Source organism: Vicia villosa, linkage group LG1, assembly GCF_029867415.1.
Source record: "Vicia villosa cultivar HV-30 ecotype Madison, WI linkage group LG1, Vvil1.0, whole genome shotgun sequence".
Classification (NCBI taxonomy): domain Eukaryota; kingdom Viridiplantae; phylum Streptophyta; class Magnoliopsida; order Fabales; family Fabaceae; genus Vicia; species Vicia villosa.
In genome coordinates, this window is record NC_081180.1 from 29,145,448 (window position 1) to 29,217,536 (window position 72,089).

The following is a 72,089-nucleotide window of genomic DNA, read 5'->3' on the forward strand; positions in this document are numbered from 1 at the left end:
ACTTTGCAAAAATGGCTTGAAATTTCAAGTGAAAAGTTCACTAATGTCAAAATTCAAAACCATAGCTACACTCCATATTTTTTCATGCTCTTGGACATTTTGGAAAGCTCATGTTACACACTTCAAAACCCTAGTTGAAAGTTTCTTCAAAATCCTTAAGGAAGTGGGTGAAAAAGATCCATGAACTTTGAGAAAAATGAAGTTTTAAGTGGATTTTTCAAAAAGTACCAACTTTGAAGCACCATATCTCTTAAATGGTTGATCTTATGGAAAAAATTTATATGTGTCAAAGTTGTTTATTGGATCAAAATCTACAACTTTCATGTTGGAAGTTTTTTTCAGTTTGTAGGTGAAATTTTGAGAAATTCCCTTTCAAAGTTTGGAAAAAACCATGAAAAACACTTAGAAATTTTTCTAAGTATGGAAAGTCAAACTTTTGACTTTTTGATTCTTGATTGATTTTCTTGATTTTCCTTGATCAAATGACTTCTCATATCATATATTGATGATTCAAAACTTCAAAAGTCATGGTTGACCAAAATTCCCCAAAAGTCAATGGTGATCTTGTACAGTTGACTTTTTCAGACGAATCGCGTTTCTGGAGATTTCAAATGAAACAGGCTATCCTCATCAAATGAATAGTATGAATGGACCATATTGAAGCATTAGAGGATATTGAGCCATGGTTTGAGTTGTGGCACCATGTCCTGATTAAAAAGTCAGTTGTTCAGTGAATTAGGTCAAAAAACCCTAATTGTCGACCTGATGAAATTGATGACTGTAGGTCTTGAATTGAGATGCAATTTCCATGGGATATTGTCATAGGGATTATTTGAGGATAATTGAAACCTTTGATTGACTTCCTGGGGATTTTTAGGGTTTCCCAAATGTGATCCCTGATTTCAGTCCCTGATAGTTCAAAACCCTGATCTGAGGATTTGTCTGATCAATCTTTGTGTAGGAGATGTTATGAGCCAATGGATTAGGTCAAAATGATGCACTTGAGGTCTTGATATCATGTCCCAAGTCATTAGGTCAAGTCTTGAGCAAAAGTCAGGAGTATGCTATCTTCAGTCAAAACCCTAATTCAGTTGATTCAAAGCTGTTGAGTTTGTTGAAGTGAATCTCTGGGGACCAAATGTTGATTGTTGATGAAGATAAATCATTTGAAATGAAGGGAGAACAAAACCCTAATTGATTATTACTTGTACTGATGAGTGATTTCCTGATTAAATCCTGCTGAGTCACAAGTAGCAAACACAAGCTATGCAATTTGTTAGAGATGCAAAAGATGCATATGCAGATGATATGAGGTGGTATCTTAGGTCAAAAATTGGGGTATGACAAGTATAACGCAAGAGCTTGTGGACAGAATTCGAGCCATTGAACCACCAGAGTTAGAAAGCAATAAGCCTGATATCTGCACGTGGGGAGGAACAAATTCAGAACAATTTACAATATCCACTGCGTACAACATTTGTACGGGTACGGATGCAGCTAGAGCCTATAGTCGTGACGAGACATTTGGACATTAACTGTATCATAAAGGATCTGTAGCATGATTACGATGATGCAACATGAGAGACTTAAGACTAACAAGTGCCTAAGCATACTTAAGCTTAGGGACCCGTGTTGTGAGGACTGCAATGTGTTGCACCCCAATTTTTGACCTCTGAGATCCCATCATTTTCTAAGTGTTATGATCATTATTGTTATACCCCAAAATTCGCCCTCGTTCTTTTTTCAAAAAAAAGAAGTCAACAGACTTCTGTCTAAAAATTTGGATTTTTATACAATCTTGGATTTTTATTTCATAAATATCCTGATTTTATAAATACTCAATTTTTAGAATTTTTTATACAGTATTTTGGTTCGCTGTTAAATTTATTCTTACATAAACGCCAAATACTGTTTATCACTTCATACACTGTTTATTTGAGATTTATTTTCAGATAAATAATGCTGACGCAGTTGGTACAGAATTAAAATTTGCAGGCGCGGAGTCCGGGTTTCAGATTATACTGGTAACAATTAAATTATTATTGGTTTTATTTCCCACTAATTTTTATTTTTATACTATATTTTTTTTTAAATCTCTTTCTTTCTTTTCAAATCCTAGCTTTATTCTACACCCCTTTTCTTTTCAAAACCTACCATACTTTTTTTCAAATCCTACTACTATTCAAAACGGTAACACTCCACTCCCAACGACTCTATCTCTCTCTTTTCACTCTATAAATACTCCTCATTTTTTCCATAAATTCTCACATCAAATTTCACTCATCTCCCAAATTTCTCAAACTTCTATCTCATAATTATTTTCTCTTCTTCCTCGGCAAAAATGGCAAAGTGGATGGATACACTTTTTCTTATAGTCATCACTATTTTTACGGTGATCATGTCCTTCTTCTGTCTGCATAGTCCTGAAAAATGCGGACCTGCGATGGTTACACTTCCGATCATCTATTTTCTGTTGTTCATAGCATGGATTATTAATCGTCATTTTTAAAGTTTGTTGTATCTGTCGCTTTCAAATAGTGTACCGTTTATTTTATTTGTCGTACTGTTCATTATATTATGTAATATTTGTATTGTTAGTATTAAATGTTGTACTATCTGTCGTACGGTAGTTTAATTATCAAGATAATATTATGTGTGTTAAATATTTATTTTTCTGTGCATTAAATATTTTTTTTTTCAAGGTTATTATCGGTATTTTCGTTCGCGTACAGTATATTTTATTTATTTATTATGTTTGTGTTTTTCTAACAGCTCAGGTAAATAAGTTTTTCACCATTAACACAACAAAAACAAAAAAAGAAAAAAATTAACTTTAAACTGTTGAATTTTCACTTTAACTGTTACGTTAATACCCGGACAGCTAGTTACCAGTCAAACCCGCTATCAGCGCAATTCTCCGTGTTTGTACCATCAGTCAAATCAAATTTTTTTTTGCACTTCAAATTTCCAAGATTTTGTTCTAGAAGTCTTCTGATAATCACGTGGTCAACAGAGACTCAACACTGCACAAAAATCAGGTACGCCTAACTGTCTCCTACACAAACAGTCCCTAACTAGGGTTTTTGTTTTTTTTCTTCAGGAGAACGAGTTTTTGAGACCTCAAATGGATTTCATGGATCTCCATATGTCTCAAAATACCACCAGACAAATTTTCAAACTTCGATTCGCTCAGACGCACAGTCAACAGCTCAAACAGTCAACAGACGACCAGTTTGACCAAAAAGTCAACAGACAGTCAAAAATGCAATTTTTGGTCAACATCCATATTTTGTCAAAATATTCATCATGTGATCAATGGTTGATCATAATTCATCAAGAAAAGTTCAGAAATCGACAAAACTCAAAATTGCAAAATTAGAGTTTTTTAGCTAAAAGTCAACTGAACTTTGACCGACCATAACTCTCTCATAATTTATCAGAAAAATTCCAACCAAAGCTCATTCTCAAGGAAATTCAATTCTCTACAACTTTGATGTTGGGACCAAGGTCAAGAAATGCTTCCGCCTAAGAGATATAAGCCAAAACATTACAGGTCATTTTCAAAGTCAACAAAAAGCAGTTTTTTGTCAAAGCCCATATCATCAAGATAACTTCTCCAAATGCAAAAACGCTTCCAAAGTGGCTTGTAGAGGACATCTTGGGCTTTCCAAAAAGTTAAAGAACACTTTCATAGGATCAAAATTGAGGGAGATATGCCTTGATGAAGTTGACCTTTTTTGGAAAAATGCATGAAACAAGTAATGACCAAAATTTGATTTTTTTTCAAAAAGGCCAATTCTTTTGTGATTCAATCTTGATTCTCATATGTTTAAAGGGCATCCACGACCCATCCATGATTCATGACATTTTTATTTCATTTTAATTAAATTTTATTCATTTAAAGTTTAATTAAAGTGAGATAATTCAAAAATATTATCAAAGATGCTTATGGTTGCCAATCAAGACCAATTCAAGATGCTTAAATATATTATTGCAAGATTGAAGAGAATAATACTTGAGTGTTTTAACCATGGTTAAGAAATACACTCATTGAAAATATTCCATTATCATATTTTTTCCACAAAATCAATCATGACAATTTCCACTTGCAAGGCTTCCAAGATCAAACTCTTTGCCTATAAATAGAACTTCATTTTCTTCATTCAAAAAAGAGAGGAAAAATAGGAGGAGGAACAAGAGAAGAATAACAACACACTCCAAAAGCATAGCATAAGTTTTATATTTTTCAAAAGTTTCAAGAAACTTGTAAAAATCAAGGCTCATTCAAATAGCCACTTTCAATCAATTTCAATCACTCTATTCCACTCTTGGAACATCATAGAGTAAGTACAATGTAATTTTTAATATGTAGTAGTGTTAGGAGTTCATGAATTAAAAACTCCATATTTATGCATATTTTTAATCTCTCAAAAAAAAAAAGTTTTAATTTTAGTTTTAAGTTGATAAAATGTTTATTTAATTTTTAACCTAAAAATATTTTATTTCTTTTCATAATTAATTTATTTTGCTTAATTAATTAGTAATTATGTAAATATTGCTTTTTTTTTATTATTTTCAACCAATAAAAAAGAAAACTCCAAAAATATTTTCCTTTTAGATTTAGGTTTATATTTTTATAATCTAATTTTTGACATAAAAAAGAATATTTTTTGTTAAGTTTAATTATTTGTATAATTATTTGTTTAATTAGTTTGTTAATTAACTTAAAATCAATTCCAAGAAAATCACAAAAAATATTAAGCTTAATTTGTTTTATATTTATTTTTGTATATTATTTGATATTATTTCTTATCTTTTACTTTGTCTTGAATTGGAATAAAAAAAGATCAAACATGGAAGAGAATTGTATGCGGTTGATTTAAGACTTATGGAATTTTATCGTGTAGTCGCTATGATTTTATCAAGCTTCTGATAAAGTTCCATTGAATTTAAATCCAAGAACATCCTTCACTCACCATCAATCTTTATTACTAACTTTGATAACATACTTGACAAGTTTCAAGATGGTTATCTTTAACATACTAACAATTGACTTTAATTTCCGTATTTTATTATATTGTTCTTTATATTTCTTGCTTTATGCTTTATTTTATTATTTATTATTTATATTTCTGTTATTTTTTCTTTGTCCACTTGGACATATTATTTATATTTCTGTTATTTTTTCTTTGTCCATTTGGACATATTATTTATATTTCTGTTATTTTTTCTTTGTCCACTTGGACATATTATTTATATTTCTGTTATTTTTCCTTTGTCCATTTGGACATATTATTTATATTTCTGTTATTTTTTCTTTGTCCACTTGGACATATTATTTATATTTCTGTTATTTTTTCTTTGTCCATTTGGACATATTATTTATATTTCTGTTATTTTTTTCTTTGTCCACTTGGACATATTATTTATATTTCTGTTATTTTTCCTTTGTCCATTTGGACATATTATTTATGTTTCTGTTATTTTTTCTTTGTCCACTTGGACATATTATTTATGTTTCTGCTATTTTTTTTTGTCCATTTGGACATATTATTTATATTTCTGCTATTTTTTCTTTGTCCATTTGGACATATTATTTATGTTTCCGCTATTTTTCTTTGTCCATTTGGACATATTATTTATATTTCCGCTATTTTTTCTTTGTCCATTTGGACATATTATTTATGTTTCCGCTATTTTCTCTTTGTCCATTTGGACGTTTATATTCCGCTATTTTCTCTTTGTCCATTTGGACGCTATGTTTATGTTTCCGCTATTTTCTTTTTGTCCACTTGGACCATACTTTACTTTTATGCGAAAACACTAATAAACAACAAAAATCTAAAAAAAACGCTTAAGGTTCTCTCTTGGACTACTGGTTACTATCCCTAGCATTTTGGAGATTCGGACTTATGGACTTAGTGCCTCTGGACCCTTATTCTCTTATTACTCTGTGGTTGTTCTGTCTGGCATTGGATTGTTGTCTGTTTGCGTATGCAGGTATTTCCTTGAAAGTCCTTGATGGTTAATTCCAAGGCATTGAGATAAGGATTTTACCCGAAAACAGCCGTTACTCTGCCTGATTTTCATCAGAAAATTTTAATGTGCTTAATGCAAAGTGGTGCTAAAGATAATAAGTTCATCTGGATCCCCAAGTGGTAATGCGTCGGCCAACTGTTGGTTTCTTATTTTGGTTAGATCATTCTCTCCTTAAACTTTTATTTTAAGCACTAGGATAGCCTCTTCATCTCCTCCCACTTCTTAAATTTTCAAAATCTTCTCCCTTTTTCCAAAATCTTCTTATGTTTGTAAAACCTCTTTTAAAAATCTTTTCTTATAAAATACCTTTTGCCCTTAGTGGCCTTTCTTTCAAAGTTTAGACACGATTAAGTGTTGTAGTGAGTTGAGATACCCCACGATTTTGAGATTGATTGATATAATGGAATCTTTTCCACGTGAAAGAGATAGTGTCATACTCGTTGATTTTCATCCGAGTTGGAGCCCTTCTTTCATTTGTGATGCAAAGAATCTATTTGTTCTCATGATCAAGATCAATGGCTGAGTATTCGCTCCGACGATGGTAAACGTGTTTATGTTTTTTTTCAAACGTTTTTTAAAAGCGGAACTACATTAGCTCTGACTTCTCCATTGCACCGAGGAGGTATGTAGGCACAAGGCTTAATGTCTTGCCGAGCTTATTTTAAAAATCAAACAAGGGCAAAAGTGATCTAAGCAAAACTAAGAGCCCATGGATAACCATGGATACAAAGGGTGCTTAAAACCTTCCCTTTGTATAACCAACCCCCCGAACCCAAAATCTGTCAAAAGGTCTTTCCTGTTCTTTTATGCCTTTCCTTTTTTGGATAAAATAAAAGTCGGTGGCGACTCTTGCAAAAAAAAATAATAAAAAAATATCAAAGACAAAAAAAGAGCAAGGAGTCAGTTCGCCTCAAAAAACCGAGTTTACACAATGGAGACGAGGAAACTATTACTCATGTCATGAGGGACTGCCTGCATGTGAAACGAGTGTGGCTACAACTCTTTGCACCAAATAGTTTTGGAGCTTTCTTTACATGAAACCTATCTGACTAGATTAAGCTCAATTTGCAAATTCAAGTCCGAAGGTTCCAAAACTGGCAAGCTATATGGGCAATTGCTTGCCATCAATTGTGGTACTCGAGGAATCAACAAAGATTTGTACCAGACTACGTAGCCTCCCGTAATCTGACTGCAGATATATTGGATATGGTTCAGTGTTATAAACTGAGCAGTGAGATGCAGAGGAAGGCAAGCAACTAATGGAGCATACCAGCTGGGTATGTCTGGCAAAAACCGAAAACGGGTTGGATTACTATTAATACAGATGGTGCAGTCGCAAAAAATAGGGAAGCAGGTTGTGGAGGCCTGATGCGAAACAACGAAGGTGTTTGGATGGGCGGATTCTCCAAAAATGTAGATAAATGCAATGTGCTAACTGCAGAATTTTGGGGTATTTATGAAGGTTTAAAACTAGCTCAGGCAAAAGGCTATAACCACATTGAAGTCCAAGTGGATAACCAAGAAGCGGCTAATATCATCAAGGGTAAGAAAACGCAACTGCGAGATACAACCTTAATGTGAAAAATCAAGACCACTATGGACTCCTTTATAGGGGCCAAGGTGTTGAAAATTCATCGGGATGCTAACAAGTGTGTTGATGCGATGACAAAGTATAGCTTGAATCTTCATGGAGGGGGGAATATTGAATACGAGGAATGTTCGGGATACTTACATAGTGCGATTAACAGCGACACAAGTGGCATTGGTTAACTAATTTCCTTTTCTCTTTGGACTCTGCCCTCGTGTAGCTGGAAAAATAAAAGTACTAGTGCTTGAGTTGAGTGATTGCTTTATTTTCTAAAAACGTAAAAATATAATAAAACTAAAATAATAAGATAAAGAGTTTCTAAGTTGTTACACACCATGAATTTAACAAAAATACATTTTATAACAATGGCATGTTTTTAGAATTATTAGAAGATTAATTTTTTTAAATTGTTTTACTATTATATTTTTAATATAATTACTATTTTATAAGTAATATATGACCTATATACTTGTATTTCTTTCGGTAATTATATATGTCTATCTAAGGTGAATGATATTGCATGGTTTATACAACTATTCAAAAATAAATAATGTTTAAAGTAACAAAATAAAGTGGCGGTAGTTTAATGATATCTCATAAATGTGTATGCAGTTGGTTGATGGAGATTTTCGCATAAGGAAATCGTTCAAAACAAAAGAAAATTTTCGCCGTCTGTGGGAATCGAACCCACGACCACGTGGTTAAAAGCCACGCGCTCTACCAGCTGAGCTAAGACGGCTACATGCTGTCCTTCTAGTTTAACATTTTTTATTTCCACTTACATTTGTAATAACTAAATATAAATTATGGTTTGTTATATTTTAAAAATTGATTTAAATATTAGACTTTATTGAAATTTAAAAGCAAATGGTAATGTATATATGAAGACACTTTATAGAATAATTTATTATTAAAAGTTATATAGATCATATTTAATTATAATTTAATTATAATTTTGGTCTTTTATTTTAACTTATTTATAAAATTAGTCTCTTCGCTTAAACTTTATTCATTTTTGTTTTTTTTTTAAAAATAAATAAAAATATGGAAACAAAACTTACATTGGCTGGTTTTGTAACAAGTAGACCCGAATTTGAATTGCCAATCAACTAAATTTATTTGATTTATAAATTAAGTTAAATTTGAATTTAATCATTTTATAAAAAAAGAAAAATTATAAAAAAATACTTTAGAGTATGTTCATTGTTATTTATTTTATATTAAAAAAATACCCACACTTTCTTTCACAACTTTTTTAAAATATATGCAATAACAACAACGAAAGTTGGTAATCTCCCTGTAAAATATTAAAAATTAATGAAATAATAGTAGTTTAAATAAATAAATAAAAGAGAAGATAGCATACCAAAAAAAAAAAAGTTTAAACCAAAACAACTTAAGATATTATATTTATCAAATGACTTGAAACGAAAGATAAATTCAATTGTGTTATTTAATTTTAGATATTTTTTTCCGAAACAATTGATTTTAAGAAACAAAGAGAATATAAAGAGATTAAGTAACAAAACGTAAAATACTAAAAAGTAAAAGATAGACATAAAAATATCACATCACGAATTTATATTCGTTCAGTCTTAAACCACATGACCTAATACATTTCTAGGAGTTTTCTCTTGAGAATTTCACTAAAATAACTTGAGCTTTTAAACAATAATCAACTCATCCACCTTCATTACACTAAGGCTCTATTTGGTAAGACATATTTTCGAGCTTATAGCTTATGTCTTATGTCTTATAAGCTCATATGATAATTTAGACCCGTTTGGTAACGGTCTTTTCATCACGAGCTTATAGCTTATTTTACTAGCTTATAGCTTATTTTCCAGACGCTATTTTAAATAGCGTTTTAGCTTATGTCTTATAGCTTATTACTTTTTCTTCCTTTTTTATCCTTATTATTTTAATTAATATCCATTTTTAACCCTTATAATTTATTTTAATTTAAAATAAAATAATTATATATTAAATATCATTTATGTCATTTTACATTTATAAGTTAATTAAACCGCTAATTTTACCAAACACTTCAATGAGCTTTTAAGCTATCAGTCTCAACCATCCGCTATAAGTTATAAGTCATCAGTCATCAGCCATCAGTCATAAGCTATAAGCTATCAGCTAGCTTATCAGTCAACCACTATTTTTACCAAACAGACCCTAAGTTTTTTTTACCAGATTTAACTTGTAACCTCAAAGTCACAGGGAAGTAAGAGAACTATGCTTTTGAATTACAATTTGAGCTATAATTTGAGCATAACAATAAAATTACACCACTCTTAACATATGTATTTTTAGCTCTCTAACCACTAAAGCAATGTATAGTAAATATTTTTTTTATGATAAGAGAGTAAGTGGGAAAGAAGATTAGTGAATAACAAAAGTGTACTTAGAAAGTAAGCACAAGATTTCTTTATATAGGACACAAATCTACCATATAAGAACATTAATTATTCTGGAAAAGCCTACATGATCCTTGCTTCTTCTTATGCCACATACCCACTTTTAATTGAAAACATGTCATTTTCTACCCCCTATCTTAACTATCCAATTGATTATTTGGGTTTGAAACACACGTTTACTTTTTTGTTCACGTTTTCTACCATTTTGAATTTACATTGTCTTTCCAACTAACCAACTGTACTACTTTTCCAACTAAAAGACTACCTGTATCATTGCACACCTACCTATATTCTCCTCTACTTTAATTCAAAATTTCCTGAAAAACACGCTTTCTCACGGTCCTTTTCACGCTTTTCTTTCTCTTTCACCTTTTCTCTTTAGATCTTTTTTTCTCTTTCTCTCTACAGAAGGTGAGGAATCTTCTTCCTCTTCCTCAATCTTCTTCGTTTTCCTCTTCATATTCCTCTTCCTCAACCTTCTTCCTCTTTCTATCTCACTTCCCTCTCTTTGTTTTTCTCTATCGTTGAGATGAAACCCTAATTTCTGATTATGTAATGATGCACGGAATTAGGGTTTCAGAAATCTTATTTTGCCTAAAACAAGAGACACGAAATCAAGACTTTGGAGAAATCATTGGTATCCCTTTTTGTATTCTACCATGGTGAGTTTCGATTTCGATTCCGTAACTTATGTGAAAGAAAATGAAGCCGCTGAAAATTGATGAAACTGTCATGGGTCCTCCCGGCTTCAGCGTCGAACACCTTTTTGGTATCCTTTTTTGTATTCTACGTTTTTATGTTATTTCTGATTTTTTTTTTTGATTTAGGTTTTTTCTGTTTTAGCATTCAAATCTGTGATGGATGCAATGGATTCAAGAACGTGAAAGTTAGGATTCTGGTGTTGTGGTTAGGGTTTTTGTGGTGCAGGAGGAGATTTTTGAACTTTTTTCTGCTTTGTATTTTATATTTTAGGGTTGTGAGTTTTAAGCTCTAAAGTATTGATTTTTTATATGTTAGCAATTAGTAGTACTCTGATTAATTTTAATTTGTATATGTTAAGAGCTATATAGACAAGTTTGTTAACAAAACATACACTAATTGCCATGAGTTGCAGTGAAAGTGATTCCAGATGCAGGTATTCACATGTTCTCTTGGTTTTACTTCTGTTTCTATGCTCTATCAAAATATGTGTGCCTCATTATCTTTATTTTGATTTTTTAGCTCCCAGCATGTCGATCCTCGTGCTTACATGTTGAAGAAAACTGAATTAAAATATGTGTTTAATAAATGAATTTTTGTGTAAGTCAACAACAACCTTACTTTCATTTAAATTTCAATCCATATTGAACACTTTCTCTGAAACATATGGAAGAGTGCTGATGTATTGTTGTTCAACACGGGACATTGGTGGACTCATCAAGGATTCCTTCAAGAGTAGGCAAGAATATCTCATATCAGCTACTCTGGTATGTAGTATCTTCCTTTTGGTATTTAGTCAATACTTTTTGTAGTAGTTTTAAACATTCTAACAATTTCCATATAATCAAATTAATGTTCATTTTCACATGATATCTATCCTACTCATAATATAGTACAACTTTGGTAGCTGATATGCCAAATTTTTTTGCAGCTTTGAAACTTGGAAATCCTAAGTTTGCTGAAGATGGTGCAAATGATATATAGTTATAGTGAGATTTGATGTGCATTGGGTTATGTTCATAGGTTGTCTTACAACTCAAATTTTGTGTATTTCTGAATCAATGTCTTTTATCCTTCAACTTCATGGTTGTTGTTGGTATCATCGTGGCTAACAAATTCGTCGGAAATCAAAACCATTTTTCCTCTTATGTTGCGTGTAACTTATCATCATTATGAAATGTCACTTATGTTGCATATTATAGCTTTATTGTTGATAGGTGATGGGTAAGGCATGGTTTTAACTTCCCAATTTTCCTCACATTCATTCACTACGTTGCCGCTTGGGTTCTGCTTGCAATTTTCGAAACTATATCAGTGCTTCCAGTGTCGCCTTCATCTGAATCAACTCCATTCTCTTCTATATTTGCAATTGGCCCTGTTATGGCTTTTGCATCTAGTCTTACAAACACCAGCCTCAAGTATAACAGGTTCGTGATCTTGCTCTAACATACTTATTAGCCGAAACTGCATCAGAGTTCTATATTTTCTTCTGTGTAAAATATTTGGAATTTTCTTTTCTGGTTTTTACCAGTTTTGGTTTATGCAGTGTTGGGCATGGTTCTCCTATGTAATATGGTTCATGTGGAAGAGTTAATGGTTTATTAACAACAGATTATATATGTTTTGTGAACTTACATATGGTTGTGTCGTTTGTAAATGTCATTTAGTAAATCAGAATGTTTGACAATTGAAACATGACACGAGCCTTAGTTGATACTACTTGACATGTTTTGCTATAGCTACAGTAGTGATGAATTCAAGATCTTCGGCCTTTGCCACACGAAGCCAAAGTTTTATGGACCGCGGTTTGGCAAGACACCGTATCAATGCTTTTGAATCCAACATAATGATGAAGATGAACTATGAATTTTAGTGATCTTGGATAAATCCATATAGACTATGTTGCTATCAAACACGTTGTGTTGCTCACTTTAACAATCATGAGTAACCTTCTTGCGAAACCTAACGCCAGGTTGTATGGATTCTAATGTTATGGAGGCGAAGATTGTTGTGAGTTCTTGTGGACATGATCGACCTTTTTGTGCTACTGGTGTGAAGAGGTCGAAGAGTATTAGGATGATTTATTTTGTTTGGGAACATAAGCACTTGATATGAATATTGCTGAAGTTTGGGTGATGGTACGTAAAAGTGTATTGATATTGTATTACATTCTGTTTTGCTGAGTAAACTATCACTAATAGTCGATTTTATGTTTATTGTGATATTTGTTACAGAAAATAAGGACAGAATTGAGGCAAATAACGGGCTTGCATTTCGTGAAAGATGGATGCAAAGTATTGTATTGATATGTATCATTATGTTCCAAATAAGTCACTTTTAACACCATTATCGATATTTTCATAACCGATCAAAATTTCAGATGAACACTGATGGACTATTTGTAACAAATTTTGGAATTTTGCAGAATTTTGGAAACAAGTTCCTCCAAATGAGCCATACAATGTTGTTCTCAGATGATGTGAGGTATAAACTGTGAGGCCAAGATATACTGTCAACAGTATGGAAAATAAGATTGAATTTATTTATTATGAATCTTAACATGTTTATACTTCAATTAGTTCAGGTTTATGGTGTCATGATTATATTGATTGTTAATAATAGATGATGTTATTGTGATAGGTTTCATGTTCTATCGAAATATGACAAAGGTAAAAGAAGTTGTAGAGGAAATTTGTAGCATCATAACACTAGGAGGTAAAGAAAGTCTGCAGATTCATTAGCAATAGTTGATTGTGAACTTCAAACTGTTATTCACACTGATGATTCCAACTATAATGGAGAAGCAGAAATAGGTTGGTTCATATTCAGTAATCAGTGTCAAGTGACAACTATCAAGTCAATAGTTAAATAATTGGTTTCTTTTCTTACTTTTCTATATATAGTGGTATGTTCGATGTGTTTCTTATTCACTGGGTTTGTATGTATCATGTAGATTTTTTTTTTTTTGAATTTGAGTAGTGAGAATATTGAAAAAAGAGAGTCGCAGGATCATAAGAAATAACTAGTTGTTATTTTGTTTGTAACTCCAATAAACCAAAATGTTGATAGTGATATGTTGTGTCCTTTGTTGATTTTGTTGAAACACAAATGAATTTTGCAAAATATTATTATTATTAACTTATAAAAATATTGTTTTTTTAACATGTGCCCATCAATGTGTGCATATCAGATGCAACAATTTTGATTAGCATTGAGATATACCTGAAGAGGATCTGATAAAATAATTTTTAAAATCTCACTCTCACAACTAAAATATTTTTTAAATCTTTAAATCACTATTTTATAAATGCTCTTGATGATTTAATAATTAGAATGATTAACCATTTAAATAAGAATTACAAGTACATTAAGTTTAAATAAAAATAAATTAATAAATTACTTATTTGTTACCATATAGGATGACTGACCTTTACTAATTCTTTATTTTATAAAATTATTTTTTTGTTATTGTTTACAATTTTTTTGAATTATGTTAAATACATAGTTATTATGTATTGTCCTTAAAATTATATTCTATTTATATATTATTATTATTATATTATTATTATTATTATTATTATTATTATTATTATTAACTTATAAAAATATTGTATGAAACGGGGACAATGAAGTTATTTATCAAAACACGATATAAAAATTGTTTTTTAATTATTTATGTATCTAATATTTTAATTTTGAAATTATTTTTAATGTTAGATACAAAATTATTTAAGATAATATATGAGAAATTAAAATATGTATTATTGATGTTAAACAATTTTGGTAAGACAAATTTATTATTATTTTGAAAATATGTTTTTCTTATAAAAATTAACAAATTACTTTGGTAAAACAATTTTGGTTAAAACATTTTAAAACAATTTTGGTTAAAATATTTTGAAACAATTAAAAATATGTCTTTCTGATTTTAATTTTTATTACATTTTGAAACAATTATAGGTGTTTAGATGGTAATGTTTATGTTATAGTATGGCAAAGAAACTTTGTAGTTGAGATTTGTAGGTGACAATTTTTTCTGGTTTGCACTTCTGTTTTTGTTGTTGTGATAAAGTATATTCTAAAACAAACCTAAAATAATATAATCTTTTTATTTTAACCTATAGATTTAAATACTAAATAATTATATTGTTGATTAAACCAATTTATTTATTTCATTTTCATTATATCATTTTCATTAAATACTAAATAATTATATTGTTGATGAACATAAGACACCAATACCCGAACGCACGCGTAACACACCAGTACCGTGAAAACGCACGGGTAACACACATGTATCGTGTGAACGTACAGGTAACACACCAGTATCTGTGTAGACGCACAGGTAACAAACCAGTATCGTGCAAACGCACCGGATAACACACCAATATAGTGTGAACCAGAGCCGGCCCAAGGGCCAAGTTGTTAAAGCTAGGGCTTTAGGCCTCGAAAGTTTAGGCTTAAAAAATGCCTCAATTTTTTTTATTTAGATATAAAAATATATAATAATATTTGAATTACATATATAGTTGAATTGTTAATATATAAGCCTCTTTTTCTATTGGTATTTAATTCAACTCTTAACAACCACAAAATTAATATTTTGAAATACATTTTAAAAATTTCACTTTAAAATTTGCTTTAGGCCTCTAAACGGGTTGGGCCGGCCCTGGTGTGAACGCACGAATTACACTTAAAGTTATATTTAATTTAAAATACAATAGATAATATTGATATATATTATTGATATATCTTTCTTTTAAAAAATTGAAAAATTCATATAATTTTGATTGTATCTTAAAAATATGTCTTTATTTTCAAAATAATAAATTATTTTGGTAAATAATTATTTTATTTTTCTTATTTACATTTTATTATATATATATAATTATATATATATATATATATATATATATATATATATATATATATATATATATTTCATTTTAAATGTAATACTTTTCAATTTAAATTTAATTTAAAATTTACCTGGTATACTCGGTCCAGCCCAAACCAATACCCGTGCGAACGCACGGGTATCCTACTAGTTGTCTAAAAAATAAAATAATGTATGGCCTTTAACCACTATATAATTGATTATCATGTGATGGTAATCGATTTGACCTAGCAAAAAAGAAAATACTTAAGCCAAAAGTGTTTTCTAATTTAATAATAGGGATTCTAATTGATTATGAGGCGAGTTCACTCCTTAGTCGATTAGATGTAAACTTTTATCGATTAGACATAAACTTTTATTTTCTATTTTCTCATAGTGTGTCTTTAATCGATTAAGTAAAGGTCGTTAGCAGTTTTTCAAAAGATTAAGAAATAGATGGAAATTTGAAAATACTATTTAGTGTGTATGTGCATTGCCTTAGTACTTTAAAAATTACTCTTACTTATTTTACACACTACTAATAAAAAAAAAATAAAACAAAAAATGTGGGAATCAATTTGCCTTCTCAATTTGCCTGGCTATCTTTAAATTTATTCAAAACATCAACCAATCTTCACTGATAGAAGATCTCGGAGAGTAACCTTGCATAAGGAACACTCTTTTTGCTGCGCTTTTGAGAATCTTTGATAGATACGTAGAGATGATGAGAGATGTGTGCAGAGAGATTCAAAGGTTGATCGTTAACCAAAAACCATAGAAAATGTATATGATCCCATGAAATTTGATCAGAGTTGCCTTCTCTAGGGATCTGACTACTAATATGATTTTGAATAAAATTCTGAAAATGAGTTACATGTTCTTCACCTTTCCATAATCAGTTTTAATTTCAAAAATGAGATAAGAAGTATGATTGCCTCTAACCTTTGCAACAGGTGCAAAGGTTTAAAAGATATCGATACCTTCCTGCTGACTGTAGCCTTGAGTTACAAGTCTAGCCTTGTTTCTTACCACTTCTCCTTGCTCATTCGGTTTGTTTTTGAACACCCATTTTGTTCCCATAATATTCTTCTAGACAAATTGAATGAACAAAAAAAAATCCATAACCGTAATTTATCCATTGTGGCCTTTTCCAAATTCCACACTTCCTTCCTCTTTCAGAGTCAAGATTTAGAATGTATGCCTTTCTTCTTTCGTATGTTATAACTAGCCATTGTCCAGGTACTATGATTGTGACTTTGTTTCTCTATTTGAGCATATCTTCAACAAACACAATTTCAGATTTAGGTACCCATACTCTTATGGGTCCTCTAGTGTGTTATGATAGGCTTCTTTTTATTTTGAGTCCCTACCTAATAAAAAAGGTCTAAACTCATTCCATACTTTTTGTTTAAATTTTTTTTGTCTCGGATAAGTCTTGACGTTGCCTTCTGAACCGTTCAGAACTTTTGGTTCATAAGTATTGGGTTCAACTTTCTTCAGAACCTTTGACTTATGAATTTTGGGTTCTAGTTTCTTCCGAACTTTTGACTGTTGAACCTTAGGTTCTGATTTCTTTAGAACCTTTGACTTTGAAGTCTCGAATGCTGATTTGATCAGGACTTTTGATTCAGTTGTCTTAGGCTCTGTTTGGTTCAGATTCTTACCTTTATCAGAAGTAGACACAATAAGTTTTTAGCAGTGTTTGAGAAATTCTTGAAGAATAAGGATCAGAGGGTTTCTTCAAGAGTTAAACTTTGTAGCATTATTCATTATAACTTAGGCCTTCTCATTTGCTCTTACTTACTTCATAGATCATGGAAGCAAGTTTAGTTCTTTCAAGACCTGTTTTAATTAAGTTACGAAGAGCCATTTCATGCTCACTTAATGATTTATCAGGAACTTTATTTAAAAGAGCATTATGATCCTTCTCGAGAGTTTTAAATTTATCTAGAGATATTTTTAACTCCTCTTTCAAAAATCATGGTATCTCTTTAAAATTTTCATATGTCTTCGTTTATCTTTGCAACGACTCACAGGGTATTGAATAACAGTAATATGATCCGAACGGGATAAGTTAGAAAACATCTCATCCTCATATTTTGATTATGAACCAAAACTGGATTTAGATTCCGTGTCAGGTGATGTAAGAGCCATCAATGCTAGATTTTCTTCTCCTTCGTCTTTATCTGAATTGTCTTTATTATCAAATTCATCTCATGTTGCCACGAGACTTTTATAGAATTTACACATAAGGTTGTCCTTCAAGAAGCTTCCTTTCTTTGGCATGTACTTCTAGAGATTAGGACAATCAAGTTTGAAATGACCAGGCTCCTTGCAGTTGAATCACAATTCTTTTGTTTGTCTCTAGAACTAGAGCCATTGAAGCCATTGTTTATATAAGAGAATCTTTTTTTCCTTTTTGCAATATGTTGAAACCTTTTGATGATAAAGGACATTTCCTCATCATCAGAGTCACCATCAGAAACTTCTTCTGATTTCCAAATTTGTGAGAATTAGGCAGCTTTACCACAAGATTTATCAACAACAATTTAAAGCCAGTGATTTAGATTTCTTCACAGGCTCATCTCCATTCAGTTCCATCTCATGACTCTGAAGGTTACTTATCAGACTTTCCAAACTTAAAGTATTCAGGTCTTTAACCTCTTAAATAGATGTGACCTTTGGTTTGAATCTAACTGGGAAACTTCTCAAGATTTTATCAACATGATCAAATGTAGTATAACTTTTGTTCAAAACCTGAAGGCCTGATACAAGAACTTGAGACCTAGAAAACATGGTTTCAATATCTTCAGCATCCTTCATTATGAACATCTCGTAGTGTTATACTAGAAGGTTGGCCTCAACCTATTTGACTTGTTGATTTCCTTCGTAAGTAGAACACAAAGACTCAAATATAGTCTTAGCATAATACTTATCAATGATATTGGTGTACTCATAGTGAGGTAGAGATTCTATCAAAATGCCTCAAACTTTGTGATATTTTCTGTAAATTTTCTTTTGAGCTGGTGTGAGATTTTTCATATCATTTACCATTCCAACACCATTGATCTTAATGTCAATGCCATATTCAAGGATATCCCACAACATATCATCAATACCAATTATATAAGTATACATATTGCTTTTCCACCATTCAAACTGAGTGTAATCACCACTGAATGAAGGAGGTCTTGCAAAATAGTGACTCCTTTCAAGAGCAAAATAATCATATGGTACACCAGTATCAATAACAATACTTACTTCAAGAGAGCCAATCATATTTTTCTCTTCGAGATCTTTTTCTGCACCATCGTTAAGAGTTTAACACAGTCTGTACTCTAATGCCAACCGAAGGTGAGAAAATACACAAGAAGTGGGGGTTGAATTATGTATGGTTAATTCTTTTTGTTTCTTAAAACAACTTCAAAAACTGAATTCAGAGATGATAGCAGCGGAAAAATATAAAGTGCATAAGTAATAAGTAAGAACACACACAAAGTTATCCCGATTCCTCCCACAAACTCATAATAGTCCAGTCCCTTTGTCCAATGAGAGATTTTTCACTATAATCAAAAACCGATTACAAACTGCTCTAGCAACCCATCCCGAGACTTCCTTTGCTTAATCAGCCTAGCCAGAGACTTCCTTTGCTCAAGGAACATAGCAAGAGACTTCCTTTTCTTAACCAACCATGCAAGAGACTTCCTTTGCTAAAGCAACCTTGCAAGAGACTTCCACTAAACTTCTAAACAAGCAGTTTAGATGAATAGACAACAAGATGCATTTGATATACAATCAGAGGTGCACAAAGAATACAACACAATCAAAGACTTAACACTTGAGATTTCTAAGATATACAAGGATAATAAATCTCAAGACTACGTGCAATATAACAAAAACATATACTAAAGCTCAGTGTTGTTAATCTTGTTATCTTTCTTGTTATCTTCCATCAAATATCCAACTCCTTATATACAGGCAATTAAAGAGTTGTTGGAAGTTGATTTTGTTAATATTTTCATCCTCTGCGCGAAGGCTTTATCCATTGCGTCTTTCTCCATACTAGGTATATACCAAAATGTTGGAGCATCCTTAAGATGTCATGTCAACTTTTCTCGAGCCTTGCACTACATAAACTCTAGTTGACTTTCTCCCAAAATCTGTCTTGACAAGATAGTTTTGCTCTAAAGACTAAGTATAGACCAGAGGCTGAGTACCTTTAATCCGAGTCTTCAGAATCTGAGCTGTTATCAGAAGTAGAGATACCGAGTATGAGTCACCAGGTTATGATCCTTCAAAATCTAAGACTTTAGTTTCTCTTTATAAGTTATTTAATAAGGTAAGAACCAAGTTAATTTTAAGTAATTTGTTATCATCAAAACCCAAGGGATATGAACAATTTTGTTCCAATAAGGTTAACTTCCAACCAAACATCAAACTGAGGAATGGAGCGGTTAGTCTTCACGAAAAACAACAAACAAAGCTTCAGCGGTTAGTCTCTAAGACAAACTGAGATTTTGCATTGGATGATCTTAAACCAAGTTGGAGTTTTGAGTTGGATATCCTCCAAACCTAAATAGGTTTTATATGGGCTGATCACAAATCGAATCGATATTTTTATTATGCTGATCTCAAACCTACCGAGATTTTACATAGGCTGAACTTAGAAACCTAGTAAGATTTTATGTGAGGCTAGTCTCGAATTGACCGAGCTTTTGTACATGGTTGAACTCAAGAACCAATGTGAATATTTTTCACTGGTTATTCTTCACAAAACCAAATGGAGAGCTTTTCTTAAAGTGGCGGAGCTCACTAACCAAACAGAGACTTATATTAATCCCTTAAAGAGCTTTTATACTAGTTTAGCTTGTAACCAAATCAAACACTTCCTAAGGAAGAATAACTTAATCATGCATTTCCAATCCTTTTTTAACCTGTTTTTAGTGTATCCAAGCTAGTAAAGTCCAAACAAGTGTTTTCTCATTCTGTATAGATTAATTGGGGGATAAGAATGTATTAATTACCCATAAACTAAGTTAATAAGTGTCTACATATTTAACATAAATTTGACACTTATCAACTCTCCCTAATTTATCTTTTTGTTTGTCCTCAAACAAAATCAATCAAATGATTCAAAAATATTTTGCATGCATGCTTTACTAACAGAGTTAACTGACTCAAGTAAAAAATTTGAAAATTGTTTTTATGACATGATATACTTTCAAATGCAAGTTCATCATCAATATCATGACTATCCATAAACCATAACGTAAAGATGAATCATTTGTTTGACTATACTATGATTTTAACAACATATTTAGATCAATAGTTAATGATTCATCAGGGTCATGATCACACTGAATATCTCTTAATGGTTAGTGTTTCCCTAAAATAATCAGACAGTGTATGAACTATAAAAACACTTTGTATTTTATCTAAATATATCATAATACATATCATATGTCATGAATCACTAAGGTCTTTAGTCTGTAATGCGACTGAGCTTACAAAAAATATTGGTTTTTCTTTGGATTCAAATGCCTAAAGATTGAAAGAACATAAAGTGTTTCTTTTCATAACTTTCTATTTCTTTATTTCCACTTTACTACAACCTTTTTGACGTCTTTTTCTTTTGTCTGCCTGACTTTTAATTTTTGAGTTGTTTTTGTCAAAGCATATATCTTTTTATTCCATTACACCAGTACTACTTGAATTTTCTCTTTCAAAAACATTTCCCTTTCTTTTTCTCCACAAAATTTTATTTTTTCATGCCCTTGTTTTTACTTGCTCTCATATCCTTAACATAAGATGTGAACATTGTTTTTCTTTTTAAATTGACTAAGGGTTGTAATGTTGAAAGAATAATTTTTTTAATGTACGACTCAAAGGGGTTTTTCAAAAGATTTGCACCCTCACAAGGTAGATTTTTTAGGTCTAGTAGTTTGTTCACTCAATATCAAACAATGCATAAATCATATCCATGACTTTAAAACATATCATTAAATAGCAAGATTGATGCAAAGTCTACATGAGGTTAACATGCATGTCCACTCTCATTAATCTAAGTAAAACATGATGTTACACACATCTTACATGGGTAGGTTTATGAGTCCTGACTCATGTTAACATGTTTTCTCTAAAAGCAAAAATATCGAACTTTGATTAAAGGAATGGACTCGTGACAACCGACCTTGCCAAAGCAATGAACTTAGTGTTTAAGTTCCACCCGCAACCTTCCTATCACTTCTTTAGTCCAATCAACATACTATTAGTTGGGATCTCTGCTTGGTAAACAAGGCCGTGAATAGACAAAAATGTTGGCTTATGGACAAATTTTCACAGATAGCTGCAATAAAGGAATGGCTGAAGAAATTTGAAAATTCAACAATCATAATGTCATGCAATTGATTGTGAGAATTCTATTCATGGTCTATGAAACAATTAACCTGAAAGATGCTCGACCAATAAGCACTTTGACCTTAGAAAACAATGTTGTGACTCTGGAAAATTTCAAAATTTTCATTTACCTTGCTCGCATATTATCGCAACATGTTATAGTATACACCAATACTAATTCATGCGCATAACAGATGGGGTTCAAAGTTCTTCACGTATTTAAAGTCTACAAGGAAAGCTTCCTTGGACTTTCCCATGGAGATAATTGGCCACAATACAAAAGATTTACTCGTTGCCCCGACGAGTCTATAAGAATGAAAACGAAATGACACTTAAATAGTACCCACATTAGAATCGAAATGGACAATGTTAAGAAAGAAAAAAGAAAATGTGAGATTTATAGCCAAACTGACCATATCCGTATAAACTGTCCATATGCTACATGTCCTTCAAAATGATTATGTTTGTTTTTTTAGTTCATCTTTTAATCAAGTTTTTAGATATCTAGTGTAATATCTTTTATGCAAATTGTACAAAACATATTTAAAATTAAAACTTATGATTAAAAAAAACAACACACATACATAAAGTGAAGTTACATCAATTAAAGTCTAACATACATCTTCATAAACTAATTAATGATAACAAATAAAACAAATGGATCTTTAACTCATATGTTAGCTTCTCCTCTATGGGTTTAAAATATACAATAGACACTAAGTTATTTTGTATGCGATCCCAATAATATTGTCAGGTACCATCTAGGCTATTATCCGTTAAGGTTATGTATGAACATTGATATTCTACTTTTCTCACCTTTCTAATTCGACCACCTAACTGTCGAAAACTCATATTGATGGTTGTAATTAGTGTAATGGAATTTCAATGAGGATCTAGAAAAACACTCATTTTCTTCTCATTCTCATGTTCATAAAACACAATAACCCATACAAACATGCTTACAAAAGATACATGTTAATACCAATATGCTATTTATAGAAGATCACCATACAAACTAGTGAACTTCAATTGGACGTGTGGCAAGTGCCAAATGGATGTTACAACTTACAAGTGCTTAAAAGTAAGTCATATGAAAATTTATTTTCCTCTTTATGTTTTAATTTTTGTTTTATATTGTTTGATTAATTATTTTAAATACATTAAATTAAATAATTAAAAAAATATTCTTTAAAAAATATAATTTACAAAAAAGTGTAGTAACAATATTTATATGATTAAAAAATATTTTATTATTAAAATATTTATTTTAATATTATATTTATTAAAATAATTAATTTCAAACACGAAATAACAAAAAAAGGGTTATGCCATCCATTCACCAAATGCCTAGGACACTCAATGTATGTTAGAGGTACAAAAGAAATAAGGCACACGGAAATTTTTTCAAACTAGAGTATATTGAGTAATTTTTTTAAGGGTTAATACCTATTTTGCCCCCTGTCATATGGGGTGTAGTTGAAAAACCCCTGCAAAAAAAAAAGTGGCAAGAAGTGCCTCGTAAAATTTCAAAAGTTTGATATTTAACCTTTTTCACGCCACCTCATTAAAAAGTCTGATGTGGCAATTCTTTTTTAATTTTTTTATTAATTTTAATGACGTGGTTGGCTTAGGTGGCTTTTTCATTATTTTTTACTTATTTTAATACCACATGGCATTTTTATTATTATTTTATTGTTTGGTTTTAGAATTGTTAAATATGAAAGCTTAAAAATTTGTCCCTAGTGGGTGTTGAACCCAGGACACATAGCATGCATAACCATCACCCTTACCACTATGCTGCACGTTTCTGTTTGTTATGTAGTTGCCTTAGCTAAATTATAATAGTTACTGCTAATGTTTATTAGCATTAATAGTTATTGTTTTCATAATTAATTAATATAAATATTATTAGTTAATAATTAAAGTATTATTTGTTAGTTAATATTTATTAGTTAATGTTATTAATTAATATTACTTAAATTATAAATTAATAATTAATATTTATTTTAAACTATTAATTAAGAAATTCATTATAAAATAATAAAATAATATTTGTTTACTAATTAACGCTAATATTTATATATTTATATAAAATAAAGTATATAAATATTAGTTAAATTAGTAAAATAATATTTGCTTACTAATTAACGCTAATTCTTATGCCCACGTATTTTCTCTATTAATTAAACTATATTTTACAATTAGTTAATTATAAAATAATGTTTATATTTAATTTAAAATATAAGTAATATTAATATTATTTAATTAATATTTTTTTTAATTAATATTAAATTATAATTATTAATGCTAATATAAATATTAATACTAATAACGTAAATTATAATTTACAATGATATTAATTGTTAATAGTTAAATTAGTAAGACTTATTTTTATATTATTTAATTAATATTTTTTTAATTAATATTAAATTATAATTATTAATGCTAATATAAATATTAATACTAATAACGTAAATTATAATTTACAATGATATTAATTGTTAATAGTTAAATTAGCAAGACTTATTTTTACAATAACACTAACTATTTGTAAAACATTTTTATAATTTGAATGTTAGTACTAATATTTGTTTACAGTTAATTATTAATGCTAATTATTATGAAAACAATAACAATTAGTTAAATTATAAAATAATAATTAATATTTGTATTAATTTAGTTTATATTTTATAATTTAATTAACATTAACAGTAAAATAAATATTAATTATTAATTTATAATTTAAGTAATATTAATTAATAACATTAACTAATAAATATTAACTAACAAATAATACTTTAATTATTAACTAATAATATTTATATTAGTTAATTATGAAAACAATAACTATTAATGCTAATAAACATTAGCAGTAACTATTATAATTTAGCTAAGGCAACTTCAAAACAAACAGAAATGTGCAGCCTAGTGGTAAGGCTGCTGGTCATGCATGCTATATGTCTTGGGTTCTACACCCACTAGGGACAATTTTTTAAGCTTTCATATTTAACAATACACCCACTAGGGACAATTTTTTAAGCTTTCATATTTAACAATTCTAAAATCAAACAATAAAATAATAATAAAAATGCCACGTGGTATTAAAATAAATAAAAAATAATGAAAAAGCCACCTAAGCCAACCACGTCATTAAAATTAATAAAAAAAATTAAAAAAGAATTGTCACATCAGACTTTTTAATGAGGTGGCACGAAAAATGTTAAATATCAAACTTCTGAAATTTTACGAGGCACTTCTTGACACTTTTTTTTTGGCAGGGGGTTTTTCAGCTACACCCCATATGGCAGGGGGCAAAATAGGTATTAACCATTTTTTTAAGCATGAGGTAGGACAAGTAATTTGTTTTTAAATTGTTAAGTTTATTGAAACATTAGTTGAATTTTTTATTTATAAATATTTAAATAAAATATATTTTTATGTTGACTAATAGTCTAATCAAGCATTTGAAAAAGTTATTCTAAAGTCTATAATAAATTTACGATATACTACGGGGCAAACTTAAATTTTAAATTTTTTAATAGACAACTAAAATTTGACAAAACTTAATTCGAACCGGTCTATTTCCATCTTCCAGCCTATTTACCAACTTATTTAATTTAATAAAGTTAATTTTAATTTTCTTATAATTGTTTTGACTCAATTTTGAATCATGTTTAGTTTACATTTAATTTGTTTATTAAAAGAAAATTAATTTGTTAAGATAATTTAAAGATTGAACTTGATTTGGAATTTAAAAGCAAATACTAATCTATATTCTTAGAATACTTATTATTAAATTAAATATAAAAACTTTTTAAATAAAAAATGTATATTTAGTTTCTTAAAAAGTTTAAAGAAAGTCAAAACAAAATTTCTATTAGTTGATTTCTTCCAAATTTAAATTTCCCTTAAATTAAATATAATGTTTGTTCAAATTTACAATTAGAATAAATTCAATAAGAATTTTATTCAATGTTTTTGTCCTTAAAAAACAAATCAAATTCAATGTGAATAAAAACGTTTAAAAAAAGTAAAATGGAAAAAAAACAACATACTCTATACGCATTTTCTATCATTAAAAATAAAATTGATTAACTTTAGAAGAAGTGATATCGGTAAAAAAAAAAAAAAGAAAGAAAGTAAAGAGATGGATATCTCCATGTAAAAGAAATAAAAAATATCAAAGATATTAAATTCGAAATCAAATCAAATAGTATATAAAAAGGAAAACCGACCAAAAAAAGAAAAAAAAGAAAAATTTAAATCGAAACGCCCCAACCCAAAATATCGTTCAATTTCAGACAAAGTCTTAACACGTTCTCCAAAGTAAGGGCTCTTTAGTCATTTCAAAAAATACGAGCCTAATTTTTATACACGCACGAACCTGTCAAATACCCAATCTAACTCCAAAACGTAACCTAAAAAAACCTAACCGGTACAAGAAAAATCCCGTCGGTTCAAATTCTCGCGATTCTATCAAAAAATAATTCGAAAATAAAATATTTTTTTAATAATTCGAAAATAAAATAAAATTCTAACCAAGATATTTTCTATAAATAACGACCTCATCACGCTCTCTCTCACATCCATAAAATACAACTGTAATGCTTTCTCTCTCTTCCTCCATTAACACACGTTTTCTTTCTCTCTCTAGAAATGGGAACCGCGATTCTCCGTTCACACGATTGCCTTCAACGTCGCTTTCTTCCCAACGACGCCTTGTCAGTCCCTTCCTCACCGATTCCATCTCGCAAAAACTGTAGCCCCAACCCTAACTGCAAATCCTATGTCAACCAGAATCGTCGCCGGAAACGGAGTCCGGTGTCCTCCCCGCCGGTTAAGCAAAACGATCGGAGAAATTCCGGAGATCGGACTGTTGCTCCGGTGAATCTTGTTATGGGACAAGTTAAGATTCTGAAAAGAGGTGAGAAGTTGAGTCCGGAGATTAGCGAAGATGGGGGACTCGTTTTGAAGGCTATGGATCTGGATCTGGATTTAGATCTGGATTTGGACAAAACTGATTTGGTGTTGGGATCAACGGATCGGTTTGGACCTGATCCAGTAGCGATGCAGGAACAGATTAAGATTTCGGAGTCGAATTTGAAAGACGGAATTTATGCTGGATCGGCGTTTTTTTCTTCTCCTCCGCCGAGTTCTGTTCCGGTTCCGTTTTTTTTGCGGAAGAACGGTGTGGCTACCAGTGATTTGAGGCGGTTGTTACGGCTTGATTTGGAATGATTAGTTGATTTTCGTTTGTTTACTTTCTTCTTTCCGAGTAGATGATTTGTCATGGATGGTTGTTTGTTCGCAGGGTCCTTAGCGTGCTTCCTTTATTTTTTCAAGAGGATTGCACGCAGGGTGCGAACGCATGAAGAAGGTTTGAAAGCGTAGCAAAGGTGTTAGTAATGAAGGTTTAATTGAAGGGTTAATTGTTCAGTGTTTAGTTCCTGATAGGGAACTTAGTTACAGTTAGGTTTTGGGGTTAGTTCATATGTTGATGACAAAAGGGATGAATCTATTGTAATTTCTTTTAGTCTGATATAAGTGAATATAGAGTATAGTTTCAATTTAGGGTTTGTGAAGTCAAGGTGTTTGATTTTCATATTGAAGAATAAAGTTAGTTGTTTTAGTTCTAGGTTTAAGTTTTGGGTCTTTTGTTATATTCTGGTTTATTTTCATGCTGGTGTACCAGTATTTGTGAAATTCAATGGTAATAGAAGAAAGCTTTTAGTATTACTTTTCATTGCTGATCTGAATATTAAATGTTATTGCTCTGTTTTGAGTTGTTCTTGAAGAACTAGTGTTGAGAATTCAGATGTTTGATTTATCTATTTAATCAAATATGACCATACTGTGGTTTGCTTTGTGTAAGTGAATATATGTTATCTTGTCCCTTTTATGGCCTGAGTTGGATATCACTAAGCTCGCATCATTATGAAAGTTTTTTCATGAATCGTTTGTCCCAAGTGATTTCATTTATACTTTGGGCAATCTGTAATGCATGCCAAAATGCTGGATTGTTTTATATGTGCATCTTAAGATTTTGTTTGGATAGTTGGAATCAGATGGAGCGGAATGAAATAGAATAAAATGATAAAGCAAATTCATGATTAAGCAAATTCATGATAAAGTTATCTTGTCCCTTTTATTGCCTGAGTTGGATAACACTAAGCGAAAGTTTTTTCTTGAATCCTATGCATGCCAAAATGCTGGATTGTTTAATATCTGCATCTTTGACTTGGATTGTTTAATATCTGCATCTTTGACTTTGTTTGGATTGATGGAATCGGATGGAGCGGAATGGAACGAAATAAATGATATTTCATTGTTTGAATTGATGGAATCACATATGGAGCAGAGCCGTTCCGATTCATGATATCCAAACATAGCTATGTGTATGGTTGGATGAGTGATATTATATAGAATGAAATGAAGTTGTAAATAAAGTGATTCCATTGTTAATATGATGAAATCTATTCCATCCAATCCAAATAATGGAGTGGGATATATTTTCTGTCCTGTTATGTTCGGTCCTTTCCATCAATTCAAACATACATACTAATGGAGAAGCAGCAACACTATTTTAAATTTCTAATGATGTTGACTATGAGTTCTCTAATGCATTTCTTGATCAATAGAAAAATGGGGAATCTTTATCAGGAGATATTATAACTTTCAGGATAACAATTACTAGTTTGACAATTGATTTTCGTGTTCTGTTTGATTTTGGTTCACATGATCTGTGCACTACAATGAAGCACGGACACGATACGAGTATCGGATACGATACGTATCCGATACGGCGATACGTTACTAATTGAATAATACAAGATACGATACGTTTAAGATACACATATAAAGATTAAAATAAAATATTTAGTTAAATTATAGTCTAACAAAACCACTCTCATAATAGAACTTTCAATACATAACTATATTACTAAAAAATATTAAATCTAAGATATTGGTATAGTATCAATGTTGGAAAATGTTAGTCATATAAATAGTCACTAATAATAGTCACTAATGATCAATATTATTGGCATTGAAAACTTAGCATAGTTATTATTAATAGTTATTGCCTATTACTTTTATCTTAACGTGCAACTATTGCCTAATATGCCTAATAGGAAGTCCCAACTAATGATGAATAATGATGAATTTAATTAAATAAGATATTAAAAATTGATTTAAAAAATTATTGGAATATAAATATTAGGAAAGAATTAAGTAGGGAAATAAATAATGACTATTAAAAAATAAAAAAATAAACGAAGAGTCATTAAAAAAATAAAATCTGCAAAAAAAATTGAAGATCACGTATCGGGACGTATCGGAAGCGTATCGCAGCCGTATCGGATTTTTTTTTATTTTTTTATTTTTTTAAAAAATTCCGATACTCCTTCGATACGTATCGGCAGCGTATCGGAGCGTATCGGCGTATCGGAGCGTATCGGATACGATACGACAGGGATTTTGAAGTATCGGTGCTTCATAGGTGCACTATAAAGGAACTAGATTCCGTGACAGTTAATAATTTAAACAAATGGTAAATCTCTGATGAGAAGTTCCAGGAGAGTATTTTGTTGCATCTTCACTTCATTCTTTATTTTATTTTAGTCAAGATGTAATAAATCAGTTCTCCTGATCTTAATGGAGTCACAGGGAATTCAACCCTTACAAGACAACCATTTTGCTCTATAAAGGCAAGCATGTTGCGTTATTTGACTATGGAACCCTGCAATTTTGGTGTGCATTAATGCCAATCTAAGATCGGTAAGGTAGTACGTTATTTTGACTGTTTCAGATACTTGCTCTATTTGGGTTTCCCCCTAAAGAGGCAAATGATTTGCGTTGTAATATTCATCCAATCATAGGATTGCTAATATTTTTATTTGAACCAGTATTCTATGCGCATAAACTGTAATGACTATTCTCTCACTGGGAAGAGTCTGCGAAACTCTCCCTCAAGATTTACTGCTGTATTGGAATCCAGACCTCTTTACATAATGGTTAACTAAGTTACCAACATTTTTCATTGTAATACTATGTGGAGTTTGCATCATTTGTTTTATGGCTGGATTCAGTATATTTGCGATGTTTTAGATGACATCACAAACAATAAATAAATTTTATCATTTTCCACAAATACAATAAGAGCTACCCAGTCCTTTATAACTAACTTTATAGTTCTCTAATTTCTTAATTACAGGAGGCAAATGGAAGGTAAACTCTATTGATCTGAATAAACTTTTCAGTTCTATACTGCATCATGTGCAGTTGATTATACATCTAAATGAATTAATTCAGTTCCAGAGTCCTGAGATAATCGATCTGCATCATCCAACAGTATCCTTTTCCAGAACCAGTGTTTCCTCCAAATAATTGACATCTCCTCGATTGGAATTCCCTTGGTTTCAGGTAGGAACAAGACAACAAATATTGTCATGATGCTTATCCACCCTGCAAAAAACAGAAAGATCCCATACTTGAAAGAACATAGAAGGGAAAGGAACGCCTGCGCGATTATGAAAGTGAACAGAAGGTTTACAGCCACTGTGATACTCTGCCCTGCTGATCGAACTTCTAACGGAAATATCTCACTCGGGACTGTCCATCCTAGTGGCCCCCATGACCATCCAAAAGCTAGAACAAAGAGAGACAGTACAACTACAACTGATATTGAATAGCTTTTCGACAATGCTTGGTTTTCTCCAAACTTTACCCCCAAAATTAAGGCAGCTATAACCTGTGCATATGAAAAACGAGACTATTATCAAAGATAAGACTCAAGTGCAGTGCTATATACTGTTTTTACTGTCATAGTTCTTGTAAGCATAATCGAAAAAGTTGCATTAAATGGTGATTTTTCCATACCTGGCATACAATCATTTGTATTCCACCGCTGATGAGTAAGGGTCGTCTCCCCAATCTATCTACTGTTGCAATAGAAATGAATGTTGATAAGGCAAGAACTACTCCAGTCAAGGCTGAGGAGTAGAGAGACGCCGCTCTGCCAAATCCCATGCTTTGAAATAGCATTGGAGCATAAAAGAGAATTGAGTTTATGCCGGTCAGAATCTGGAATGCAGGCATGCAGATAGCCATGACCAACTCTGGTCTGTATCTTTTTTTAAGGATGTTCCAATATGGGTGCTTTATTGAGTTTGCCAATTCACCTGCATCAAGCATATCTTGGAACTCTGCGTCTACCTCATCCGTTCCTCTCATTTTTTCAAGGAGCTTCCTCCCTTGTTCCTTTGATCCTCTTTCTACTAAGCTATTTGGAGTCTCTGGAATAAATATTCCTCCGACAGTCATCAGAAGAGTTGGTATTGCAGCAAGGCCAAGGGCCAACCTCCACCCCCATGGTTGAATCTGCTGTGTTCCATAATTGATCATATTTGCTGTAAAAATCCCAAAAGTGGTTGCGACTTGAAACATCATGTTCAGGGCTCCTCGAAATTGGGTCGGCGCCATCTCTGACAAATAGAGCGGAATAGCCTTCAAAAAGAGGTATAGTATAACTGAATTATCTTCTAACTCAAACATACTTTATTGACCCTCGATTGTTTCCATCGCATTACTTCCTTTTTTTATTTTCGAGTAAAATTTGTTGACCCTACATTAACACTCACATAATTAATGTTGGTAGCCACTTTTCGAAGCTACATTTGATACTCCTACTATGGTTATCTAGACTTTGGACTTTGGTTTCTAATCACGATAAATGGTTGCTTGATTGTTCTAAGAGAACGGATAAAAGATTATAGAATAAAATGCTATACCTGATTTCCAAATCCAATGCCAACACCTTGCAGAACTCTTCCTATGATGAGCATTTCCAGATTAACAGCTGCAGCATTAAGAGCTGAGCCTATGAGAAAATTGATACCACCAATTATGATACTTGTCCTCCGGCCAAACTTCCTTGTAACTGGAGCTGCAACCAGGGATGCAACAAAACCAGAAATGTATAAAGTAGAGGTAAATGCAGAAATGCCCTGATTATTATACTTGCAATAGTTGTTTTCATGTGCTTCCAATTTATGTTTGTACACCGCGGGGAAGAAACTCTGAAGAAAGTCATCCATGGAAGCAACCCCTCCTGTTAATTAACCATGGCACATGCGTCAATTTTCTGATAAGTTAACTATAGACAAAGTACATTTGATTTGCTTAGCTTATGTTTAAGAATGTTATTTTTCTGCTATAACTGATCTGTTATTGGTTCATAGGTTGACTCCATCTCATATAGCCTTGCTTGTATCTTCTCTTTTCATTAATTCAATTTCACGGGGTTATTAAGAAAACTGATAAAATCTAGCAATAAAATATTCCGATAAGGAAAATGATTAAAATACGAGACATATTCTCGTTGAATATATGTTTTCAGTGTTGCTCAGATTTATACTCTAATTTGGTATAGGCTAAGGAGGTAAAGTGTCTGTTAGCCATCGTGCGTGTCTTAGACGTCGTTTCCCTGAGATGATGTCAATGTTTCATCCTCAAGTCTATAATGCGTTTCTAAGGTATTGTTTGCTTTCGGCTTTGTGTGAGCCCTCCCGGATTTGTCTTTTGTAAAAGAAGTCCCGTTGATTTGAGAAGTGTAAGTGTTGTTTATAAACTACCCTCAGTCTTGATTCACAAGCAATGTGAAACGTCATGGTTTACCAAAATGCGATACATTTCAGATCCTCTAATATTTTCTGAGAAATCCATTCTTTGAAACCAGGCGAACATACTGTTCCCGAATACTTCACCAATCTGAAAAGTGTGGAAAGATCTTCCGTCACTACTTTCTTGCACTTGCAGTATCAAATGTAACTGTGAAGCTATTCTACTCATAAAATTAAAGGGAATCTGAACTTGTTATTTGCTTCTTCAAAGGTTCAGGTGAAATCAATTGAACTGTTTGTTTTCAAATTCTTCTGATGTATCCATTACCCTCTTCATAAAGTTCTCTTCTGTAATATGCTGCAACATTATTCTCACAAAAAAATCCATTCAAGATCTTATCAAACATTTTTCCACACTTCTCCTTCCACATCAAAGATCTAGGAGATCTCAGATATTTCCTTGGTCTAGAAGTATCTCGTACCAACAAGAGAATACGTTTATGTCAACACAAATGCTATTCTTAATGATCTTCTGATATTTGAATTACCGCTTGTTTACTTTACCTTACAAATGCCCCCGACATTAGTTTTGTCGTTCAACAATTGAGCCAATTCATGCAACATCCTCGTGTTCAAGGTTTGTTCTTTCCTTCAGACTCAACCATTCAACTTAAAGCCTTCCGTGATTTAGTCCGGACCCTTGTCAGACATTTCGTTGCTCAACCACCGGATTTGTCATCTCATTAATTTCACGGCGCTTGAAGAAACAAACCAATGTCTTTCAATCATCATCAGAACCCAAATAATGGAGCCTTAGAATCACCAACTTGTGAGCTTCAATGACTCACCTATCTCCTTTAAGATCTTCACATCTCTTTCATCCAACATGCACCACTCGTCACACTGCTATGAATCCAACCGAGCTTTCATAAAGGACAAAGCACCTAGATTTTACTGTCACATTGTTAGACAGCAACTTCGAGCTGACTTATTTCATCTTCCAGTAGCTTCTACACACCAATTAAATAGATTTCTTTACTAAACCTCTTGAACCCTCACCTCTCCGTAAAATATATTCCAAACTGAGATTGTTTAACATATACTCTCGAGCTTGAGGGGGACTGTTAGGAGTTAAATATAAATTAGTTTAGTTGATTATTTTTAGTTAGTTATTCTTCTGACAGTCTTTCGGTTAAACCAGTTCCAGTTCTTACTCAACCTTTTCTCCGATACTTGTAATATAAAATACCTTGGTAACGATCTCCATTTCATTCATTAATATGTTTTCAGTATTACTCAGATTTACACACTAAAAAAAGCAGTCATTCAGAATCAGACAGGTGTACATTCGGTCATAAAAACAAGATTTACGCTAAAGAAATTATAATAATTGATTTGGAACATCAGAATCAAAATAACAGATATCCTGCAATCTAATGCAGAATTTGAGATTTTGTTGGAGAAAAATTTGTACATCTAAGAAAAACAGCGACGGCTTAAAGAATATGAAAGAATACTCAGAAAATGAGATACTTTTTTGGTTTCTTATTCTTAAGCCTTATGTCAGCCAAGTACAACCCATATACCTTTCCCTTTTAAGCTTTCAACATATATTCTTTCTTAGTTAGAAGATCAAACAAATCGACAGGACAAGGGCTGAATCTAAATAGATCGCACAAGTAGTAAAGAAGAACTTTTATAAAACAAACCTGAAATTCCAACGTCATAGCCGAAGAGGGACCCGCCAGTGGCAGCAACAATGCAAGCGATGATAACATGAACTGTGACCCTTCCTTTATATTGTTGTGCCCTTCCCTTATCCACCCCACTTCCACTGTAAGGCCCATCTTCCATTTCCTTATTATTATTACAGGAGGCATAAAAGGGACACTAATACTTTATAGAAGAAGAAGAACATACATCACTTCAATTTTATATACAAGTCTAAACTCTAAAGTGCTTTTTTAGTTGGTGAGAAAACAAGTCTAAAGTAAATAAACGTGTTTGCTCCGTGATTCTTTTATGAAATTGACAAAGCTGTTCAACTTATTACTATTGACCGAATTTGTAGTTTCTGTTTATTCATTATTGCTCCCGCACTCAACGTAGAATTGAAGACAGGTTTCTGTCACATAAAATGAAAAAGGAAACCAAGTTTCTAGAATCCAACACAAGACCCGTATACTACACATATTCTATGATTTTTATGGGTCCCATTATGATATTGGACTGTTTTTGGCTCTGTTAGAGAAGTTTATGATCCGTAAGTAACATGTTAGAGATTTAATCTATATTACTGTAGTACTAGTAGTTTTTATGTATGAAAACAAAGATAATTTTTTTTGTGAATATAGTAAAAATTTCGTACAAATTTGAATGATTGAACAGTTTTGTAGATCCACTTGTTGTTACAGTATAGTACTCTCGTCATCTATCTACCACTCATTGGAGATGTACCTTTCACCCAACCTAATATTGTCACGATCTACCCTATTCTAAAATGTCCTATCTTGGATTTTGCACCACCAGTTTCCTTATTATATGTTAAAAACACTGTTGGCTTCTTGGTGCTTTTTCTTTTTTACACACACATATCCGTGCGCTTTCACGGTTTTTTTGCATGCAAAGATACTCACTACATTAAGAATGTGTAATAATAACACACATTTTAAATACATTTATACATTAAACTATATAATGAATATATGTTGTTTTCTTTTTTATAAGCTGGAAGAGGATCTTTAGTACGTAAATACTTTTATTTTTCAGAATTAGGTTTAACTTTTTAGTATGAGTAGTACTTTTTTTTTTCAGAATTAGGTTCAACTTTTTAGTATGCGGTGATAAAATAGTATTATACGGTTCAGTGTTACTCCCTCTGCTCTCATTATAAAAAAAATTCTCTTTTTAGATACATTGAATAAATAATGTATCTGAACAACATGTTGTTCAGATACATTATTTATTCAATGTATCTAAAAAGAGAATCGTTTCTTATAAATGAGAACGGAGGTAGTATTATTTAGTGGCAAGTTAACTTTTCACAATTAATTAGGGCTAAAAGTTCATTTTAAAGATAAAGTAGGTAATATTTTAATATTTTTATTTAAAATTAAAATAAACACCCCCATTTTTTATTTCATTTTTACCTCTGATTGAGATTCAAAGAATTTTCGGACGAAATTTTCGGTACACCCTATCAAATTTTCGGTAGTGTATTTGAAATTTCTGGTATACCAGAAATTTTATTATAATTGAAATTTCCGGTATGTTATAATATTAAGTTTTTTTCAATGGTTGAGATTTTGCCGACACTTTTGGAGGGTCCTGATTGCACCGACACATATGTGTGGTCTAGAATGCATCGCCATTTATAGTCTTAGGGTTATTGGATAACATATCTCAATAAAATACCTCTTTCTCAGTATTTGATTAATATATAAGTGTATTTCAATGGCTGCAACCCTGCTGTTGAAACCAACATTTCAGATGAGCCCGAATCCTTTGCCACCTTAAAAGAAACGTTGAATAATTTGTTGCTTGATTCCGATAACAGAAGGGTGACAAAGATCGAGTTTCAGAAGGACTGAATTGATACAAATGGAAGAGTGAAATACAATCTAATCGAGTTGAAGAATGATGAAGATGTGAAGGCCATGTGGAAATCATTTCGTCGTAGGATAGCTAAAGGTCCGATCGAGTTGGACGCGTAGATCCGAAGATCCGTGGACGACAAAATGAAGTGTCTGAAACATCCAGAGTCATCCGTTAGTGTCTAGGTTTTCATGTTTCGGAGTACTGTTTATGTTTTGTTTGCATATGATGTTTGTTAACTATGTTTATTTGTTACTGATGTTATTTTATTTTCTTTATCTAATCGAAACATGTACTAGCAAATAAGATTATGTAATAAAAAATATGTCTGAACAAAATATACATATAATACAATCATAAAAAAAATAAATCTACATAGGTCCTCCACAGGCAACATCGACCAACTTAGCTAAAATAGTATGAACCTCACTATCAGGGTTCACCAAACCCATGAGGCTATCTAAGTGAACAACGATGAACTGTAGGCGGCTGTCCTGGTCACCTGCTGGAGATGGAGGTGGTGGTGGTGGATCGGAAGAATCTTTGGTACCTGAAGGCCCTAGAACATCAGATGTTGTGGCAGGTGGTATGACCCTAGGGTGTGACACACTGGAATCACTTCAGGTATCCATCCTCGCACTGCCCAGGCTCCTAAACCTCAAGGGCTGTATCAATGATCTCACGGGGGAGTTGATGATGTGACTATGAAACCAACGATAAATGCCATCAACTGGAGCCTCTGGGACCGAACGTGGGATGCCCTGTATATAACCATACTAGCGTAGATATCTCTTAGGAAAGTGTCTAGCCACAGGGCTCTCCCATATGAAATACCCTGAATATAAAGTAGATACCTCAAAAGGACAATGAGGGTGGTGAGCTGTATATGGTGTCCAAATGACATCATCCAACTCTCCTGGAATGGCCTATTTGGCCTTTCACTTCTTCGCACATGGGTCACTAGCCGCAACACGTTGGATCTCCTGCTCACAGATGTGAGGGAAGTGCTCGTAGATCCAACACTGCATAAAATAAATACACCCAAATAATTAAACATAAAACCATCTAATAAATTATAATATACCTGTGACAAGCTCAGGTTACCAGTAAGCTGTCTGGTGTCAGGACGAGATGCAGCATCAAGCGCCGTGTACAACACCGTCAATGCCGCCACTCCCTAAGCCAAACATGAAGTATCAAAGGCGCTGAATAGAGAAAGCTATCAAACATCTATATAAACTCCAGAGTTGTCTGCAAATAGAGTACATGCCACTAGATGTAGCATGTACGCCTTAGCGGCAACATGATACCTCTCTGCATCCACATGCTCCTGATAAGAAGTCCTCAACCAAAACATCCTAAGGTGAAAGCCCCGAGTCTCACCAAATGCACGTAGCACATCCACCTCATCAACCTCCAAAGCATCCATAACCATGTAGGTTCAACTTTTGTTACGGTTTAGTGTTATTATTTAGTGTCAAGTTAACATTTCACAATTAATTAAGGCTAAAAGTTAATTTTAAAGATATAGTAAATAATATTTTAATATTTTAATTTAAAATTAAAATAAACAGTAAATTTTAATATTAAAATCACATAGAGATTTAAAAAATAAAAATAAAAATTTTAAATTTAATTTAATTATAGAGACAAAATTAATTATACTTCAAAAAAATTATTCTGGACTAACTCTAGTGTTCAATAAGGTCGACCCAATTCGAGCGCCCAGTCAAGGAATTCTCTAGACGAAATATGAACATGTGGTTCCTCGTTAGAAAGTTGCACACCGGATTCGATGCACTTGTTTACCATCAGTCTTTACATCTAATTAAACGGCCACTCGCTCCTCACTAGATATTAAATCTAATCATTGGCCTCTCATCTATTATCTCTCGATATTTTCATTTCGGGGTGAAAGAATTCCACTTGTTTCAAAGCATTCTAAAAAGCCGTTTGCATGACAAAATATCAAAACTCTACAACCTCCCCACACTTCTTAGACAAATGAACATTTTCAAACTTAACACATGTCATCTTAAGCAGTTTTTCAAACTTTCTCGGGCTTCATTTCCGTTAAGTGGTTAGCCGAATTTACAAACTCACGAAGAAGTCGGTCTCTATCGATAACAAGAGTGCCAAGACGCTCCCTGAACCTCTCTTTTTATTTTCAAAGACATTTAGGCACTAAGACTTTATCCTTGTCTGCAGCTCAAAAAGTCAAGATGGCGGAGAAATTATACATTTAATATGTCATTTTCACACCACATCAGGACTTACTCACGAAATACATTTAGTCTTCTGCAGAAAGAAAGAGGAACAAAATCCACAAAATCAAGTTCCCCAATGATATATGAACATAAAATAGTTATGTCATTCAACATGAAGCCCAATTTTTTTAAAATGTATTCTCTATAGCACCAAACAATGCCATACATTTATTTCCCTCCACTCACCACCTTAAGATTTATGAGATGACCAACTTCTCCTACAAAAGTTTTAACCAAGTAAGGGGTGTATTTATCATTAATATCTCTAAATACTTTCAAACCGCGTGACTCATGGATTTTAATGCATTTTTCAAACAATATTGACATATTATGGGTAATGACATTTCCAAACTTGTCTATAATATTTTTTATGCGGTATTTTGAAAAGGGATCTCCAACTAGTTGTTAAGGTCTATTAGTCTTTGAACATCATCAAAGTTCTGTTAACCACCTCCGACCCTTACTTGAGACTCATCAGCCCTCTACCAAAGCACATCGTCCCATAACTATTATAAGTAAATATCCAATTTTTAGGTTTATTGAATAATTGATGTATATAGTATATATAAACTAGATACATCAGTTATTCAATGAATCTGAAGATGAACCTTTTTGCTTATAATAGTAAGTAGTAGTTTTTATCCATATATGAAAACTTTTGAAAATATATTATTTTGTATGAAATTCTCCACTTCATTCAATAAATGAAGAAGAAAAAAGATGTTGCTTTTAAGATTTATCTTGAGTAGAATTTTGATAATGTTAATTGATATTTTTTCAAAATATTCCTTTCCCCAATCAAAATCTAAATCATTATGAACCTTCTCACTTCCTCATATTTATCTATCATATGAATTGGAATAAAGTGCCCTTTTTAAGCTATCTTATGACCTCCACCAAGAGGACATACTTATCTCCTTACCTTTTCATAACCAACATGGAAACAATATATATTTTCATATGAGATACTATTTGTATTGGCTCTTGGAAACCTATTTACATGTCCCAAAATGAACATGACTTCTCCAAATCTTCTACTTGAAAATAATGTCATATGATTTCCAAAGTTAAAAGTTATCAACTTCGATCTACTGCTAACCTTTTTGATTGTTTTACTAGTGCACGAAGTTTGAAGAATATGTAAGTTTAAGAGTGCACCTAAGAGGGGGGGGGGGGGGTGAATTAGGACTTTGAAAAATTATCCGGTTTTAGTGATGAAGGATATTATTTTTCTGGTTTATGGTGAGATTATGAAAGCAATAGAGTGCAGAAAAATAAAGGACACAAGTTGAAATGAGAACAATCCTCTCACTTTCAACTTCTTGTTTCCAACAATCCTGAAAATAAGAAATACATTTCACACAATCTTAATTCCAACAATCCTGGAAAAATAAGATGTGATACAAACAAGAATTTTTGAATAAATAAATTTGTAGTATATAAATCCTATGAAGGACTTCTTCTCTTTCAATATGAAATTTAATAACAAAATACTCTCTTAAGTGCTGAAGATACTTTATGAATATGATATGAAAAATATGACTCAAAAGTATCACTTGGTGAAATTTCAGTTTTGTGAAAATATGTAGAGAGTTTTTCTGTTAAATTGATTGAAAGAGGTAATTGAAAAATATAACTTTAAAATCAATTTATAGAGATGATAATAACCATTCAAAATCATGGCAATGGTTAATAGAAAATCAGAATATTTATTCTTGAAAAGATGTGATGATTGCCATGAAAATATATGCTGAATGGGTGCAATTGTACGAAGCATTTTTCAATTCTGGTTCAGGTGAAATCGATTGCAAAGATTGACAATGTTAAATTTTTTTAAAATATGACTGATGACAATCGATTGCATAAATATGACAATTGATTGCACTATGTGAAAATGTGAACAAATTACGTAGTAGTGGGTGATGCAATCAATTGTTCAAAAACCCCAATCGATTGTACTTTTGAAAATTTTGAAAATATGCACTGGCTTAGTGTTTTGCAATTGATTGCCCAAAAATTGTAATTGATTGCACTATTGAAAACTTGCAATTGATCGCACAAAAACTGCAATTGATTGCACTTTAGAAAACTTTGAAATCTTTCTAAGTTAAAATCATTAATCATGCAAGTCTTCAAATTTTTAACCAAGACTATCAATCTAATTTCAAAACATATTTTTCACATGTTATATGCATGAATTAAAATGGTTGAGCACTAAGATTGTATGTGTTAAGAGTTTCATATACCTTGAAACTTGATCATACAGCTTGAACAAAGTCATGCATCTTTTTCCTTCTTCTTGATAAATGTACATGGTCTTGAGAGATTTTAAAGTTGTCTTCATCAAAACACAATGTTGGAAAAGCTTGACTTTACAGAATAACCTTGCCAAGACTCATGTTTTCTTCTCCTTTGGCTCCAAAAAAAAAAACACCAACTTATTTCTATCTTTAGCATTCGCAGCACCACCACTTTTGGCAAATATACAAGATTTCATATCATCAAAGAAATAGTTTCAAAAAATTGATTTAAATTTCTTCATTGAGAAGCTACAAACCTGATATGTTTCATGGAAAAACAATCCTTTGAACAATCCTAAAAGATTGGATTTCACTTCCTTATTTCTTACTTTCATTTTCCTACATGCAAAACATATTTCTCCCTTAGAAAAATTGTAATATCATATATCGAATGATTCACAACTTCTCCTACAAGGATACTAGCAACACATGCATTATTTTGAAGGGTTGACACAAAATTTCTCTGCCAAAAAAGACGATTGGCCTCATAATTTGATCAACCAGGGGTGTGATGTACGTATAATCAAAAGTAAGTATTTTTGTTTATCTTATCCACGAGAACTAGTGTGATATTGCTGTCGTTCAACAATTAATATGATTTTAAGTGAAGTGATCATAAGATATTTGTTTGCGTAAATTAAAGAAATGTAACAATGGTAAATGATAAGAAAATTAAAAGAGATGTGAGCTTGTTGGGATTAGATTTATTAACCTATTTTGCATGAATCTTCCTGATCAGTTATATAGATCCTAGCTATTAATCTATATCATCTCGTATCGTTCACAAACATTATTTATGTCTAAACAATGACGGGGGTTCAACCGTATTGTTTAATCGACGATCTCTCAACCTATTAACCAATATAATAGAATTAGGAATTGATACTTTTAATGATTGTTAAATCCAAATCTATCTCTAGAGTTTAGCATTTCACAGATGATCATCGTAAACTAGATTCAAAAGGTATTTCTCAATAGCAATTCAACACCATAAAGTTAAACATTTTTCTTATCCTTCTCCTTCTCCTCCTCATCCTCCTTATTTATTTATGATGGGAGCTTAACAATTCCAAATCATTTATCTATATCTTTCTGTTTTACCAACTCTTTGAGAGATGCATTATCATCATAAAAAAGATGAAGAATATGGTTTTATATGTTGTGTAAGTAATATCTTGAAGTGGTTTAGATGATGACAATTGAAAAAGAAAGAATATATCTAAGGTATCGTCAGGAAAGAAGCAAGCACACAATAAAGTGTATCAAGTTCGAATTGAAAGTGTTGGACAAAGTTTAACTAAGCAAAGGAACTTGAAGTTGTGAAGGTGTGAACTTGAAATTGTGAAGTTGTGAAAGATCGTATGATCAAACACTTAAAGTGTTATCTTCTTTTTTGTCAAATAAGAAAGCAAAATACTCTGGATAATTGATTAAACCTATCTTCTAATCAATTTAAATAATGTGCAATGCCTCATAATCGAGTAAGGAGGCTTGTAATCAATTAATAGGTTAAAATATGTGCGGTATTTTGACCATATCTAAAGCATTGTAACACTGATTGACGTATGACCAACGACAAATGAAAGATAAAATCGAGGGATAAAACTCATATAAAGAAGTCAATGGGTAAATCATCTTTTTCCCCTTTTGTAAAATGTGTTTAGCAGCATCCAGGTGCCCCCAAACGCGTTTGGCAGCATCTAGACTCCTAAATCCGTATTTAAATGACTTAATCGTGTTTTTCTTGTATATTTTTGGTTTTAGGCTGAAAAAAGCATCATGGAGTACAAAAAACACGCAAGGAGTGTCAAGGAGCATATGTCAACAGATTTGTGTTGAAGCTTCCTCAGCACGAATTTATGTGTAACATTTATAATTCTTTCAATGTATTGTTACGATTATGAGTAGCTAAACTACTTAGTACTAGGGACGAGTCATTGTCATTAATGAACTTTGTAAACATGAATTAATTCTTGTGATGATTAAGTAGTTTATTCTCGTTTGATTTACTCTTATTTGTTCTTAATGCCTTTTACTTTAAGACAAATTGTGAATTGAAATACAATTACCAGTTATAAATGAATTTCAAAAAGTAACACTTGATAGGAATATTTTTGGTAGTTGTTTGGATGATATGGTGCAAAAACTCAAGTTGTTTGTGAAGGTTGTTGGGATGAACCCATGAAAAAAGATAAGTTTGTTTTAGTGGAAATCTGAATAGGAAACTCTTAGGGACTGGAGTAGGTTATGTGATTTAAAACTGAAGCAAGATAATATTTCTACCCTTAGTTATTTATATTTATGTCATTTATTTTATTTTGCTACTTATTTCTCCATCTCTCATCATTTCTAGTATTCTTTCACTTTATCTGTTTATTTCTCTCTTTTCAAATATAAACTATTTCAAATCAAAGCATTTTATGTATCGGTTTTTGAAATCCGAATATCACAATTCACCTCCTCTTGTATTTTGAGTCACTTGTTAACCTTAAAATTCTAGACACCTATGGAGGTTTGGATTAGGAAACCTGTAGACTACTCTAATTTAAAGTTCTACATAGTTTTTCCATTATTTCATTCAAACTAGTCCAACTTTATGGTAAAATTGTGAAGTGTGTCTTCAATATTTATTCAGAAGGTAAGAAGGGCTATAAGTTGTGGAAAAAGGCACTTGGAAGATTCATCACAAACAGATGTATTAATTTTTAGTGAAACTCGTTAAGGAAGTAAGAGCAGAGTCTTGGATATGAATGTGTTAGAAGCTATGGTAGAGAATACTCGATTTGAGGTGGAGGTTCTTGCTATGGATACTGGTTATAATGAAGGAATTTTTACACCAACCTCTTATTGTCATTTGAATTGTGATAAGGAAGGGATGAAGTTAGTATCATCTCAGGGATATAATTACGTCGGACTTGAATATTATGATTTGAATGTGGCTTAAGGATTGCAAAACTCAAAAGTATGGACTTTTAGTGAGGTACTCGAAAGCAAAAAGAGTCAAAGATTATTGAAGAACCATACTTGTAGGCTTGCTGGACTACCAAAGTAAGAAAAGATGGTTGCGTTCAAGTGGATGAAAGTGACAAGATCAAAGTTCAGGCATAGCTTGGACTTAATCAAGGTTTTTGAATGATGATTCAACTTGGAGGGAGTAGTAATGTGGTTGATGAGTCAATTTGCATCACCATAAATTTAAAGTCAATGTGGAGAATCATAAAAGTATGCCTTACAACCTCAAGTGAAAAAGAGAAAAAGAAAACATATTTTTCAGGACTAGAAGAAATTAATTATGAAATTGACGATAGAGTTGGAGTTGTGAGGTGATAGTTAAACAACCGACAATTATAGGAGGTTCGGTGGATGATTGGAATTGCAGTGGTGGAGGCAATATACGACACTACGAAAGGCATATGTTGGAGTCTGGTCGGTGGCATCGGTGGGAGTCTCATGGACAGAGGTGTCCAATTGGCAATAACGATATGTCGGCTAGGCGGAGACAGTCTTAGCGAATCTCGAATCTCGAGCTGAGTTATTTTTGTTTGTAGATTAGTTTGATAATGGGTCGTGTTTTAGATATCAGGCTCATTAGGGTTTAAGAATATTATAAATGTGGTTCTCTATCACTTTTGTTAGTATGAGAAGAAGACATCGGAAAGAGGTGGTAATCCTAGTTTAAGAGGCAATGGTAAAAATTCTTTGAAGTTTTTGGAATTCGGGAAAATTTTAGAGGTATCTAAGGGGATTGAGGAACACTTGTAAACCTTGAATTTATGTGATTCATATATAGAGTTAGAGAAATTGAAAAACACTTGGGGTAGAAAATATGATTTATCATTGAAAATTTGGATGACTATTTTCTCACAAAACAGGATGTTCCTTCTCTTATAATAGTCCTGTTAGAGTGAATTGAGCAAACAATTTTTTTTTTTTATATTTGTCTTTAATCTTCTTCTCACTTGTTGTGATTTTTCTTATATTATCTGACAAATTATTTAGTTGTTTGAAGCTATTTAGTTTGATTCTCATTGTTTTTTTATCTTACACATTTTATTTTTGTGGAATGTTAGATTTCAACAATGAGATTTTAATGTCATTGAACTCTTAATTTCATAATAGCTTAGTTAGGGTCTTTGATACCCTAAATATATTTGGGATGAAATGCTTACATACATAATACTCCATCCGTTTTAAAATAATGTTGTTTAATATTTTTAAATACTAATTAGTAAAATTGTTTTTAAAAAAACATGACATATTTACTAAATTAATTTTATTATTTTGAAAATAGTATATACGTTAACAATTAAAAAATACTTTCTCTAATTTTACTTATAAAAAATATTTTATAAATTTATTAAATAATTAATATACTTAATTTATAAAATAAATCATATACATTAATTATTTAATAAATCTAAAAAAATAAAAACGACATTCATCATAAAAAAAAATCATTTATTAAAATGACATTCATCATAAAAAAAAATTCATTTATTAAAATGACATTTATATTAGATAATAGATAGGAAGGGGGCAATATCTATATAGAGTGGTCGCATTCAAGTATTTTTTCAAGTTCATTCTTTTGGCATTTGGTATTTAATTTAAAGTTGGAGTTGTATTGGCTTTATGTTTCATTCCTTTTGCAATATGATTTGACAAAAGAATTGGTTTCCATGATGACCGTCTAGAATAATGAATGCAAATAAAGTTGTTTGGTTTGTTGTTTTCATTCATGTCTAGTTTTTTTGTTACTTTTCACATTGCTACCTCAATTCATAATAGTAATAGATAGTATGAAGAGGGATAGAATATTCTCTTTTCAACACTCTCTCTAACACTTATCTTTTAATTGATTGAAACATGTGCGGGTTCCTTATTTTGGAAATGAATCTCACATAAAGTGATAAGATCCACAGATATTTCAACCAATAAAAAAAATGAGTGTTGCAGAGAGTGTTGCTAGCATTTCTCTCGATAGTATAATTTAAAAAAATGTATAAATAAAAAATAGAATTCTTTTATAAAAGTAAAATATATTAAAAAGAAAATTATATCAATATTTTAAAAATTGGATCGAATTGAACGGTTCAATCGGTTAGATTGAGAATTAGATTTGAATCCAATTTCGATCAACCTTTCAAAATTGTAGTGGATCAAAACGTATAACAGAAAAAATCAGATCGAACTGTTGAAAATTGTTTGAACTAAAGAATCAGAGTCAATTTTATAATTTTTAATTTTTAACTATAAAAAAATGCATCAAATTAATAATTTTTTATTTTTTTATAAAAAAATTAAATATGTCAATATCAAAACTTAAAACAATACTCGATCTCAAGTAAAAAACTTAAAACAATACTCGATCTCAAGTAAAATAATTTGTTTTTTCTACAACCAAACACACTTCTAATTTCTATATCTATTTCATTCTTTAAATATATACAAAATGATAAAAGATAAATAAAAAAGAATCATGATGCAAGAATCCCGTCTTCCATCTGTTTCTTAATTGTTAAGGAACCAAATCAAAATTTGATGTTGAAAAAAATTGACCACTATAATAGAGTTTGATTCATCCCCAAATTATGCCGACCTGTATCTTTGGATATTTTTGTTACTATGAAACACCTCATAAAATTTAGAGATGTTTTTTAAAAAATGATTTGTATAGTGTTACATAATTTAGTGAATTTTTTTTATAAAGAGATTATTCATAAAAATTTTAAATAAAAATTTGATTTGAATAGTTATTCTTAAAATGTGATTTTAGGTATTTTATCTATTTATAAAAAAAAAATTCAAAATTTAAATTTCAAAAAATCACTTAATTTTGAAGCTATTTCAACTAGATTTTCATGAAAATTATTTTTGAAATAGCACTTTTTTTTTTAAAATTACGATTTTGACTAACTTTTAGTCTCCAATAAATTTATGTTTAAATTATAGAATGTCAAAATTAATGTTTTATTTAAAAAAAAACAAATATACAAAAATTTGTATTATTTTAAAAAACGGTTTTGAAAAATCTATTTTAAAAATACAAAGAAAAAATATATTTTTTAAAACTGAAACAAACAGGTCCATAGTTTCTCTAAAAAAAAGTGATTCAGCAAACTCCAAATAGTATTTTAAATTATTGTAACATGTACTATTTATTAATATTTTTCAAAGGACATTCATTGGTTCGGACAACTCCGAACCAAACCGGAATCCAAACCAAACCATAGATAGTATTTCGTTCGGACATTTATTTAGTTTGGGCAAAAATCGAATTAAACCAACGAAATCCGATGTTAATTGGTTCAGACATCAGATTTCTAAAACTCTACCCGCGGACCCGTCTATCCGAACAAATGATAACTAATTTGTATAATTTATATCATTATAATGGAAACTAGTATAAAGTATTCAACTTCAAGAAGAAAAAAATTAGGAATTTTTTATTATTATTGAAATTTAATTGAAGTAAATTAGATATTTTTTAAAAATATTTGTCTACATTTGTTTTTAGTGTATCCGATTAATCAAACCCAAACCAATCCGTTGTTTCTTAGTTTGATTCTATTTGGGTTTTATCGCAAAAGTGTGTAAATTCAATCCAAATCAATCAATATATTTTTGATCAGTTTATTTGGACATTAAAGTCTCTCAAAATCGAACCAAACCGGCTCGCGAACACCCTTATTTCAAACACAATCTTGATTATTCTATTATTCTCTATGTTTTTATTATTTAATTAATGTTTTAGCATTTTATTGATATTACGATGTGACTAAATTTGTATAAGAAAACTAAATTAAAAAATGCATTGTAAAATTATTTTTTTAAATTGAAAAAATGTAAAATAGCAAAAGAAAGCAATCTGAATGAGTCAATTTTTTAATTCTATTTTTTGTCGGTGTTTTTTGCTCCTACCATAGATTTAAGTAGATAACAACAAAGATAAATTAGATTGTACTATCTTTTATTTATTATGTTTAATTTTAAGTTTAGGGCCTTTAAAATTGATTAGGGATATTTATAATTATTTTTAAATAGAATTTATTATACTTTTAAAATTAGTTCAATTTAAATTAGAATTTGTAAGTTTTTGAATTTAAACATAAATTTTATACTAAAATATATTAATCAACTCAAGAATTTCTTAAAACATAAATTTTATACTAAAATATATTAATCAACTATTACGTGTGAAAATAAGCTAGGCTTAGTTAGGCTTTACCAAGACTAAGTCTGATATATCAAAAAAACTAAACCTTTAAGTTTGACCTGTCGTAGCTTATTTTTAGGTCTGAGGCTGACCTTTTCGAAAGTCTGGTTAACATACATAAAAATCTATTTATTTTAGACATATATAAATAAATAATTAAAATAATGTTTAAATAGACCGACTAACTAACTAAAAGACCAAGAGATTAAAAATTTATTTGCATTAATTTATTTTAATTGACTTATTAGCTTAAGTTCTCTTAAACTATTTGGTTAGAAGAACTTAGAAAAATAATATTTTTAAAATTATTTTTATCTTATTTTCACAAGTTCTTCAAGATAATCAAGTTTTATTTATATATTTTAATTTAAAATACAAAATATAACATAATGATAATAAAAAATTATTTATATTTATTTAAATAGGTCGGCCTAATAAGTTTAAAGATCTTTTTTGTGGCCTGATGCCTAATCTTTTTAAGTAAATAGACTTATAAAAAACCATGAGACTTTTCTATTTAAAGAAACGGGTGACCTAACCTGAAACTGTGTAAACTAACATGTAGGTAACTGTTATGTTATCGACATGACCTATTTACACTCCTAAATACATATTTCGAACCCGAATAATTACATAGACAAAAATTCACGGAAACTTTACCAATTGTATAATTAACATCATGTTGTGCAATTCTTTTATGACAAGTTAAAAGCCCAAAAAAAAACAATTTAATATTTAACAATAGAGAATTATATTGCGTCTAACAGAAATTGATAATTGAGTGAAATCATATCTCTAATTTAAAATTAGTGATTGGTCTGATACAATAGTTATTCATTGGCAATTTAAATTAATGCATATCCTATTTTCGTTTAATTCAATCAAAATTAGTGATGGATTGAATAATGATATTAGTGAAAATACATATAATCATTATCACTAGAAGTAGAAAGTATGAAAAAAAAAACAGCTGTTGTAAATAAGTCAAAGGTTGAACAGAGAAAGTGAAGAAGTATTGTTTTGGCCTTTTGGGTATTTGCACATGCTACAGCTACAGGCTACAGCCCATGGTTTTGTATTTGTATGGTACTGTAAGATTTTGACATGACTGCGATTGCGACTGCAGTGGGACCTAATCGACAATATCTGATGCACTCAGTCGACTCAGAGTCAGGATAAGAATCGCAGAAAGAAAAGAAAAATACTGCATAAAGTTTAGAGAAAATGAAATACACCGTCATACACTTTGGATCCTCTCCTTCAATATTCTCTCATTCCTTCTCCTTCCTCTCTATCTCTCTCTTAAATTCATTCTCTCTCTTCGTTAAAAAACATAAAATAATCAAGAGAGAATAAATTTAAGGGTATGTTTGGTATAGGTGAATTAAGGGAGAGAGAAGTTGAGTGGAGAGAAGTTGAAGAGAAATAATAAAGTTTGTTTGTTTGGTTTGAAAGAGAGAAATTGAGTAGATACATAAACGTGTGGGACCCATGGTTTATTCTAATCTTCTCAGTATAGCGAAGAAAGTGGAAACAGGTGAGTATATTTTTTAAGATGACACTGCTACCCCTTTTGTATCATTTATTTATATTTATTTCATGATTTTTTTTGTGCTATATTCTGTTACTTTTATAGTTGTTCTAATGAAACATCATTATACCGTGACTCGTTTTAAAACATAAAGAACTACTAACAATTAAAAAAATTGTTTTAAAGTTATTTGTAAATTTATTCTATTCACTAATAAATGTTTATAATAAAAATTAACAAAAATTTTAACTAAAAATTATTAAATTAAAATAATAATGTTAAAAATCAAATCCACTAATTTATTTAACGTAAATTTATTATTTCCACATATATTGAAAAAATTAAGAAAAATATCAACAATAAAATTAAAAAATTATTTTAATTCTACTAAGGGTATTTATGTCTTTGTCATAAGATAAGACACTTCTTTCTCTTCTATTTCGCTCTTCTTTCTCTTATACCAAACAATATATCAAATCTACTCTATTTCTATTCTTTTTCTCTCTTTACACACCGTCATATTATAAATTATTAACAATAATTAATAATTAATAATATGAATGTTTTAAAATGAGAAGAAAATATTTAGTGAATTCGAATTTTGAATTCGAAAGTTAGAATCATTTTATAAAATGTTGTAGAATAAAAACATGCAACTCTTGGTAAATATTGCAGTAGGTTAAACATTGTAATTTTTGGAAAAATAAGTTATTTCACTAAGGATCACTATCTTTTTTCGTCGGTCTTACCCAAACTCGGTAAAAGACTTAATTATCCTGGATATTCCTGCGTTCAAATTCTAATCTCGACCCATTCAATTAAGTTATTTTTATAAACCGTCAATTATTAATTATCATTTAACTATCTTGTAATCATTAAATTAGATTGTAAATTTAAAAGTTTACATTGTCAATGTATAACTATTAAATTTTAAAAAAATTTCTTTAAAATATATCCGTTCAAAAATATATATGTTTTATAATTTTAAATATAAATAAAAATTATATGGATTTAGTTTAATTTGTATTAAAAATTTTGACCTTTTATTTATATTTAAAATTAAAATATCATGTTGCCAATTTTGAAAAAATGAATTCGAAAGAAATTTGTTTTCAACGCTCTCAAAATTATATTGTTACCAGTTGTTTTTTTGAAAAAAAAATAGTAAATATAAAATATAATTTGTTTTAATTTTTTTAGTTTATAAATATCAATAAATTATTTATATTGATATATAGGAGTAATTTTTTAATTATAAATAGGGTTAAATGCAATTCACCCCCTGCCATTAGGGCGAGATTCGGTTTTGCCCCCCTGAAGTTTTTTTTTTTACGAAAGCCCCCTTATAAAAGTTATAAGCAAGTTTTACCACACCCTTTTACTTTAAGTGCTGACTGGATTTTGACCAATTGGCTTATGTGGCATTAGCATTTGAAATAAAAAAGAAAATTTGGAAAAAAAAAAAGAAAAGCATGACAGGATGCACTGTACGCGCGTGCGTGATGCAATGTTGACTCAATATATTTGTGATCATATTGCTCATACTTCTAAGCCTTATTTCAAGAAGCCTCCAACATGAAACCTTCTCTAAGTAGCATCACATTGGTTGAACATTAATTTAGAGTTGATTTGATCAGCAGCTGAAGAAACAGAAGCAAGCAACCCCCCAGCCATCAATGTCACAATCCCCGTTAACTCCGTGTTCCACGGTTATGCATTGATTCTTACAGCTTTCTGATTTAATACATGGCCCTGACCATGTTTGGCTGCGCTTTTTACAAACTCTTGCTTGCACATCTGCACACACAAATGAAGTTTCCATGCAAGCTGTTCAATTTAATTATCTAAAAAAAACACACGTCTCTTCATATAAATCCTTATATATACACCTATACACACACATTTGTTGAAGCAATTCTCATAAAGAACAAAGCATCATTTACATTTACCAAATGGCTTCATCTTCTCCTAATTCTTCACCGTCATTCTGTTCCAGCATTGCCCTCCTCGTTTTCGCTACATGGGGTAAGACAACATATTTAAATTATATAATTTAATTTTAAGATAATTGGTTTCAAGAAAAGCTAGAGATTTATGCATATAAAGTGGGGCTCTTGGACATGCTGGTTAAGAAAAGCATGGATCAAGGATTGTTGCAGCATGGCAACATGCTGTTTTCTTTTCACCATTTGTATCACTTCCTCCATTTTTTTCCAAGCATAAAATTGAAACACAAAACCTTTCTTCACTAAGTTTGGTGAAGGAAATATTACACTACACTTGCAACACACCATAACACTCATACACTGACACTATATATATCATTAATCCTTCACAAATCATGACACACACTTTCACTTTTCATTTTCATAATCTTCATCACTCTCTCTTCACTCTCTCCTCTCACCACTTTCTCTCTCTACGAGAAGTTTGTTACAACTTCAACAAAATTCATAACAAACTTTACAATCATCATCTTCATCACCTTTCAACCACCATTATAGCTTCAATCTAAACTTGCTGCAAGCTTCAAAGCACCACCATCATCTTCATCAATAATCTCCCTAATCATCTTGTGATCATTACTTTCAAACGAAGCAAGTATCATCATCATTCAAGCTGCAAGTCTTGAGTTTATTTCTCAAGTTTACATTCATTCTCTACCACAAATCATCATCATCTTCATCAAGAGCTAAGAAGGAGTGCAAATTTCATCAAGAACAGATTTCGCAGCTAGAACCGCAAATTTCATCAAGAACAACATCAACAACACTGTTAGAGTGAAGGTTAATAAATTGTTGATCTTGCTGTGTTGGCACTTGCGAGAAAGAAGAAAGAGGAGATTTCGCAGCTCTCGACGCCATTCGGCACATCAGCTCAAAGAGTAGCCACTACTAGAAATACACAGTTTACCTGCGGAATTTCCTGCGGAAATTATTCCGCAGGTATACCTGCGGAATTTTCTGCGACTTTAGAAAATAAAATAAACTTTCCTGCGAATAACTACTTTGCAGAAAATTCCGCAGAAATACCTGCGGATTTTGCTGCGAAAACTATATTTTAATATAAAAGCTTAACTATATTACAAAATCCGCAGGTAATTTCGCAGGAAATGTTTCTGCGGATTTTGCTGCGGAAATCTGTTTTATACAAATTTAAACTATATTACAATATCCGCAGGTAATTCCGCAGGAAAGTTTCCTGCGGATTTTGCTGCGAATTTTATTTTGTATTTTATTTTGATTTGTAAAATATTTTTCTTTTAACATCAAATATTTTTTTTCTGCAAAAATAATTAATTAATATAAATGTTTTGTAAAAATAACAGAAATATTTTTTAAATTTAATAAGAGGTAAAATTTTTAATTTAATGTAATTTTTCAATTTGTATTTTAATAAATTGAATGAAAATTTTGAAAACTAAAATTAAAAAAGATATAAAAAAATTGAAAATAAAAATCTAACATAGAGTAGGAATCAAACCTATTATCTATCTTATATTAGATCAAATTATTTACCACTAGAACAATACCTTACGAAAAGGTATAAAAAATTTGAAAACAAAAAATATAATGATTTGAGAGTTTGTGAAATATAATTTACTAGGTTTGTGAAGTTTTACATTTATATTGGTTGCATTTATGTCGACTATTAGTAGTAGTTTAATAAAAGTAAAATAATTTTTTTGGTAAACCAAAAAACAAATACGGAAACTAAACACATGTTTACCAAAGAAAAAAAAACATTTTTCTCAAAGGTAATGAAAACTCATCTAGGATTTTGTCATCGGGAATCATCTCATCAATTGTTTGTGAACTATCTGTATCCTTGTCATCGCCGTCGACTTCTTTGTATCACCACGGTCATTTCCCTTTTCCCATCTCAGTCTCGTTTTCATGTTTTGATTTTATTTAATGCATATTATTAGCTTAAATCAACATAAAGCCAGTGTATTTCTAAATAGTGTCTTGATTTTATTTCAAAATGCTTTATGCCTATTAACAAAATCACTTAAAATTGTCCCTAGCTTCATATATTCTCTTGAAACCACTTTTATTGGAATACTATTTATCTTTTAGAATTTCATTATCTTATTGTTTACTTTAATAGGCATAAGTGACAAAGAAGTTGATCCAATTATAATAGGGAGAAAACTCATATTCTAGGATCCATTGAGACAGTTGTTCTAGATGACATATAGTTAAGAAATAGTTTTTATAAAAATGATAGGATAGTGGTAATTTTAGGAAATACTTGTATTATCATTTTAACTTTCAATCACAAGTCAATTTATCTACTAATTTACTAATTTTATAAAAATAAAAATGATATAATTTTAGTTAGTATTAAATTTATTTTTGATATTAATAAAAAAGAGAAAAATAAACTTGAGAGAAATTGAAACATAGTACTAATTTTCATTTATCTCACCCTCACGGTCTCACCCCTCTCTGTCTCCATCGTTATCTTTCTTCTCGGAAACCCTGAACCATCTTCACTGTTACGAAGCCGCTCCACCCATTGTGACACCAAAGAGAAACCATTTCTTACTCTCCAATTCAAGAGCTTCCTATTTAGTTAGAAAATGGGAGGTAGTGAAATTGAAGGCGGCGGCGAAGATGACGGGTTTTAGTTCTCCGATTGACCGTAAGTATCATCCCGTGTTGGCTAACGATCGTGATTTACTTGAGATGTCTTCCATAGATCCAGGATCTTCTTCTTCCCCAGCGTTTCCAGATCAACCTTATAATCTCAGGTGTGCTCTTCGATCTGTATGATTTCAGTTATTTTGATTCGTTTGGGTGATCTAAAATTAGATGAATATGAAAGAATTTCAGTGAAGCTAGTGATGCTTTTGATAGGGAGTGGTGTTTTTGCATGAGGGATTGAAGCTGTAGTAGTGATTTGATGCAAATTGTCACAAATTTTATCCTTTTTTTAATGTCTTGTATGTGTTTGACAAAATGTCTTAGAAAAAATGACATATGGAGGTTGTAATATTTTGTATAACATAGGGAGGTTGTAAGGTTAATCTAGCACATCTCTAACAAAAAATATTAACCACTAGTTTGCAGCCCTGCTTTTTTATTTGATATAGGGAAATGGATGTACTCTTTTTTTTTCTCGCTTCTAATTGCTGCTGTAGTTTTGAAATTGTTTACATTTTTGGAAATTTTGAGTTTGAATGTTAAGTAGAGTTGTAAATCCATGGAAACAAAGTGGTAAAAGTTTCCATACATTTTTAGAATATGTTGTAGAACGGTTAAATTATGCACAAACTAATATAGTTATTGGGTTACAGGATCTTACCCATGTGTGGCGCAGAGGAAGAGAAGGTTTCATCCGTCTCCCGCCAATTCCCAGTAAGTGTTAATTCGAATTTGATTGTTTTTGGCATATGTTGTGTGTGTAAGTATTGTTATAATGTTATGTTATGTTTATGTAGACTGGAGTTGTTTATGCGGTTGAAATCTCCCATTGAAGTGAGCGTGATTTGGTTAATATGGCTAACAAACGTACCAATGTTATACCGATTATTGAAGATGCTAGACATCCGGCTAAGTACAGAATGTTGGTTGGCATGGTAGATGTGATATTTTCTGATGTTGCTCAGCCTGATCAGGTGTGGATTAAATTTTCACTTTTTTATGGTAAAGTAGTTGCTATACATGATTATATCTCAAGAATTCTATTATTCACTGTTGTCCTGAAGACTTGAATATGCTCTACTAAAAGCTGACTTTTTGTGTTTTGTTTAATTTCTCTCAAATTTTGTATTATGAATTCAATTCTGTTTATATGAATATTCATATTTAGTGTAAAAATATTTTGGACAGAAAATGCTTTGCCTGGTGTTGTGTTGGACAGAAAATGCTTTGCCTGTACCCAAATGGCAGGATTTCAGCTGATGAAGCTCTTAACCATCCATATCTTCAATTTTGACCGCCTAAGGGCCTATTCTCTCTTCCTTTCTACTTTTAACAGAACAATCTTATAGAATCTTTGTCGTAAACAGTGTTTGATTTTTGATAGTGTGTGTTTTCCACTTGATATGCAAATACTCATGTTTTTTATGATTTCTTTGTCTTAAACAGTGTTTGATTTTTGATATGCAAATTCTGCAATTTATAAGGAATGCTATGTCTCAAAAAATTCATTTAAAAAGGAAAGTAAATGACACTTAAAGATAAGTAATTTGTTGTAGCTTGAAATCTAGCAATTTGGATGCTACAACAGTGTTGTCAAGACAGGTTTGAATATTCACTAAACTGGCAATTAGTGATATCTTTTGGTTGTTACCACTAACTAAATAATGTGCCTTGGATGACTATTGAATATAGATCTCTGAGCTTGGTATCTATCCAGCTGTCGACCTGTTTGAGAAAGGTTGCAAGATTGCAAATGAAGGATGTAGCTAGTCGTCTTGCTAAGAAAGGAATTGCATTGGCAGTGACTGATGCAGCACTAGATTTAATTCTTGCCAAGAGCTATGATCCTGTAAGTGTTATAATCATTTATGTACTCAATCATTTTGATATGGAATACTGCAAACAAAATGGTACTAACTAGTTTTTTTGTCGTTGTGACTTGTGTAGGTAGAAAACTTACTAATATATTATTTGTTGAAGTTACGTGATAAGGTAGAAGACTTGTTTAGTTATAGTCTGCTGCAAGTTGGATAGTATTCGATTTTTTTAAATTGGTAATATAACTGAAAATGTTTATTAACTTAATCTTAGATAAATAATTCATTTCGGTATAGGTTAGGTTGGTCACTTGGAGTGCCAAGATTTTATTGATAAGTATGAAAATTTTGTCCAACTTTGTATGAACGATGTTGTTTCTCAGTTGACTGCGGTAGCGTATTGTATAGTCTGGTTTACCATTACTATAAGGTTGTTTTAAAGTTAACACGCGTGTAAATAATAGTAGAAAATTGTGAGTCAGAAAAGACAGATATAGGATCACTAATCATGACAAAACTTACCTTTCCCACTTCCCCTTATTTGTTTTAATCATTCAGTCCATGAAATCATTTTTTTCTGCTAATATGTAGTTAGATTAAGAAGTTCAGACATGATTATTTCTATTCTGACTTCAATTTTCTTTCAACGATGTTTAGGGCCTATTGTACTGAATAAATCAGGTTATACTGAAAAGGGTTTCAAGAGGAAACTAGCTGTTTAAGCCCTCTTTGGAAAGGTCTTCTATCTATCTGAGGTAAGTGGCCTTAAACAGTCCATTTAACACGACTCTGTCTTTTTTTCTGTATGTAAAATAAAATATATGTATGGTCACTTTGTGTTTAAGCTAATTTTCTATGAGAAACTTTTTAATTCTGGTCTTGGGTCTGATTTAAGGAGTCCTCATGTATAAGCTACATAAATTGGTGCTTTCGTATTTTTTAGACTTTAGAATCAATATTATGGTACTACTTGTTGTTAATGCAGCCTGCAGAAATTGTTGCCCTCGTCGAAATTCCAAGTCATATCCGGGTTTGGGGAATTGATTTTGGAATAAGACAGGTTGGTTTTCTGTTATATAATTTTTTGTTATGAATTCAACATTCGAGAAAGGCCTTAGTAAACTAGGCTTCATCAAATTACTGAGTCTAAACTCGTGAAATTTGATTTCAGATTCAGCAGAGGTACAAAAAAGCTACTGGTTACTTGCCGTTTATTTTCGAGGGATCGTTGCCAGGTGCGGGATAGTTTGGTTATGTAGTCTTGACAGAGAATGAAAGCTGATCATGATTTGTATTTTTGTATCTATCTCGTAATCATGGCATGTATTCTTACAACCTACATCTTGACACACTCATAATGAATGATAAGATAGAATTGAAAATCAACCTAGTAAGATATGCAGAGCAATACAATATGGTTCTAAGTTTTTGAGTAATGGTGGACCTGGTACAGCGTAGAATGTAGACAAAACAACTAGCTTAGCACGAAAAGTTTTTAGTCTATTTAAGGTCAGTTTTGTTTATTCTTGTATATTTCTCAAACATGATAGATCATTGATCCAATTTATACTAGAATATCCTCTTTGATTGAGAAGATGAGATCTGTCCAACACCACAGGGTACACCCCTCCGTCTAATACTGCTAGGGGAGCAAATAATAATGTAGATTTTTTTTTATTTTAGAAATATATTTCCTGCGGATTTACCTGCGGATTGTTTCCTGCGGAATTAGCTGCGGATTTACCTGCGGAATTTCCTGCTGAAAATATTACCCACGAAGGTTTTAGCTGGGGACGAGTAACCGCAGGAAAATCCGCAGGTAACGTGTTTCCTGCGGAAATTTAGCTAAAATCCGCAGGTAAATCCGCAGGAAATTCGAGTATTTCTAGTAGTGAGCAGCTTCTGCTGAGTTTGCTTCTTTTTTTGTGTTATCTTTTTTAGGTTGACACCTAAAGTGGTAACAGTAGTGGAGCAAGACCTGAGCAATGCAGGTTCATTCTTGGGATGGGAAGGTTTGTGGAGGCAATAGATTACTACTCAGCACTATTTGACTCTCTTGGTTCAAGCTATGGTGAAGAGAGTGAGGAGAGACATGTGGTGGAGCAGCAGCTATTATCAAAGAGAGATTTGAAATTTTCTTTTTTATTTCAAATGCTAATGCCACATAAGCCAATTGATCAAAATCCAGTCAGCACTTGAAGTAAAAGGGTGTGGTAAAACTTGCTTATAACTTTTATAAGGGGACTTTCGTAAAAAAAAAATTTCAGGGGGTCAAAACCGATTCTCACCCTAATAGCAGGGGTGAATTGCATTTAACCCTTATAAATATTATGGTTAAAAAGTAAACTTTAGTCTAACAAATTATATATATTTAACTCAACTAACACCTATTAATTAAATTAAAGTTTATATATAAAAATATAATATTTAATAGTCAAACATATAGATATAAAATTTAATATCTATATTAAAATGATTTTAGTATAGTCACTTTGAATTCTCTTCTCTCATTTTTTTCTATTTTTCTCTTTACTCTCTATCATTCTCTTAATTGCATTCTCTTTCTAAAATAAAAATGATTTTATAATGAAAGAGAGTAAAATAAAAAGAGAGGATGAAAGAGAAGAGAAATAAAGAGAAAAATAGAAACAGAGAATTCAAGTTCATAAGATAGTAAAGCACAAATATCATTCTTTATTCTTTATTATATGTCATTTTATAAGAAAAATATATTAAATTATAAATTATTAAATAATATTGATGAAGTATTATATTATTTTTAATATTCTATTTTTAAATATTTATGATTCTCTATTCTTTTTTCGTTTTTTTTTTAATTTAAGAAAAACCACTTTTCTTTTTGTTTTTGAATTTTTTAATCATTCTACCACTTTTTTGTGAAAAAAATTATTCTTAAATATATCACTCTTTTTAGCATAAATTTCATAATACAACTCTTTTAAATAAAAAAATTTCAATTCTACTAGGATCGATAAATTTGTAATAACTTTTTAAATAAATAAAAAATGTCATATAGAGGAGGCGCCATACTAGATGGCGCATGCACTCTAATTAACAAAGAGATTCCACACTACATGAGACGTGCACCTCTGTCATGCCATGATGTGTGGCGCATGCACTATAACATTATATGCATGCACCATGCAGTGTGGCTACTCAATTGTTTTACTTTTTATTTATAAATACACCATCCATCTCTAACATTTACCACACATATTCTCGTTTTACTTTTTCTTTTCGCCAACAAGTTTACAACTTTTCTCCTAATCACTACCCCGTGCAACTTCTACCTAGAAATCACCATTTAGATATGAGAAATCTCTTCTCACTTCCAATCACCGCAGTGATAAACACAGTCACAAACCTTGTGACCAGAGGAACCAAAGAGAATGATCACACTTTCAAATAAACAATACTTAATCTTGCTTAAAACCTCCAATGAAGAACAATACTCAATTCTTTTGCTTAAAAGCTTCAAGAGTGAGAACAATCAGTCCACCTCAATGTATAAGAAGATACATGAGTGACACACAAACAAAAACATAAAAACCTTAAAAGACTCCCAAAACACTAACCCTTATTTGCACTCATGGTTTCTATTTGTGAATGCTTGCTATACTAGGTTTAACAAGTCCTTATTTATAGACTCTTGCAGTATAGACTTGAACTCTGAAATAAATCCAATATCCTCCTTTTTCAGTCAACTGCAAGATCTTCATAGAAAATAAGAACAAATCAAATCAAATTAAATCTTTGTTTCAAAAAAAAGTATCAATGATCTTTTTTCTAAAACCAAATCAAATTTGCATTTGTCCTAAAAACTCCTTGATTGGCTGCGCCTGTATGAGTGCCTGAATCTTCCAGAAACTCATATTTTTTCAATCAAATCTTAAAGGATTAAAACCAGTCTGAACTGTCATGATGTTCTTGAATAACATGTCACAACATCTGGCAGAACATCTCTAAAAACTCATGAGAGCAGAACGTGTCATGACACTTGATCAAGATGTTTCAACATCTTACTCAACCTTAGTTAAGAACCATATTTTAGAAAAATTATGCCAATCACAAAAGCATGTAACTAACAGTAGGTAATGGCTCATGCTCTGGGTCTGCAGAGTCATCATTCACCATAAAATCAACAAGTGTCTCATCTTCTTCTTCGTCATCTATAACATTAACTTCAGTGTGGCTGTCGTCCTCAGTTTCTTCAAAAACTTGCGACTGAGCAACAACCTTAGACCGCTGAGGTTGTAGTAAAACATATTACTCAATTTTATTGAACCCGAAATGCTCATTAGTTCAAAACATATTTTAAACATCATCATCATCATCATGATCATCGTGAACCTTTAGTTGAAAATACCTGACTTGGTTTTTGTTAAATATGAATAGACTCTTGTAAATAATTTGGTAAACTGGATCAGACTGCAATTTTGCCTCTAATGTCTCTTTGAAATATGAAAAACTTGATATTCTATTTATTCTAAACTGAGTAAGATCAGTATTGTGAAAATTAAATATGTACTTGTTACATTCGAACGTCTCACCGTTTATATAAGCATTGACTGGATATTATTGTGTAGGATCCATTTTGTGTAAGATTTATTCAATTGGAGTGTGTTTTGGACATATAATAGTGTGAATTAAGCTAGAAATGTATGCATGCACTTAAATATACTGCACAAAGCATGGTCCATAAAGAACACATGTGGCATCTTGTATGGCGACTCCTTTGTAATTTGTACAAAGGCGTCATTCCCTGGGCTTGCCACGTGATCTACCATGTTGCATGCAAGCCATATGAACCATATCCTCCCTAGCCCGCCACCCTGCCATTGCATGCATGCATAAAGGACACACCACTTTGAATGGCGCATGAGAGCTAAAAGAAGAGCATGCATCGTAGTGTTAGACACATGTGTGTTGTGTTGCATGCAGAAATTGCTTCACGTGAATTCCACTTCCTCCTATAAGGATAGACATGTACACGAATATGTCCCACACGACGAACATTTAGAATCACATTTACGACATGCCGGTTTTAGTCATGTAATCAACATAGTCAATTACTATGTTGATTATAAATTTATTCTCACCTTAGTGGAAAGATGGATACCCGAAACACACATGTTTTATCTTCCATGCAGTGAATGTACTGTCACCGTAGAGGACATGTACATGTTATTTAGGGATTTTTTATTTATAAAATAATGGTTATCTGAAAGGAAAAAATTGGAAAAAGAAACGACGACCCCTTCCTAATTTTACATGTACCATTAATTTTTTTTAATATATTCAATCTATTTTAATTGATATCTTTTATTTAAAATATTATTTTTAATTTTTTAATGCTAAATAGTATTTTATTTTCATAAATATATAAATAATATTTTAATTTATTTTATTTAAAATAGTTTTCTATCTTATTTAATTTTTTTCCTACTCTTTAATCTCTTCTGGATTCCGTTCTTATATTGGACATTGATGATGAGAAGATTTGGATGGATTCAAACAATAGGCTCCTAACCATGAAGCAGGCATATCAATTGTTTAACAATCCTAATCCCTGTATGTTTTAGAATTTTGTTCCTTGGAACTCTAGTATCCCCCTTTCTTGATCTTTGCTCATCTAGTGATATATGCATAATAAGCTTCCCACTGACGAGGCCATGATTTATAGAGGTTTTGTGATGCCTTCTGTTTTTTATATTTGCAAAAGTCAGACGAAATTGGCACAACATTTGCTTTTTGATTATTATTTTGCCCAACAAATCTGAAAATGGTTTGTTAACACATGTAATATGCAGTCTCCTATCATGAATTTCGATGACTGTAAAAAGTCTATCTTGCCTCATTGGTCAACTCAAGCTTAAACAATTATCAAATCCTGTATCATCAATATCTTTCACCAAATTTGGTCTTCCAAAAATCTCTCTAGATTTGATGATAAAAAGGTCCAACTGGAGATCCTGCATCATCTCAATTGTGGCCCAGGTTCAAATTGCTCGGAATAAATCGAATTTGAAGTCTGATTCTTCCATCGCTAGCTTCATTCTCCTTGAGAAGTTTGGCATTCAAATTCACCTTAGGAAACCACTGAAAACTAAAGAGGTTCTATGGATTCCCCCTAGTGGCTGGATTAAATACAACATTGACGGTCTTGCTAGAGGAACTCCTTTGATTACAGCTTGTGGGGGTATTTTTGGAATGATCAAGCCATTCATGTTGGCAGTTTTTGTTGTGAATTTAGGCATAAAGACTGCTTTGACAGCTAAATTTAGTGTTGTTATTTTTGCTTTAAAGGTGGCCATGAAGAAGAATTAGGACTGCACCTGGATTGAATCGGATCCCTCCTTGGTGGTTCAAGCTTTCTCTAATCATGGGTTGGTCCCTTGGAAGCTTAAATCTAGATGGAATACTTGTATTGCATATACTCATTTTATCGACTTTATGGTTACTCACACTTATAGGGAAGGAAATGTTTGTGCCGATTATCTTGTTAAATTATGTCTTTTTAGCTTTTACACATGGTTGAACTATGTTCATAACGATATTGAGAATGATTACTTGCTTGAAAAGTGTGGTACCCCTAGACTTTGTTGGGATTAAATTCAAACCTTTGAGCAATTCCTTATCGCAACACAATGACAATGAAGGAAACAAGAAAGAAAATTTGGGAAGAAAAGGATTAGGGTTTACGAAAATTAAGAGAAGGAAGATGATGATTTTCTGCAGATTTTCTCTCTGTCCACAAACTGTGAAAAACCTCATATTCACTTGCAACTGCAATTTATGTGAATACTCAACTTGTTAGAAAATAGTGGTTACTCCCTCTATTTATAGTTTTAGGTTAGCTTGCTTCCTAAGCCAAATCCCAAAACTACAAAAGCCCAAAATAACTATTTTAGACCCAAGTCGAAATCTATGTGTGGCAACCTGCTTACAACACTTCGACAACTACATGCAACTCGACAAACTAAATTTTTTAATATACCTTGTACCAAGGAACATCCTGTTTCGACACAAGGAATTACAATTTAACACACCACCTAATTCATTGTGTCTAAGCTATCTACATTCATCACAACTCTTAGTCTTTTGAATACTTTGACCTGCACACCCTTTGTCATGATGTCTGCAATCTGATTCTCAGTTCTGTTGTGTTCTAGATTCATCTTCCCTTTAGCTACATGCTCTCAAAGATAATGGAACCTCATTTCAATGTGATTTCTTCTACCATGTACTATCGGATTCTTCTCCATATTAATAGCTGATATATTGTCGATCTTCATGATAATTTCTTCACGGTCTTCTGCTGTAATCTCTTCGACCAGATTCACTATCCATGTTGCTTGACATGCACAAAGGGAAGCAGTCATGTACTCTGCTTCACACGACGATAGTGACACTACTAGTTCTATTCTCGAACTCCAAGCCACTGGTGCACCATCTAGCATAAACACATAACTGACTGTGGATTTTCCTAAGCATCACTATAATAACTTGAATCGACGTAACCCATTAAATTGCATTCTTTTCCCTTATCAACTACAGGATGTGGTACCTTAGTATCCTCTTCGTCGCTGCTAGATGTGGTACCTTTGGCTTCTACATGAATCTACTTACCATACCCACACTGTATGCTAAGTCATATATTGTGTGGAAAATGTATCTCAATGACCCAATAAGTCTTATGTATTGGTTTGGATCGACATCATCTTCATTTGATTCTTTCGACAGTTGCAGTCTTGGTTCTGCATGTGTCAAAGTCAAGTTACAGTGTTCCATCTCAAATTTCTTGAGAATTTCACTTGCATATCTTCTTTGATGCATTTTGATTACATTTCCAATATGAAATTTCGCCAAGGAAATATGAATTTTTTTCCTGATCATACATTTCGAATTCCTTGCTAAGACCACCTTTGAAGTCTTCAATCTCTTTCTTACAACTATGTGTTATCAACAGGTCATCGACATAGACACATAGTATAAGCAATTCACTCTTGCTTCTTCTTACATATATTCCATGCTCAATTGTGCACTTCACAAATTCCTTCTCCCTTAGGAAATTGTCAATCTTCTTATTCCAAGCTCTTGGAGTTTGATTAAGTCCATACAGGGCTTTATGCAGCCTGTACACCTTTCTCTCTTCACCATGTTTCAAAAACCTAAATGGTTGTGCAACCTAGACTTTTTAATCCAAGGATCCATTGAGGAATGCACATTTAACATTCATCTGACACATGTGCCAATTGTTCATGTTTGACAGACCAAAAATAACCTGATTATTTCAATCCTAGCAACAAGTGCAAAAACTTCATCGAATTCGATTCCTTCCTTATGAAGATATCCTTTCGCCACAAGTCTTACCTTGTGTCGAGTTACTTCACCTTTGGGATTACACTTCACCTTAAATACCCACTTTTAGGGGTGGCAAACGGGCATGCCCGTCCCGTTGAGGTCTGCCTCGCAAAAGCCCGCAAAAAACGGGGCGGGGCGGGCATATTTGAGAGTGCGGGTCTAAAACCTTGCCCCGCCCCGCAAAATAGTGAGGGCGGACGGGGAAAGCCCGCGAGCATTGAACTATTTAGGCCTAAAAATAATAAAATTGTATGAAAAACGCATGCCCGCAAAAAAAGGGGCGGGGCGGTCACATTAAAGAAAGCGGGCCTGAAACCTTTCCCTGCCCCTCAAAAAAGTTCGGGTAAAATGGGCTTTCCCCGTGGGCCGGGCCTGTTTTTGCCACTCCTACCCACTTCACACCAACTTCCTTCTTGCCTTGAGGCAATTCAACAAGTGAACAAGTGTTGTTATCTTCGATGGATTTCAATTCTTCATTCATAGATTTCATCCACTTCAAATCCTTCAATGTCTCAACTGCATTGACAGGTTCGACTTATGCGTAGAAAGCGTAATGTGCCCGCTCACATTCATCATCGACAACATTATCTGATGTAATCACACATTCCTGCAACCCTGCAGGCATGTGTCTTGTTCTCTGAGATCTTCTTGGATCTACATCGCCTCTGACTTCTTCTTATCGATCTTCTTCTCTTTCGACTTCAGTAGTTGGCTCTTCACATAAGATTCTCGCTGAATCCTTATTGACATTCTCAGTCCAATCCCATTTTGAATCCTTAATTAATGATCACGTCTCTACTGATCACTACTTACTTGTTTAATGGTTCGAACAACTTGTATCCTCCAATCGAATGATATCCTATTAGGATCACCTGACTCGACTTGTCATCAAATTTTCTTCTCAACTGATCTGGCACATTGTCATACTCTAGCTTTTACCCCTAAGATACCACATATCATTCATCAATATCTTGTCCATTCGTCATACACTTACATTCATTTGCGTATGACTTTTACTAATATTTGTTCCCAGGAGGTTGTTTCTTTGCCAAGTTTCATGCATAGCTCAAAGCATGAGCATGATGGTTTGAATCAATGATTAGGGTTTCATGACCAAGGTTGTGAATTGAGCAAGGTGTCTCATTATTCATGGGAGAGGTTGAAGATATGATACAGTGTATGGGGAAGCATCTATTGTTCATTTGATGTTTGAAGAACATTCATCATTGGTTTGTAAAGATTGAAGTGGAATTCAAGGCATGACCTACTTTGGTTCAATGTTTGTCTTCAGGATATAATGCATTGAAAGGTTACTCACAAGAAAAAGATAATGCACTGGCACTTTGGTTTTGACCTAATTCTTCATTAAAGATTGGTTCATTATTCACACTTTTAATGGAAGAAGCTTAGGAGCGATCTACATTCTCTTGACTTTTGGTTGATCAAGTACTATTCCTCTATTATTCAAGTCATTCAATCTTCTTTTCATCAAAAGTACATCATGCTTGATCATTTTAGAATTACTGGATCATAATGTGAGACTTAGGGTCTCTTCGGAGTTTGAGTTTTTCATCATCTATTCAAGAATAAAGTGATTATTGTTTTTTCCATTCAAAAAGCTTTCATACAAGTGATACATTTATGGTGAAGTTACAAGACTTGCAAAGAGATCTCAAATTCAAAATTCCAACCTTTGAAAATGGATAAAAAATTAATGAATAAGAGAATATTTAAAGGAGAATTTGTCAAGAACATTACACTTGGTCAAGATAAGTTCATCATTTCGAATTTTCAAGAATCGCAAGATAATACAAGTTCATTTTGGCAAAGTGTCATTCTTCCTTACAAGTTCAAATCGAATCACGCTTACCTGATAAGGTCCCTCGCGGAAGATCTCAAACTCGTGGGAATTTTGTCGTTCTTATTACTTGTACCGCTACTGCTTTATTGTATCTCCCGTTTCCATTTTCGCATTTTCGTTTTGATTCACATCATGTAATCTGTAATCTTTCAACATAGTGAATTGGGGTATTAGGGATTGTTGGGGGCTCAGGGTTGTGTATGTTAATGATTGTGTGAATCGATATATATTTTCTTTCCTTTGATTCTGTTCTGCGCCATTCTTGTTTGTGTAAAGCAGAGAGAAAAGCGATTTAGAGAGAGAGAATAAAGTGTGGTTTAGGAGAGAGAGGACTTGATTAAAACCTGTTTTAATGGTTTCTCATTTAATTTTTTTTAATAATAATATGGAGATTTGAATAAAGGGGCGGCCGGTGATGTTTAGTGTACTAGGGTTTCTTTTTCATTTTTTTTTTTCATTTCAAGTGGCTGGCTGATCTTACTTCAGCACATCATCCGATTCTCACACACCCTTGCTCCTTCGGATATTGGTCCTTGGGCCCTTTTGATTATCAGCCCAAGTCTTTTTCATGTGCATTCTTTTTGAAAACATAATTTGATTGATTAAATTAAATAAATTCAAATTAAAGTCATTTCATCTAAAAAATAATATATTTTAAAAAATATATATTTTCTTGTTTGCTTAGGTTAGAACTTTTGCTTGAGGTTTAAGTTTTATTTTGTTCATCTTATTAGTTTTGCTTGATTTTTTCCTTATCCTTTATCCTTAATGATATTTGTTAGCATTGTTATATAAAATTAACAAAAACCTTAAAAAAATCATTTTTATTCCATAAACTACTTATCCAACGTTGAGTCATCTTTTATCTTTCTAAGTCGATTGCTTGTGCATCGCCATTAACATTTCCATCTCTCTTTTTTTCAAATCTTATTTCTCATTTTAAACTATTCCACAATAAATCTTGGTTAATACCAAGTTCTTTTTTCAAACTTCTTCTTCATAACCAAAAACTTCAAAAAAAAAAAAACTTTTATTAATCGAATCGAGTTTTGTCCATAATGGAGGAATTAAGGATTGATACATACTTGTACAAATTGTTATAAAGCATTTAGGCGATGGTCGTTAAGCCTTTGTTTGAATGCTTGGATTCCATTAAAGACTCCTTAAAACTTGATTCGTCTCACCTTTTTTTTACAAAATACTCTTAACAATCGAATTGAGTTTAGTTACTTATGGATGAATCAAGAAGGGTTTGTACGTACTTGTACAAGTTGTTCTAGAGCATTTAAGCGATGACCATTAAGCCTTTCTTTGAATGCTTGGATTCCATCAAAGACTTCTTATAACTTGATTTGTCTCACCTTTTCACAAAGAGCGATTCATACATCGCTGAATAAAATCAATCAACAAAATTTTGTGGTTCTTTATACCCCGAACTACGAAGCTCTGACTTTTCCATTGCGCGAGGGAATACGTAAGCACAAGATACAATGTCATGGCGAGCACAATAATAAAAAAAATCTAATCTAATTCCTTTCTTTCTCCTCGCATAATAATAAGATACTAAGTATATATCACGCTAACATCGATCACAAAACTAACTAAATGGGTCCCATCGAGTACGATGGATGCGAGGGGTGCTAATACCTTCCCTTTACTTTTGGAATAAAAAAATCTAATCTAATTCCTTTCTTTCTCCTCGCATAATAATAAGATACTAAGTATATATCACGCTAACATCGATCACAAAACTAACTAAATGGGTCCCATCGAGTACGATGGATGCGAGGGGTGCTAATACCTTCCCTTTACTTTTGGAATAAATAAAATTTGGTGGCGACTCTGTTGTATTTCGAGCGTTCCTTATGCTCGTGGTATTTTTTGCACCGCGATACACATGTCTATGTGCTATAGATCCAAATACCTTCAGATTACTCAACCTAGGCTTCACACCAGACCAACATTCTTCTGGTGGATTCCTTAACCAATCCTCTTAAAAACTACATTAATTATTCTAGATGACATAATATTGCTATGCATGAACATTTGTACTTTCAGTAAAAAAAAAAAAAAACTTCCAGTAAAATTAGCCAATAAATAATTTCCATTTTCAAACCCTTTTACACGTTTTATAACTTCACTTTTTTACATTTTTTTTATTTTTTATTTTTAATGAGTAATTGGAAGAAAAATTATAAATATTTATATAAAATAATTCACTTAAATAAAATAACTAAGAAATAAATATGTACAGGATAAAATTATAAAACTATCCGACGCAAAAAATTATTTAGAGACTTAACAAATTTTATATATAAAATTTAAAATATATAAAGTACAATATCTGACTTGCGAAATCTAAAAAATACTAGTTTCACTGATCTCATCATCTACTTGCAGAGTCCCTGTTAAAACAACCAATCTCGCCATCTACTCGAATCACATTTAAAATCAGAATAAAATTTTATCAGAATTGTTCCAACATAAAAATTAGGTTTAATATTCTTTTTCATTATGTATCTTTGACTCGTAGTTCAGTTTGGTCCCTTAACTTTTAAAAAGATCATTTGAGTCTCTTAAGTTTTCAAAATGTATTATATTAGTCCTTTGCATCCAAATGTCAGTAACGACGTCAAACCATGTTTTTTTTACGTATTAATGAAAAATTCTCTCAATTTTATATTTAGGGTAAGTTTTCTACAAATTATATATAGGTTTATCTCCTTATTTTATATTTAGGATAAATCTTCTTAAAATCACGCACTTAGTCCAAAATTACTTACCTCTTACTTCTTCCTCCCCACAACTTTCCTAATATTCATTTTTGGCCAATGGTTATATTTCTCTTATTTTAATTAAATAAATCATAATAAATTATTATTTTAATTATTAATAACTCTAAATAAAATTTACAACTTTTAATTATTCTCGACACTCTCCTTCCAAAGCCACACACTCCTACCCCCAAAATGGGTCAAGTTACTGTGCATGGAGAATAATCTATGCACCATGCATAGAATAATCTCTGCCCTTGGATCAACATTTTAATCTAACCATGAATATTAATCAAATATAAGACATTTGCTAAAGAGGAAACCTAATCTCATTCTCTCGCTCTCTCACGATTTTGGGGCTTCGGAATACCACCATCGCACTCTCTCTCTCTCGCCGCCACCACCATCGCACTCTCTCTCTCTCGCCGCCACCACCATCGCAGAATCTTCACCATCGCCATTGCAAGACCTTCACCACTTCAAAAGTAGGTCAGATTAGGTCACGATTTTGTTTCAATTATTGAAATTATAAATCTCTGAATGTTTATTCCAAATCAATTATTTGAGTAATATTGAGTAATCTGATTGATTAACTTGTTTAGGTAATGCATGTTGATATGTAACTTGCTGAGTTATTAATAGACTGATTTGAGTAATATGTATGAAATAGAGTAATATGTATTGAGTAATGAGTGGTCTACTATGAGCACTATTTGTAGCAGGCAAGATTGAGTAATATACATGGTTGAGTAAAGAATGTTATGTTTTGATTAATATGTGGTTTGTATTGAATCATAACATTGAGTAATGTGAAATATAAATTGAGTAATCTGCAGTAGGTCATAAGTAATGTATGATAGATTAGAGTAATTTATGATAGTGTCATAAAATTGAGTAATGTGACAGAAATTGAATAATCTGTAGTGTAATTTATAATGAGTAATGCATGATATCTTAGTGTAATTTATAATGACTTAGAGTAGTATGTGTTGGATTTCAGTAATATGTTTATAGATTTGAGTAATATGTTTGAGTAATATGCATGATATCTTAGTGTAATTTATAGATTTGAGTAATATGTTTCTGTGTATGTTTCTGAGTAATATGTGTTGACTTAGTGTTGGATTTCAGATTTGAGTACTGAGTGGTGTTGAAATAATTGTTTGATCTGCACTCTTTATGCAATATATATTTCATATTTCAGATATTAATTCATATTGGTTGATTGACATGTTGTTAGCCTTTTAATTTCTTGATTGAGAAATTATAAACTCAAATTTGCACTTCAGTTGATGTTTGGTGTTGGATACTAAGGTTAAAATCTTAAGACCAAACAAATAGTTTTAAATATCCAGCGTTTAAGTTCCTAGAAGTAAGGATTTGAATAATTTGTATTAGGATTTGAGTAATATGTTGTTAATATTGAGTATGTTATGTTCCTTACTTTCTGTCCTTGTTATTGAGTAATATGTTGTATGGACAGATATGAAAACAAGATCTGCAGCAAGAATTGACAACAATGACCATTCAGAAGATTTAGAGACAACATAAGAGGAAGACTTAAATGATCGTACTGGTGCAGCAGTTAGCATAGAAGAGGAAGAGGATGAAGTTGCTGATATGAGAAATAAGAAAAGCAAAAAAACTTCATCAAGGATATTGCATAGAAGTAAGGATTTGAATAATCTGTTTTTGGATTTGAGTAATATGTAATTAATATTGAGTATGTTATGTTCCTTACTTTCTGTTCTTGTTATTGAGTAATATGTTGTATAGACAGATATGAAAACAAGATCTGCGACAAGAATTGACAACAATGACCATTCAGAAGATTTAGAGACAACAGAAGAGGAAGACTTAAATGATCGTACTGGTGCATCAGTTAGCATAGAAGAGAAAGAGGATGAAAATGCTGATATGAGAAATAAGTAAAACAAAAAAACTTCATCAAGGATATTGCATAGGTGTTTTCCTAAGAAGCTGACATAATTAGTTTTGTTGTTGAACGAGGGAAAGAAAGATCCTAGTAAGAAAGAAGGCTGTATTAAGAAAGAGAAGTATATTAAGGAATGTGGATTTGGCGGATTGTTGAAACTGAACATCACCATTATCCCGGGGGTATTTGTAAGCTGGATTTTAAATAACTTTGACAAACATAGGGGAATGATTGTCAATGAAAATGCAAGAATTACTGTTGGAGAAGAAGATGTGAAGAGGGTATATGATTTGCCAAGGGGTAAGAAGATAATTGATTTGGAAAAGGTTGACAAATCAAATAAAGAAAAGTTGAAGAAATTTAAGGAGCAGCTCGGGTACATAGGGGAGACTTATGATAGTATGATCAACATACATACCAATGTTTTGTATGAAAAATTGATGAAGTTTGAAATCACAAAGAACAAAGCTTAGGCAAAAGGTTTTATATTATTGGCTATCGGAACCATTCTTTGCCCTACTACTTCATATTTGGTTAGTTTGAACTATGCTACAGTGTTGAGCGAAGTAAAGAAAGTTAGTAACTACAACTGGTGTCAACACTTAATTCAACATGCCAACGGAGGGATTAAGAAAGATGCATGTTCTGGGAAAGCAGACTTCCACTTTCTTCTAGTATGTAATCTATTAAAATATTGTTTTCATTGAATGTATCCTCTTTAAATTTTATTTAATAATCAAATTTAATATCTTCATTGTAGGTACATTTTTTAGATATGGTGCAAACAACCAAAAAGAACAAAATAGTTGAAAAATCACCAAGTTGTGGAAATTGGGAGGATGACATTGTGAGCTTGGAGTTGAAGAAAATAAAGGAGAAGGGAGGTTTCAACAAGGTGATCGTTCTTGATAAACAAGATTGTGATATTCCAGAAAGTAGTATGGCAGCAAAAGACATGGATGATGAAGTGATGCATGACAAAATTGCTGAGACTGCAAAACGTAGTAGAGAGAAAGTGATCCAAAGAAAAGGGAAAAAGCGAATGACACAAAATGTGGATGATGAAATGATGGAGGCTCATTTGGCTCCACAAGACTACGCATTAGAAGAGGTATATCTGAA

The 72,089-nt window shown here is 31.6% G+C and overlaps 2 protein-coding genes, 2 long non-coding RNA genes and 1 other non-coding gene across 22 annotated transcripts; 3 read left to right on the forward strand and 2 right to left on the reverse strand.

The window, feature by feature from the left end:
* Positions 1–8,293: 8,293 nt before the first annotated feature.
* On the reverse strand, positions 8,294–8,366 carry TRNAK-UUU (transfer RNA lysine (anticodon UUU)). The gene has a single exon. It is a non-coding gene; the product is annotated as a tRNA-Lys (tRNA).
* Positions 8,367–10,263: 1,897 nt separating this feature from the next.
* LOC131632753 (uncharacterized) lies at positions 10,264–13,568 on the forward strand. 15 transcript variants are annotated; one of them, XR_009293131.1, is made up of 6 exons: positions 10,265–11,182; positions 11,269–11,346; positions 11,469–11,513; positions 11,678–12,884; positions 12,981–13,230; positions 13,387–13,568. It is a non-coding gene; the product is annotated as an uncharacterized LOC131632753 (long non-coding RNA). The 15 variants fall into 15 exon arrangements; XR_009293128.1 differs by having other exon boundaries at positions 10,264–11,182; positions 11,469–12,884; XR_009293133.1 differs by having other exon boundaries at positions 10,264–10,816; positions 10,891–11,513.
* A 13,019-nt stretch (positions 13,569–26,587) lies between these two features.
* LOC131632812 (uncharacterized) lies at positions 26,588–27,761 on the forward strand. Its single transcript, XM_058903542.1, has one exon. It carries the CDS (start codon positions 26,675–26,677, stop codon positions 27,254–27,256), a length of 582 nt encoding a protein of 193 aa, XP_058759525.1. The 5' UTR covers positions 26,588–26,674; the 3' UTR covers positions 27,257–27,761.
* A 2,371-nt stretch (positions 27,762–30,132) lies between these two features.
* LOC131632796 (sugar transport protein 7-like) lies at positions 30,133–34,854 on the reverse strand. 2 transcript variants are annotated; one of them, XM_058903533.1, is made up of 5 exons: positions 34,347–34,854; positions 31,807–32,126; positions 30,896–31,522; positions 30,570–30,767; positions 30,339–30,481 (listed from the first exon to the last, which is right to left on the reverse strand). In XM_058903533.1, the coding sequence occupies exons 1-5, from the start codon at positions 34,489–34,491 to the stop codon at positions 30,473–30,475; spliced, it is 1,299 nt and encodes a 432-aa protein (XP_058759516.1). In that variant the 5' UTR covers positions 34,492–34,854; the 3' UTR covers positions 30,339–30,472. The 2 variants fall into 2 exon arrangements, with proteins under 2 accessions (XP_058759509.1, XP_058759516.1); XM_058903526.1 differs by having other exon boundaries at positions 30,133–30,767; positions 34,347–34,849.
* A 19,103-nt stretch (positions 34,855–53,957) lies between these two features.
* Positions 53,958–57,532, forward strand: LOC131632820 (uncharacterized). Of its 3 annotated transcripts, none has more exons than XR_009293146.1 (9): positions 53,958–54,301; positions 54,848–54,908; positions 54,992–55,168; positions 55,383–55,796; positions 55,887–56,043; positions 56,142–56,248; positions 56,669–56,766; positions 56,997–57,071; positions 57,183–57,532. It is a non-coding gene; the product is annotated as an uncharacterized LOC131632820 (long non-coding RNA). The 3 variants fall into 3 exon arrangements; XR_009293144.1 differs by having other exon boundaries at positions 56,142–56,186; XR_009293145.1 differs by lacking the exon at positions 56,142–56,248.
* The last annotated feature ends 14,557 nt before the right edge of the window (positions 57,533–72,089 follow it).

Excerpts from the sequence above, each read along its gene's own strand:
- LOC131632812 (XM_058903542.1), top strand. The coding sequence starts at position 26,675 with ATGGGAACCGCGATTCTCCGTTCACACGATTGCCTTCAACGTCGCTTT.
- LOC131632796 (XM_058903526.1), bottom strand. The coding sequence starts at position 34,491 with ATGGAAGATGGGCCTTACAGTGGAAGTGGGGTGGATAAGGGAAGGGCA. Across the intron at positions 32,127-34,346 it reads CTATGACGTTGGAATTTCAG|GAGGGGTTGCTTCCATGGAT; the intron begins GTTTGTTTTATA and ends GTTAATTAACAG. Across the intron at positions 31,523-31,806 it reads GCATTGGATTTGGAAATCAG|GCTATTCCGCTCTATTTGTC; the intron begins GTATAGCATTTT and ends CTCTTTTTGAAG.